General features: G+C 44.3%; 4 long non-coding RNA genes and 1 other non-coding gene across 12 annotated transcripts; 2 read left to right on the forward strand and 3 right to left on the reverse strand.

Moving 5' to 3' along the window:
• The first annotated feature begins 3074 nt into the window (after window positions 1–3074).
• LOC139835285 (uncharacterized) lies at window positions 3075–6293 on the forward strand. Its single transcript, XR_011751076.1, has 3 exons — window positions 3075–3536; window positions 4848–4907; window positions 6079–6293. It is a non-coding gene; the product is annotated as an uncharacterized lncRNA (long non-coding RNA).
• Window positions 6294–32592: 26299 nt separating this feature from the next.
• Window positions 32593–35337, reverse strand: LOC127335196 (uncharacterized). The gene is made up of 3 exons (XR_007872640.2): window positions 35226–35337; window positions 34502–34611; window positions 32593–33018 (listed from the first exon to the last, which is right to left on the reverse strand). It is a non-coding gene; the product is annotated as an uncharacterized lncRNA (long non-coding RNA).
• A 380-nt stretch (window positions 35338–35717) lies between these two features.
• On the reverse strand, window positions 35718–37785 carry LOC127335197 (uncharacterized). 8 transcript variants are annotated; one of them, XR_011752448.1, is made up of 5 exons: window positions 36912–37785; window positions 36770–36840; window positions 36126–36358; window positions 35934–36028; window positions 35718–35818 (listed from the first exon to the last, which is right to left on the reverse strand). It is a non-coding gene; the product is annotated as an uncharacterized lncRNA (long non-coding RNA). The 8 variants fall into 8 exon arrangements; XR_011752447.1 differs by having other exon boundaries at window positions 36126–36366; XR_011752449.1 differs by lacking the exon at window positions 36770–36840 and having other exon boundaries at window positions 36126–36366.
• Window positions 37786–37884: 99 nt separating this feature from the next.
• On the reverse strand, window positions 37885–40310 carry LOC139835286 (uncharacterized). The gene is made up of 5 exons (XR_011751077.1): window positions 39937–40310; window positions 39750–39823; window positions 39320–39385; window positions 38102–38183; window positions 37885–38012 (listed from the first exon to the last, which is right to left on the reverse strand). It is a non-coding gene; the product is annotated as an uncharacterized lncRNA (long non-coding RNA).
• A 25294-nt stretch (window positions 40311–65604) lies between these two features.
• Window positions 65605–65743, forward strand: LOC127337296 (small nucleolar RNA Z247). The gene has a single exon (XR_007873709.1). It is a non-coding gene; the product is annotated as a small nucleolar RNA Z247 (small nucleolar RNA).
• The last annotated feature ends 6346 nt before the right edge of the window (window positions 65744–72089 follow it).

Raw genomic sequence — 72089 nt, forward strand, 5'->3', positions numbered from 1 at the left:
CGCCAGAAAAAGAGCTTGATACGCGTACAGCACGCGTCCGTTGGGAACCCCAAGAGGAAGGTGTGATGCGTACAGCGGCAAGTTTTCCCTCAGTATGAAACCAAGGTTTATCGAACCAGTAGGAGCCAAGAAGCACGTTGAAGGTTGATGGCGGCGAGATGTAGTGCGGCGCAACACCAGGAATTCCGGCGCCAACGTGGAACATGCAAAACACAAACCAAGTACTTTGCCCCAACGAAACAGTGAGGTTGTCAATCTCACCGGCTTGCTGTAACAAAGGATTAGATGTATAGTGTGGATGATGATTGTTTGCAGAAAATAGTAGAACAATTGCAGTAGATTATATTCGATTAAAAGAATGGACCGGGGTCCACAGTTCACTAGAGGTGTCTCTCCCATAAGATAAATAGCATGTTGGGTGAACAAATTACAGTTGGGCAATTGACAAATAGAGAGGGCATGACCATGCACATACATGATATGATGAGTATTGTGAGATTTAATTGGGCATTACGACAAAGTACATAGACCGCTATCCAGCATGCATCTATGCCTAAAAAGTCCACCTTCAAGTTATCATCCGAACCCCTTCCAGTATTAAGTTGAAAACAACAGACAATTGCATTAAGTATGGTGCGTAATGTAATCAATAACTACATCCTCGGACATAGCATCAATGTTTTATCCCTAGTGGCAACAGTACATCCATAACCTTAGAGGTTTCTGTCACTCCCCCAGATTCACGGAGACATGAACCCACTATCGAGCATAAATACTCCCTCTTGGAGTTAAGAGTAAAAACTTGGCCAGAGCCTCTACTAATAACGGAGAGCATGCAAGATCATAAACAACACATAGGTAATAGATTGATAATCAACATAACATAGTATTCTCTATCCATCGGATCCCAACAAACACAACATATAGCATTACAGATAGATGATCTTGATCATGTTCGGCAGCTCACAAGATCCGACAATGAAGCATAATGAGGAGAAGACAACCATCTAGCTACTGCTATGGACCCATAGTCCAGGGGTGAACTACTCACTCATCACTCCGGAGGCGACCATGGCGGTGTAGAGTCCTCCGGGAGATGAATCCCCTCTCCGGCAGGGTGCCGGAGGCGATCTCCTGAATCCCCCGAGATGGGATTGGCGGCGGCGGCGTCTCTGGAAGGTTTTCCCTATCGTGGCTCTCGGTACTGGGGGTTTCGCGACGAAGGCTATTTGTAGGCGGAAGGGTAGGTCAAGGGGCGTCACGAGGGGCCCAGGAGACAGGTCGGCGCGGCCAAGACCTGGGCCGCGCCGCCCTATCGTCTGGCCGCCTCGTGGCCTGATACGTCTCCGACGTATCGAAAATTTCTTATGTTCCATGCCACATTATTGATGATATCTACATGTTTTGTGCACACTTTATGTCATATTCGTGCATTTTCTGGAACTAACCTATTAACAAGATGCCGAAGTGCCGATTCTTTGTTCTGCTGTTTTTGGTTTCAGAAATCCTAGTAAAGAAATATTCTCGGAATTGGACGAAACCAACGCCCAGGGTCCTATTTTGCCACGAAGCTTCCAGAAGACCGAAGAGGAGACGAAGTGGGGCCACGAGATGGCCACACCCTAGGGCGGCGCGGCCCAGGTCTTGGCCGCGCCGACCTGTAGTGTGGGCCCCTCGTGTGGCCCCCTGACCTGTCCTTCCGCCTACAAATAGCCTTCGTCGCGAAACCCCCAGTACCGAGAGCCACGATACGGAAAACCTTCCAGAGACGCCGCCGCCGCCAATCCCATCTCGGGGGATTCAGGAGATCGCCTTCGGCACCCTGCCGGAGAGGGGAATCATCTCCCGGAGGACTCTACGCCGCCATGGTCGCCTCCGGAGTGATGTGTGAGTAGTCTACCCCTGGACTATGGGTCCATAGCAGTAGCTAGATGGTTGTCTTCTCCCCATTATGCTTAATTGTCGGGTCTTGTGAGCTACCGAACATGATCAAGATCATCTATCTGTAATTCTATATGTTGCGTTTGTTGGGATCCGATGAATAGAGAATACTTGTTATGTTGATTATCAAATTTATATCTATGTGTTGTTTATGATCTTGCATGCTCTCCGTTACTAGTAGATGCTCTGGCCAAGTAGATGCTTGTAACTCCAAGAGGGAGTATTTATGCTCGATAGTGGGTTCATGTCTCCGTGAATCTGGGGAAGTGACAGAAATCTCTAAGATTATGGATGTGCTGTTGCCACTAGGGATAAAACATTGGTGCTATGTTCGAGGATGTAGCTACTGATTACATTACGCGCAATACTTAATGCAATTGTCTGTTGTTAGCAACTTAATACTGGAGGGGGTTCGGATGATAACCTGAAGGTGGACTTTTTAGGCATAGATGCATGCTGGATAGCGGTCTATGTACTTTGTCATAATGCCCAATTAAATCTCACTATACTCATCATAATATGTATGTGCATGGTCATGCCCTCTTTATTTGTCAATTGCCCAACTGTAATTTGTTCACCCAACATGCTGTTTATCTTATGGGAGAGACACCTCTAGTGAACTGTGGACCCCGGTCCAATTTTCTATACTGAAATACAATCTACTGCAATACTGTTCTACTGTTTTCTGCAAATGTAACATCCTGATTTTTACGGACATTTTTTTTTCTAAACAAAGGATGTTGCAACGCGGTCAAATAAAATAATATTATTTGGAGTTCTTAAAATTAGTTCTTCAGAGTTAATTTCCTTTTGCTATTTGAATTTGAGGTCAATTTCCCTATTTGCATCTTATTGGTTCTGCGTACAAAATTCATTTGTCCAAGACCATGCATGTCCTAGAATGCTGCACCAGCACGGCGTGCTCCTTTTCCTTTCATATGTACGTACTAGTACTTTCTACCTATTCGTTTTCTTTTCTATCGATACAACCTAAAATCACAAGCAAACCAGCAGCGTCAGCACATGCACGATCGACTCGCACGCACGCGAGGAGTCCATACAACAAACGCAGCAATCGTTCCCATTCAACTGGTAGGCATGCCCAACAACGAGTCCCAATAATGCACGACCAACCCTCCAGTAGCTAGCGAGACGAAAGCTCCAAGCACGCGAAGCGACAGCCTGCTTTGCTTCGTCTTTTCAGATGCACGTTGCTAAACTGCCGGCCATAAACACTACGAGAAACTGCTGCCATTATCCCGCTTTCAACCCCTCCTTTAATCACGTTCCTTAGAACGCCCGTTCTTCTCTAATACAGCCTCAGACCGACGCCCCCGCTCTCCTCTTTCATACCATACCATCGCTGGAGCCATAGGCTCACACAGCAAGCCACGCTCGCAAGAACGCCACCGGACGCCGTTCGCGTTCCCGACGACTCGGGCCACGAGAGAACGAACTGCTGCGCCAGGAACATCACCAGGAGGAGGGGAGCTCATCCACGGAACAAGAAGGACGAATCTCTGCTCACCGACGACACCCACGGCACCAACGTCAACTCTGGCCACCGAAGTCTACCTCAAACTGCGACGAACTCGGTGAGAACCAGCCGTTTCTTTTGCTCGGAACGCGATCCCCATCCATAGAGATACCTCCTAGACATGATCCTCAGCCTTAGTTCGATAGTTCGTCGCGCTGCCGGTGAACCGAATGCCATCTGACGTCATGGTCAGATTGGTCTATGTAGAACACGTTTTCTGGTTATGTCTTCAGCACAAGACTTGGGCCGAACAACTCCAGGAAGCTAGTAGTGTGCTCAGTTGTGATTGTACCCTATGAGTTTATATCTATTTTGTAAAAAATTTGAGGTCAACTCATTGCATATAGGTATACAGACGAGTGCATATTCTGATGTTACTTATTCCTAGTTGCACAGTTAGCTATCCACGTATTTGTGTAGTTGCATCTACTCATGTAATGTTGTTAGTTTATTTATCCCTGCATTCTATTTATACTTGATTAGATTGAATAAGATGCATCTCTTTAAACTGAATATCATCAAGCGGTTCGCATGTGTTAGTCATGTAGTAGAGCTGCTGCAAGTCGATTCCACATGTCTAGTTATAGATTTTTCAGTACACTTACAGAATGGGTTCTATATTGTTTTGCACTTGTATATATACATGCTTAAGTACATAGTGATTGGTGGAGTAATTATTGCCTCACGTATACATATGTTCTAGTGTTGATTAGCTAGTTCGGTCATTGTTCAATTTATTATATTAGGTGGTTCGTTTACAGTAAATTGCTAGGTGTTATATATTGTACTGTTACTGCCCAGGTTGCTTAATGTTTAGTTCAATGGCTAGATTATTTACTATGTCTCCTAACTACGTGTAACTGCTACTGTTTTATTTAGGAGTACTGTTGTTAGTGGAGTACTGTTGTTAGTGGACTAGTTCAGGTTATGATTACCTTTACATTACTATTTCCATGTGTATGATGCTTGTATGTTAGAAGATGCATATAGTATTTTGTGTTTGCATGATAATTCTATATGCTTTGGGTGTGGTAGATATTTTTCTCAATACTATATTGCTGATCCTGTCAACTTAGCTAGTTCATGCGCGTGAGCCTTACATAATTCATCCTTGCATGAGTGTGTCTACCTAGCTATTGGTTGTATGTGCATTGCATATTGAAACTATGCCATCTATATTGGCTATTTTAAATATATGTTATTACCCTAATGCGATATCGGCGATTAGAGAGCGAACCAACCATTACCCCATGAACCGTCTAAACCTTGCTAGCCTTCTTGGATTTTATTTGCCACTTTTCCTTCGAATGTTCTTTCGTTGTGTTGCTTGTATTTATTTAGATTGCTATTGTTGTGACACGACGATTAGGGAGTGGAGAGTGGGACGGTTACGAGCAGGAAGGTGAACAGGAGAGTCTCTACAACGAAGGCATGCCCTCTCATCATATTTATCCCAGTTTTACAAATTGCATGATATTTTATGTTTTACAAATATATATGCTATTTTATTCCAGTAGCTAGCGTGTCGATTGACACACCAACCTTGATCTGCTTGTCGCCTTTTACTTGATACCCTGAGTAGAGATTATATAATTATCCTGATAGAGTAGAGATGCTTAGCATGCTAAATAATCATTAGGACTATTGCCTCTTTGGAGGAATTGATCGACCTTCGGGTCAAACATACCCTTTTGAAAGTTGTTGAGCTCGTTGAGCTAGGCTGATTAGCCGTTGTTGCTTCCTCTACTCTCTCTCTTCTACTCTGGGTGAAACTTACCATCTAAACATGGCGCGGGCGACAGCTGAATCAAATGTTGAAGGAGCGATTGGCTGCCCTTCACAAGTTGGAGGGAGCAATCCGTCGTTCGTGCCGCATAAGGGTCCTAATAAGTCTTGGATTTGAAGATTGTGACAACCGTACAACCACATGCTATATGGGCACTGGCCTGGTTAAGTAAGTTAGTCAGCCTTAGGTGTTGATGTCGCCGTACCGCAGATGAGGTGGCTGCCTACGGGAGAACCTTCGGCACAGATGGGGGGACCGGTTTGAGGACGTACTCTCAGTACCGTGCGCCAGACCCGGTGGGCATGTCACATCTTTGGGGAATCTAGCTAAAAAACCTTGTCACAATCCCTCTGCCGGTACACCAAATGGTGTGTACTAAACCAGAGGCCACTGGTGGGCAACAAGACGGGGTTGTGTCGTGTGGGCAAAGTGTACAACCTCTGCAGAGTTAAAACTATTCGAATAGCCGTGTCCACGGTCATGGACGACACATGAATCCTTCTTGACATACAGGAACCTGTCTTGCTATTTCCCTCTTCCCCTCTCTTTCCTTTCCTTCTTTCCCTTAGAATCTGAATCCTATGAGATACGTGAGTTGTCGAGGACAACCACATTGATGAGAAATATTACACTCATTATAAAACATGTTTTCGTCGAAAACTGCTTTTATCAAATATATTGCAAATAAAATTGGCTTTTATGCAAAAGAACCTACAACCTTCCTTTGAAGCCTCATGTAGATTTAGTAGGTTTGCATCGAGGGGGCATGTTGAGTACAAAATGTACTCATGGCAAAACTTTTGTTGATATTCAGAGTACTATGAAGATGGTGAAGACTATGGCGACTACGACGACGCTGAGGAGTGAGGCCTCGTGGACTACATCGACTGCCTGTGGCTGAGATGGAGTTACTTCACATTTTATTATCCGCTGTGCTTTCTGGTTGTAATAAATGTCACAAGACATTTCACTATGTGGCTCAAACTTTGTAATAACTATTACTCTTTGCACGTTCTGCAATGATATTCATTCCGCCGTGTCGTCAACTTGATCTTGGGATTGACGAGTAACACAGGGGGGGTTGGAATGTTAAGTTCCGGTTCTCACAGAAGTGGTATCAGAGCCGACGTCGACCTAGTCACGTGGCCTTAGTTAGAATGGAAAACCTTTAAGATAAATTTTCTTTTGTTTAAAAAAAATTTTATTTATAAAAATCCTCGTAGTCTAATTCTTGACTATTGCTATTCCTTGTCTCACCTTCTTTACCATTGTGTTTTGATTCTTCTTCCCTAGCCACTTCTTTAGTATACCATTTCCTATCTAGGAGAAGTTATCTCAAGAAAACATGGATTCAAGACTCCTATATCAAGCACTCCATTCTTCAAGGCTGAAGATGCCAAGAGAAGACAAACATATAGGATGAGTTTTTGTAGAACCCTTTAGATAGGTACTACGTATGTTAGAGCGTTTTTTTATGAGTATTGACTATATTTGTTTGTTGTTCTATGTAGTCATACTAAAATCTTATTTTTCAAAATAATTTGCTTGGAGTTTTATTTGGATTTTCCATGCTTACTTTGTTATATGGTGGTTATGGGTTAGTTTATTTCCCTCTCGTCTATCCTAACCCGAAGTGACACCATGATGAATGCCAACCAAGGTTCTGGCCACAAAGGAGGTGGGCACAAAAGTTAACATGGATGTGGGCCAGCTTTTGAAGATAACCTTTTTTAGGGTGAAGTCCATGGTACTGATACTCACAATTAAGATGGAAGGAACATTGAGGACTACAAGCCAAAGTCAGCATCCCAAACTGCAGTATACAGTCCGATGAATAGCTTGAAAGAGATGGTGGTGACAGATGTAAGAGTTGTTAAGGAATACCCAGATGTTTTTCCGGATGAGTTACCAGGTATACCACCAGAACGTGAGATAGAGTTTGCCATCGAGTTAGTCCCAGGCACCGCTCCTATAGCAAAGAGACCATATAGAATGCCAGCAAATGAGCTAGCTGAGATGAAGAAGCAAATTCAGGAGCTTATAGAGAAGGGATATATTAGACCGAGCACCTCACCTTGGGGAGCACCCGTGTTGTTTGTGAAGAAAAAGGATGGTACCATGCGCATGTGTGTGGATTATCGTGCCCTAAATGAAGTAACCATCAAGAACAAATATCCTTTGCCGAGGATCGATGATTTGTTCGATCAGTTGAAAGGAGCTTCTGTCTTCTCAAAGATAGATCTCAGGTCAGGATACCATCAGTTGAAGATCCGACCAGAAGACGTACCCAAGACAGCCTTTGTTACTCGGTATGGTCTGTATGAGTTTCTGGTGATGTCATTTGGACTCACAAATGCACCAGCTTACTTCATGAATCTCATGAACAAAGTGTTCATGGATTGCTTGGATAAATTCGTCGTGGTGTTTATTGATGATGTATTGATCTACTCCCGTAATGAAGAAGAGCATGAGAAACATCTTCGAATTGTTTTGGAAAGGCTTAGAGAACATCAACTCTATGCGAAGTTTAGTAAGTGCGAGTTTTGGTTGAAGCAAGTGGACTTTCTTGGTCATGTTATCTCAGCTGAAGGAGTAGCAGTGGATCCAGCTAAAGTGGAGTCAGTACTTAGCTGGAAACAACCAAAGAATGTGTCAGAGATACGCAGTTTCCTCGGACTTGCAGGATACTACCGTCGCTTCATAGAAGATTTCTCAAGGATTGCAAGGCCTATGACACAACTGATAAAGAAGGATAACAAGTTCGAGTGGACACCAGCTTGCGAAACGAGTTTCCAAGAACTCAAGAGAAGATTGACATCTGCTCCAGTGTTAATACTGCCGGATATTCGAAAGGACTTCGAAGTTTATTGTGATGCTTCTAAACAAGGGTTGGGTTGTGTGCTCATGCAACAAGGCAAGGTTGTATCCTATGCATCGAGACAATTACGACCCCATGAAGTGAACTATCCGACACATGACTTGGAATTGGCTGCCGTGGTACATGCTTTGAAGATATGGAGGCACTATCTTATTGGTAACCGTTGTGAAATATATACAGATCACAAAAGTTTGAAGTATATTTTCACTCAACCAGATTTGAACCTTAGACAAAGGAGATGGCTAGAATTAATTAAGGACTACAATATTGGCGTCAATTACCACCCTGGTAAAGCAAATGTCGTAGCTGATGCGTTGAGCAGAAAAGTTTATTGTAATAACTTGATGATTCAAGAAGCTCAACCAGAACTTCATGAAGAATTCAGGAAGTTAAACTTGAATGTGAGCCTCGCTGAGAATGAGGATGTGCTAGAAGTCAAGCTCACTCTAGAGGATCAAGTTAGAGAGGCCCAAAAAAATGACACGGGGATCGAAGAGATTCGAGCAAAAATCAAGTCAGGAGAAGCGCCTGAATACAAGGATGATGAAAGTGGAAGCATTTGGTTTCGAGATCGCTTATTGGTGCGCGACCAAAAGGAACTCAAGGATGCAATCATGAAAGAGGCACATGACACATCATATTCTATACACCCGGGAAGCACAAAGATGTATCACGATCTCCGAGATAGTTTCTGGTGGGCTAGCATGAAGCGAGAGATTGCAGAGTATGTATCTAGGTGTGATGTATGCCGAAGGGTCAAGGCTGAGCATCAGAAACCTGCTGGATTGCTTCAACCACTCAAGATCCCTGAGTGGAAATGGGAAGAAATAGGGATGGACTTCATTACTAGCCTTCCAAGGACATCTTCCGGATATGATTCTATTTGGGTCATCGTGGATAGATTGACCAAGTCGGCTCATTTTATTCCAGTGAAGACTACTTTTAAGAGTGAGAAATTGGCTGAGTTATACATGGCTAGAATTGTTTGCCTACACGGAGTTCCCAAAAAGATTGTATCTGATCGAGGTACTCAGTTCACCTCGAGGTTTTGGAAGAAGATACATGAAGTTCTGGGCAGACAGTTGAATTTCAGTACCGCTTACCATCCGCAGGCTGATGGACAAACTGAGCGAGTGAACCAAATCTTGGAAGACATGCTTCGGGCATGTGCTCTAACTTGCCAGCGCACTTGGGACAAGAGTTTGCCATACGCAGAATTCTCTTACAATAATAGCTTTCAAGCAAGCTTGCAGATGTCTCCATTTGAAGCATTATATGGATGGAAGTGTCGTACCCCACTCAATTGGCATGAAGTGGGAGAGAACCAAGTGTTTGGACCCGATACTCTAGAGGAGGCGGACAAGCAAGTGAAGATGATCCAGGAAAGGCTACGGGCTGCCCAGTCTAGACAAAAGGTCTATGCTGATAGACGTCGACATGAGTTATCTTTTGAGAAAGGTGATGAGGTGTACTTGAAGGTATCCCCACTTCGCGGGATGCGACGTTTTGGACTCAAGGGGAAGTTAGCACCTCGATACATTGGACCTTTTACAATCACCGCCCGACGTGGAGAAGTTGCTTATGAGTTAGCACTACCCGAGAAGCTATCGAAAGTGCATAATGTGTTTCACGTGTCTCAGCTGAAGAAATGTTTTAATAAGCCGGAGGAAGAGGCTCGGAAAACATCGTTGGATGCCATAGAAGTTCAAGATGACTTGACTTACGAAGAGTACCCCGTTAAAATTCTCGATGAACAGTTGAGGACAACTAGAAGGAATGTGATCAAATTCTGCAAAGTTCAGTGGAGCAATCACACCGAGCAGGAAGCCACATGGGAACGTGAAGATGCCCTTCGGAAGGAGTTTCCAAATCTTTTCTCTTAGACCGAATCTCGGGGTCGAGATTCCTTTTAAGGGGGGTAGAATTGTAACATCCTGATTTTTACGGACATTTTTTTTTTCTAAACAAAGGATGTTGCAACGCGGTCAAATAAAATAATATTATTTGGAGTTCTTAAAATTAGTTCTTCAGAGTTAATTTCCTTTTGCTATTTGAATTTGAGGTCAATTTCCCTATTTGCATCTTATTGGTTCTGCGTACAAAATTCATTTGTCCAAGACCATGCATGTCCTAGAATGCTGCACCAGCACGGCGTGCTCCTTTTCCTTTCATATGTACGTACTAGTACTTTCTACCTATTCGTTTTCTTTTCTATCGATACAACCTAAAATCACAAGCAAACCAGCAGCGTCAGCACATGCACGATCGACTCGCACGCACGCGAGGAGTTCATACAACAAACGCAGCAATCGTTCCCATTCAACTGGTAGGCATGCCCAACAACGAGTCCCAATAATGCACGACCAACCCTCCAGTAGCTAGCGAGACGAAAGCTCCAAGCACGCGAAGCGACAGCCTGCTTTGCTTCGTCTTTTCAGATGCACGTTGCTAAACTGCCGGCCATAAACACTACGAGAAACTGCTGCCATTATCCCGCTTTCAACCCCTCCTTTAATCACGTTCCTTAGAACGCCCGTTCTTCTCTAATACAGCCTCAGACCGACGCCCCCGCTCTCCTCTTTCATACCATACCATCGCTGGAGCCATAGGCTCACACAGCAAGCCACGCTCGCAAGAACGCCACCGGACGCCGTTCGCGTTCCCGACGACTCGGGCCACGAGAGAACGAACTGCTGCGCCAGGAACATCACCAGGAGGAGGGGAGCTCATCCACGGAACAAGAAGGACGAATCTCTGCTCACCGACGACACCCACGGCACCAACGTCAACTCTGGCCACCGAAGTCTACCTCAAACTGCGACGAACTCGGTGAGAACCAGCCGTTTCTTTTGCTCGGAACGCGATCCCCATCCATAGAGATACCTCCTAGACATGATCCTCAGCCTTAGTTCGATAGTTCGTCGCGCTGCCGGTGAACCGAATGCCATCTGACGTCATGGTCAGATTGGTCTATGTAGAACACGTTTTCTGGTTATGTCTTCAGCACAAGACTTGGGCCGAACAACTCCAGGAAGCTAGTAGTGTGCTCAGTTGTGATTGTACCCTATGAGTTTATATCTATTTTGTAAAAAATTTGAGGTGAACTCATTGCATATAGGTATACAGACGAGTGCATATTCTGATGTTAGTTATTCCTAGTTGCACAGTTAGCTATCCACGTATTTGTGTAGTTGCATCTACTCATGTAATGTTGTTAGTTTATTTATCCCTGCATTCTATTTATACTTGATTAGATTGAATAAGATGCATCTCTTTAAACTGAATATCATCAAGCGGTTCGCATGTGTTAGTCATGTAGTAGAGCTGCTGCAAGTCGATTCCACATGTCTAGTTATAGATTTTTCAGTACACTTACAGAATGGGTTCTATATTGTTTTGCACTTGTATATATACATGCTTAAGTACATAGTGATTGGTGGAGTAATTATTGCCTCACGTATACATATGTTCTAGTGTTGATTAGCTAGTTCGGTCATTGTTCAATTTATTATATTAGGTGGTTCGTTTACAGTAAATTGCTAGGTGTTATATATTGTACTGTTACTGTGCCCAGGTTGCTTAATGTTTAGTTCAATGGCTAGATTATTTACTATGTCTCCTAACTACGTGTAACTGCTACTGTTTTATTTAGGAGTACTGTTGTTAGTGGAGTACTGTTGTTAGTGGACTAGTTCAGGTTATGATTACCTTTACATTACTATTTCCATGTGTATGATGCTTGTATGTTAGAAGATGCATATAGTATTTTGTGTTTGCATGATAATTCTATATGCTTTGGGTGCGGTAGATATTTTTCTCAATACTATATTGCTGATCCTGTCAACTTAGCTAGTTCATGCGCGTGAGCCTTACATAATTCATCCTTGCATGAGTGTGTCTACCTAGCTATTGGTTGTATGTGCATTGCATATTGAAACTATGCCATCTATATTGGCTATTTTAAATATATGTTATTACCCTAATGCGATATCGGCGATTAGAGAGCGAACCAACCATTACCCCATGAACCGTCTAAACCTTGCTAGCCTTCTTGGATTTTATTTGCCACTTTTCCTTCGAATGTTCTTTCGTTGTGTTGCTTGTATTTATTTAGATTGCTATTGTTGTGACACGACGATTAGGGAGTGGAGAGTGGGACGGTTACGAGCAGGAAGGTGAACAGGAGTCTCTACAACGAAGGCATGCCCTCTCATCATATTTATCCTAGTTTTACAAATTGCATGATATTTTATGTTTTACAAATATATATGCTATTTTATTCCAGTAGCTAGCGTGTCGATTGACACACCAACCTTGATCTGCTTGTCGCCTTTTACTTGATACCCTGAGTAGAGATTATATAATTATCCTGATATAGTAGAGATGCTTAGCATGCTAAATAATCATTAGGACTATTGCCTCTTTGGAGGAATTGATCGACCTTCGGGTCAAACATACCCTTTTGAAAGTTGTTGAGCTCGTTGAGCTAGGCTGATTAGCCGTTGTTGCTTCCTCTACTCTCTCTCTTCTACTCTGGGTGAAACTTACCATCTAAACATGGCGCGGGCGACAGCTGAATCAAATGTTGAAGGAGCGATTGGCTGCCCTTCACAAGTTGGAGGGAGCAATCCGTCGTTCGTGCCGCATAAGGGTCCTAATAAGTCTTGGATTTGAAGATTGTGACAACCGTACAACCACATGCTATATGGGCACTGGCCTGGTTAAGTAAGTTAGTCAGCCTTAGGTGTTGATGTCCCCGTACCGCAGATGAGGTGGCTGCCTACGGGAGAACCTTCGGCACAGATGGGGGGACCGGTTTGAGGACGTACTCTCAGTACCGTGCGCCAGACCCGGTGGGCATGTCACATCTTTGGGGGATCTAGCTAAAAGACCTTGTCACAATCTCTCTGCCGGTACACCAAATGGTGTGTACTAAACCAGAGGCCACTGGTGGGCAACAAGACGGGGTTGTGTCGTGTGGGCAAAGTGTACAACCTCTGCAGAGTTAAAACTATTCGAATAGCCGTGTCCACGGTCATGGACGACACATGAATCCTTCTTGACATACAGGAACCTGTCTTGCTATTTCCCTCTTCCCCTCTCTTTCCTTTCCTTCTTTCCCTTAGAATCTGAATCCTATGAGATACGTGAGTTGTCGAGGACAACCACATTGATGAGAAATATTACACTCATTATAAAACATGTTTTCGTCGAAAACTGCTTTTATCAAATATATTGCAAATAAAATTGGCTTTTATGCAAAAGAACCTACAGCCTTCCTTTGAAGCCTCATGTAGATTTAGTAGGTTTGCATCGAGGGGGCATGTTGAGTACAAAATGTACTCATGGCAAAACTTTTGTTGATATTCAGAGTACTATGAAGATGGTGAAGACTATGGCGACTACGACGACGCTGAGGAGTGAGGCCTCATGGACTACATCGACTGCCTGTGGCTGAGATGGAGTTACTTCACATTTTATTATCCGCTGTGCTTTCTGGTTGTAATAAATGTCACAAGACATTTCACTATGTGGCTCAAACTTTGTAATAACTATTACTCTTTGCACGTTCTGCAATGATATTCATTCCGCCGTGTCGTCAACTTGATCTTAGGATTGACGAGTAACACGGGGGGGGGGGGGGGGGGGTTGGAATGTTAAGTTCCGGTTCTCACAGCAAACAATCATCACCCACACTATACATCTAATCCTTTGTTACAGCAAGCCGGTGAGATTGACAACCTCGCTGTTTCGTTGGGGCAAAGTACTTGGTTTGTGTTGTGCAGGTTCCACGTTGGCGCCGGAATCCCTGGTGTTGCGCCGCACTACATCTCGCCGCCATCAACCTTCAATGTGCTTCTTGGCTCCTACTGGTTCGATAAACCTTGGTTTCATACTGAGGGAAAACTTGCCGTTGTACGCATCACACCTTCCTCTTGGGGTCCCAACGGACGCGTGCTGTACGCGTATCAAGCACTTTTTCTGGCGCCGTTGCCGGGGAGATCAAGACACGCTGCAAGGGGAGTCTCCACATCGCAATATCTTTACTTTATTTTTGTCTTGCTTAGTTTTATTTACTACTTTGTTTGCTGCACTAAATCAAATCACAAAAAAAATTAGTTGCTAGTTTTACTTTATTTGCTATCTTGTTTGCTATATCAAAAACACACAAAAAATTAGTTACATATATTTGCTTTACTTGTTTCAACATGTTTCCTTTTAATTTTACCGTAAAAAACATGCCGGTAGGGCGCGGGTCTATAATTGGGAGAAATAATATAGAAGAATTTTTCAACCATGTTAGTACCGTTGATGATTTTGAAGATAGACACTTGGTAGACCTTGCTCCTACTTATGAAATTGCCGCTGCTGATTTAGTTCGTATGATGGAAACTAAATTTGTTAATCTCAATCCTATAATCCAACACATGTTTCTTACACTCGGTGATATGGAAGAAGGGGAAAAGAAAGATTTTGTTTTAGAAACCCTTCTTAGAGAATTTGGTGGTCTAGCAAGAGAGGCTAGAAAGGTCTTTGCTAAATATGATATGCTTAGTTCTCACACCAATTTTGTTAGTCTCCTTGAAAAAATGGATATGGATAGAATAAAGTACACTAATAATATTAATGATGGTGGGGAGATCAAAGCACCAATACCATGTAAGCTCCTAGCGATGAATGATGCACTAGAAAATAACTATGCTTGGCTTGTTCCTGAAAATTTGTTTGATGAGAGTAGCAAGCCCAAGACTAATGAAAAGGGGGACGCTAAAACTTATGTATCTAATATACTATGCATGGTTGAGAAAACTCCACACCCCGCTGTAGATGCACCATCCTTCGATAATACTTGATACACACTTTCTGCGCCTAGCTGAAAAGCGTTAAAGAAAAGTGCTTATGGGAGACAACCCATGGTTTTTACTACAGTACTTTGTTTTTGTTTTGTGTCTTGGAAGTTGTTTACTACTGTAACAACCTCTCCTTATCTTAGTTTAGTGTTTTGTTGTGCCAAGTAAAGTCGTTGATAGAAAAGTTCATACTAGATTTGGATTACTACGCAGAAATAGATTTCTTTGCTGTCACGAATCTGGGCAAAATTCTCTGTAGGTAACTCAGAAAATTATGCCAATTTACGTGAGTGATCCTCAGATATGTACGCAACTTTCATTCAATTTGAGCATTTTCATTTGAGCAAGTCTGTTGCCTCGATAAAATTCGTCAATACGAACTATTCTGTTTTGACAGATTCTGCCTATTATTTCGCATTGCCTATTTTGTTATGTTCGATGGATATTTCGATTCCATTGACTTTCAGTAGCTTTGTGCAATGTCCAGAAGTGTTAAGAATGATTATGTCACCTCTGAACATGTATATTTTGATTGTGCACTAACCCTCTAATGAGTTGTTCTAAAGTTTGGTGTGGAGGAAGTTTTCAAGGATCAAGAGAGGGAGATGATACAACATGATCAAGGAGAGTGAAAGCTCTAAGCTTGGGGATGCCCCGGTGGTTCACCCCTGCATATATCAAGAAGACTCAAGTGTCTAAGCTTGGGGATGCCCAAGGCATCCCCTTCTTCATCGACAACATTATCAGGTTCCTCCCCTGAAACTATATTTTTATTCCATCACATCTTATGTGCTTTTCTTGGAGCGTCGGTTTGTTTTTGTTTTTGTTTTGTTTGAATAAAATGGATCCTAGCATTCTTTGTGTGGGAGAGAGACACGCTCCGCTGTTGCATATGGACAAGTATGTCCTTAGGCTTTACTCATAGTATTCATGGCGAAGTTTCTTCTTCGTTAAATTGTTATATGGTTGGAATTGGAAAATGATACATGTAGTAATTTGCTATAATGTCTTGGGTAATGTGATACTTGGCAATTGTTGTGCTCATGTTTAAGCTCTTGCATCATATACTTTGCACCTATTAATGAAGAAATACATAGAGCATGCTAAAATTTGGTTTGCATATTTGGTCTCTCTAAAGTCTAGATAATTTCTAGTATTGAGTTTGAACAATAAGAAAGACGGTGTAGAGTCTTATAATGTTTTCAATATGTCTTTTATGTGAGTTTTGCTGCGCCGCTTCATCCTTGTGTTTGTTTCAAATAGCCTTGCTAGCCTAAACCTTGTATCGAGAGGGAATACTTCTCATGCATCCAAAATACTTGAGCCAACCACTATGCCATTTGTGTCCACCATACCCACCTACTACATGGTATTTCTCCGCCATTCCAAAGTAAATTGCTTGAGTGCTACCTTTAAATTTCCATTCTTCACCTTTGCAATATATAGCTCATGGGACAAATAGGCTAAAAACTATTGTGGTATTGAATATGTACTTATGCACTTTATCTCTTATTAAGTTGCTCGTTGTGCGATAACCATGTTCACTGGGGACGCCATCAACTACTCTTTGTTGAATATCATGTGAGTTGCTATGCATGTTCGTCTTGTCTGAAGTAAGGGCGATCTACCACCTTATGGTTAGAGCGTGCATATTGTTAGAGAAGAACATTGGGCCGCTAACTAAAGCCATGATCCATGGTGGAAGTTTCAGTTTTGGACATATATCCTCAATCTCATATGAGAAAAATAATTGTTGCTACATGCTTATGCATAAAAGAGGAGTCCATTATCTGTTGTCTATGTTGTCCCGGTATGGATGTCTAAGTTGAGAATAATCAATAGCGAGAAATCCGATGCGAGCTTTCTCCTTAGACCTTTGTACAGGCGGCATAGAGGTACCCCTTTGTGACACTTGGTTAAAACATGTGCATTGCGATGATCCCGGTAGTCCAAGCTAATTAGGACAAGGTGCGGGCACTATTAGTATACTATGCATGAGGCTTGCAACTTGTAAGATATAATTTACATGATACATATGCTTTATTACTACCGTTGACAAAATTGTTTCTTGTTTTCAAAATCAAAGCTCTAGCACAAATATAGCAATCGATGCTTTTCCTCTTTGAAGGACCATTCCTTTACTTTTATTGTTGAGTCAGTTCACCTATTTCTCTCCACCTCAAGAAGCAAACACTTGTGTGAACTGTGCATTGATTCCTACATATTTGCATATTGCACTTATTATATTACTCTATGTTGACAATATCCATGAGATATCCATGTTACAAGTTGAAAGCAACCGCTGAAACTTAATCTTCCTTTGTGTTGCTTCAATGCTTCTACTATGAATTATTGCTTTATGAGTTAACTCTTATGCAAGACTTATTGATGTTTGTCTTGAAGTGCTATTCATGAAAAGTCTTTGCTATATGATTCACTTGTTTACTCATGTCATATACATTGTTTTGATCGCTGCATTCACTACATATGCTTTACAAATAGTATGATCAAGGTTATGATGGCATGTCACTCCAGAAATTATCTTTGTTTATCGTTTACCTGCTCGGGACGAGCAGGAACTAAGCTTGGGGATGCTGATACGTCTCCGACGTATCGATAATTTCTTATGTTCCATGCCACATTATTGATGATATCTACATGTTTTGTGCACACTTTATGTCATATTCGTGCATTTTATGGAACTAACCTATTAACAAGATGCCGAAGTGCCGATTCTTGTTTCTGCTGTTTTTGGTTTCAGAAATCCTAGTAAAGAAATATTCTCGGAATTGGACGAAATCAACGCCCAGGGTCCTATTTTGCCACGAAGCTTCCAGAAGACCGAAGAGGAGACGAAGTGGGGCCACGAGGTGGCCACACCCTAGGGCGGCGCGGCCCAGGTCTTGGCCGCGCCAACCTGTAGTGTGGGCCCCTCATGTGGCCCCCTGACCTGCCCTTCCGCCTACAAATAGCCTTCATCGCGAAACCCCCAGTACCGAGAGCCACGATACGGAAAACCTTCCAGAGACGCCGCCGCCGCCAATCCCATCTCGGGGGATTCAGGAGATCGCCTTCGGCACCCTGCCGGAGAGGGGAATCATCTCCCGGAGGACTCTACGCCGCCATGGTCGCCTCCAGAGTGATGTGTGAGTAGTCTACCCCTGGACTATGGGTCCATAGCAGTAGCTAGATGGTTGTCTTCTCCCCATTATGCTTAATTGTCGGGTCTTGTGAGCTGCCGAACATGATCAAGATCATCTATCTGTAATTCTATATGTTGCGTTTGTTGGGATCCGATGAATAGAGAATACTTGTTATGTTGATTATCAAATTTATATCTATGTGTTGTTTATGATCTTGCATGCTCTCCGTTACTAGTAGATGCTCTGGCCAAGTAGATGCTTGTAACTCCAAGAGGGAGTATTTATGCTCGATAGTGGGTTCATGTCTCCGTGAATCTGGGGAAGTGACAGAAATCTCTAAGATTATGGATGTGATGTTGCCACTAGGGATAAAACATTGGTGCTATGTTCGAGGATGTAGATACTGATTACATTACACGCAATACTTAATGCAATTGTCTGTTGTTAGCAACTTAATACTGGAGGGGGTTCGGATGATAACCTGAAGGTGGACTTTTTAGGCATAGATGCATGCTGGATAGCGGTCTATGTACTTTGTCGTAATGCCCAATTAAATCTCACTATAATCATCATAATATGTATGTGCATGGTCATGCCCTCTTTATTTGTCAATTGCCCAACTGTAATTTGTTCACCCAACATGATGTTTATCTTATGGGAGAGACACCTCTAGTGAACTGTGGACCCCGGTCCAATTCTCTATACTGAAATACAATCTACTGCAATACTATTCTACTGTTTTCTGCAAACAATCATCACCCACACCATACATCTAATCCTTTGTTACAGCAAGCCGGTGAGATTGACAACCTCGCTGTTTCGTTGGGGCAAAGTACTTGGTTTGTGTTGTGCAGGTTCCACGTTGGCGCCGGAATCCCTGGTGTTGCGCCGCACTACATCTCGCCGCCATCAACCTTCAACGTGCTCCTTGGCTCCTACTGGTTCGATAAACCTTGGTTTCATACTGAGGGAAAACTTGCCGCTGTACGTATCACACCTTCCTCTTGGGGTTCCCAACGGACGCGTGCTGTACGCGTATCATGGCCCCACTTCGTTGACTCTTCGGTCTTCTGGAAGCTTCGTGTGAAAATAGGCCCCTGGGCGTTGATTTCGTCCAATTCCGAGAATATTTCCTTACTAGGATTTCTGAAACCAAAAACAGTAGAAAACAGCAACTGGCTCTTCGGCATCTTGTTAATAGGTTAGTTCCAGAAAATGCATAAATATGATGTAAAGTATGCATAAAATATGTAGATATCATCAATAATGTGGCATGGAACATAAGAAATTATCGATACGTCGGAGACGTATCACCCCTCCAGATTCCAGAATGGAAATGGGACTCCGTAGGAATGGACTTTATCACCGGACTGCCCAAATCCAGCAAAGGCAATGATTCCATATGGGTAGTTGTCGATAGATTGACCAAAGTCGCCCATTTCATCGCCGTCAAAACCACTTACCAAGGCCCAAAGTTAGCTGAACTATACATCTCCAGAATAGTCGCCCTGCACGGAACCCCGAAATCGATAGTGTCAGATAGAGGATCACAGTTCACCTCAAGATTACGCGAGAAAGTGCACGAAGGACTAGGAACCCGTCTGAATTTCAGCACCGCCTATCACCCTCAGACCGACGGACAGACTGAGAGAGTCAACCAGATACTGGAGGACATGCTGAGAGCATGCGTACTGGAATACGGATCCAAGTGGGAAGACTGCCTACCGTACGCAGAATTCTCTTACAACAACAGCTACCAAGCCAGCCTACGATGGCCCCCTTTGAAGCCTTGTACGGAAGGAAGTGCCGTACCCCACTGAACTGGTCGGAAGTCGGAGAAAGCCAAGTTTTTGGCCCAGATGTTCTTCGTGAAGCCGAAGAGAAAGTCCACAAGATTCGCGAGTATCTCAAGACTGCGCAATCCAGACAAAAGAGCTACGCCGACAAGAGACGTCGGGAGATGACCTTTGAGATCGGAGACTTCGTCTATCTCAAGGTATCCCCCTTGAAAGGAATGCAGAGATTCCAGCTGAAAGGAAAGCTCGCACCCTGATATGTCGGACCCTTCAAAGTCCTCAGCCGCCGAGGTGAAGTATCTTATCAATTGGAGTTGCCCAAAGAAATGTCGGCTGTGCACGACGTGTTTCATATCTCACTCCTCTGGAAGTGCCTTGAAGTCCCCGAGAAGACTGAGGTGTTCAAGAACATCGATCACCGATCGGTGGATATCAATAAGGATCTGACTTACCGCGAAGTGCCGATTCGCATCCTGGAGGAAGCTTACCGAACCACCCGCACCCGAAGCATCAAGTTTCTGAAGATACAATGGAGCAATCATACCGAGGATGAAGCCACATGGGAACGCGAAGACTTCATGAAGAAGGAGTACCCAGATCTCTTTAGTACCTAACTTTCTTTTCGATCTCGGGACGAGATCTTTTGTAAGGGGGAAGGGTTTGTAACATCCCAAATTGCAATAAAAAGAAAGTTAGAGAATTCCAGAGAGCAAAATTTCAAACAAACAAAAACTTTTTAAATTGCATATAGTGCCATGCATAGGACTTGTGCATTTGAGTGATATGCCATGATGAGTGCTATTATGTGTTTGTGCTATACTCTAAAACCCTAATATGATCATATTAAGATCACCAACCAAATAAATCAAAGAGGGAGAAAATCCATTAAATGAAAAACCCTAAAAACCCTCACATATGCCCTATGGCATTTTTATAAATTTTGACCCTAGACCAATTTGGTCTTCACCATTAGTTGAATAATGTTATTAAACACTTATTACAACTTTGGGAATCAAAGAATCACAATTCAAATATTTGTCAAATGCAAAACTAGCTCACATATGATAATGGTCAAAACTGAAATTTATAGCCTGATCACTACTTTGAGCCATTGCCATTCAATTTTCTCAAACCAAATCTTGCTATCTCTTTGCACCATTTCAAAGTCAACATCAAGGTGAACAACTTTTGTAAAGATCACCCTGCCAAAATCATTCTTGATCATGAGCTATGCTCATCCAAAGTTTCAACTTTTTAACATATTCAACAATCTCCACTTAGCCCAATTTTGCAAATTCTTGAATTCCACAATTCCACCACCACCTCTAATCATCTCTGGTCAAATACAACTTATCTAAACACACACATTTCAAATTGTTCCACCATTTGAATTAAATCAAATTTGGACAAATTTACAAATTTACAATTATGGCACTATTACACACTATTTGCTATAGTGATTCTACTCCACCTAATCTACCCTAACCTACACCAATTGGTCCCCTGGTCCCCTTAAGCCATTTCAATGCCCAATAGAAACCTAGGGAGAGAGAGAGCAAGGCTAGACATGGCCATGCCGGCCATGTCGCCCAACCCGACGAGCTCCCCTCTCTCCCATTGCTTCTCTGCCCTGGCCCTGGTGCCCTAGCTCGCCACCATGCTCTCCTACGGCGTCCTAGCACCGCCACGGTCGAGCTCGACGATGACACTGGCCGGACGACGCGCGCCCAGAACGCGCCCAGACGCCGCTCGTGTCGCGCGCATGCACGCCGTGGACAAGCACTGGCCACGCGCCGTGCCACCACCCTGCACTCGCCCTGGCCCCACTCGAGAGCCGTTGAGCATCACCTCGCCAACTGGACGCCGCCAAACATGGCCACGACCAGACCCTGGACCGCCGCCGCCGTAGACGGAGAAGAAGATCCCGCCACCACCGCGACCTGCCTGGAAGCAACGCGACCCAACCAAGCCCTCCCCGACCAAGCTGTCGCTGCCATTAGCCTCGCCTGGACCCGTAGAGCACCGTTGCACCCTCGCCTAGCTCGACCACCCGCCGGAATCGCCGCGCCATGGTCGACCGCCACCCTGCCCCGCAGCACCCATGCGCTGCTATAAAAGGAGACCTCCCCTGGATGATCCAAGCACACCACCGCACTCCCCACCTCTCACAGCTTCTCAACCACCTCACCACTCACCTGATTCACGCCGGAGCAAGGCCAATCGAGAGCTCGCCGTCGCGGAAGCTCTGCAGCAATCGCCGGCGAACCAGTCCACCTCAGGCGACGCCACCTGTACCTGGAGCTTCGACGTCGTCCACATCTACCCCGAGCACACTGCCATCCCTAGCTGGAGCTCTGGTTAGCCCTCCGACCCCCTACCGCCGCCGCCAGAGCGTTGGGTTCTCGTCGGAGATGACGATGAACTCGAGCCGTTCGATCTGATTCTAATCCTACGTCTCTGGTTGATCTGTGCCGATTCAGGTTTAAAGAGCCGCTGACATGCGGGACCCTCTGTCAGGCAGCCCACGCGGGCACAGTCGCGTGGTGGGCTGGCTTGGGCCGTTTAATTTGAATCTGGCCCAGTTAGTTTTTCCCGCCGGCCTTTTTATTCAAACTAGATTTAAACAATCTCAAATAATTTCAATACTGCCTCCACTTTGAAAATCAATAGATTCAAATTGGCTCAACCAAATTTAATGAACTTTATATTGTTGGAAAGCTAGTGAAATTCTCTACAACATGCCACTAGTCCCATGACCAGATTCTTTGTACAATTAATTTGATAAAAATAACAAGGCAGGGACTTTTCCCTATTCAAATAATTCTTAAAAATCAACCAAAATAGATATTAAGTTAATTCCAACTCTAATAGCTCACATTTGAATTACACTAATTGTTTATGCAATAAAATGGTGTGGTCACTTTGCATGATCATGGCCTAGTTTAATTAATGGATAATATGGCTAGTTTAACTAGTTGATATTGTCCAAAACTATTAAGTAATTCATATGAGGTCTTAAACTTCATTTAAATCTTGTCTCACATGAATTCATGGGATGTTTGGACCCCTGGTCCCAACTCTCTTATATGAATTAATTAGAGATTTAAATTCTATGTAGTGATATTAAATGATATGAGGTGCTTTACCTCATTTAAATCATTTTCACAAATGATGATGATGAACAAATGACTTAGGTCAATATGAGTTCATATATGATTGTGTGAGAAATTAAATCTTAAGAAGATTTCAATGAGAGGAAATTATTTCTCAAGAACCCTATGGAAACTATCATTTACATATTAAATACAAAGAAGTGAATTCTATTTTAAACAACACAACCCATGCACCCTAAGTAGATTATTTGTGTGCATAGAATAGTTTGTGTGTTTATATGTGATGTATGGAATAGCCATTGAATTAGTGAGTAATTATACTCGTATTCAAATTTAGATGGTAGCACCGGAGAGTACACCGAAGAAGAAGGTTGCTACCAAGAGGAGGAGGAGGAACAGTTTGAGAACTACCAAGGCAAGCTAATATTCTTGCAAAGTGAAAAGCCCCTTGGGGCAAGGCACCATGATTCTTACCTTTTCTTACATAAGCCTATCCCAAGTTTTTACTTTACAAGTTTTACGTGTTGTTTTCCAAGAGTTACTTTTATAGTTAACTTTGGTCAAAGTAAAGGATGGTTACTAGAGTAGTGAAGTGGTCTCAATCAAGCAAAGCAAGATAGCACCCCTCATGATTTAGAGCTAGTGCTAATGAAATAAAACTTGACTACTCTAGATGGGAACAATGTGAATTGAAATGAATTTGAAACCTTGGAATGATGAAGCATTCCATTGAATGATTTTTGAAGGTGAATATGACCAAGAGAAGATAGTGATTTTTGATAAACAATGATGTTGGTTTGAATGCGATACCTTTCCAATTATTAAGTACCCCCACAATACCTGATTATGGGTATGGCTTAACTGGAAGTTTATGCATCGTAGTATGGGTTCCCTCTGAACACACGTCATAGGGGTTACGCTTGAGGCTGCCTCCGTTGTTGAGAAATGATGTGAAATTGCGGTGAATTGTACGGCCAAGCCCTGTGCAGTTCCCAGGTTGACAGTTGGTCTTCACTGGGAGGCCAAGCTCATGGGGAGAGGTGCTCATACTAGGATTCGTAAGTGAAAGGTTAGGGTTGATGATCCGCGTACTGTGTTACGATGATTCGGGGTAATCCCAACGGATGAAATCAAATGTTGTGGCACAAGTGTGCAACCTCTGCAGAGTATAAACCTATTCGAATAGCCGCGTCCACGGTTACGGACGGTTGGAAAGGCCATACAGTTTCTGATGTCATATCTTTGAAAATGATGTTGAAAGATGATGGTGAAATGACTTGTGGTGAATTGAATTGAAATCACCACTTGAATAGTGGGAATGACACTAATGTTCCCACTTGAGTTAGTTAGCACTTGAATAAGCTTTTCTCAAATATTGTGAACTAAAACTAGCTTTATGCAAATAAACTAGAGCTTAGCAAACCATACTAGAATGTCTAGCACTTACATTAGTATTAGTTTGCGAGTACTTAAAGTACTCACGGCTTTGTCCATGGCTATTCAAATGACCAGAGTATGAAGATGAACAAGGAGACGACCAGCAGGACGCCTACGACAACTAAGAGTCTTCCGACGTCAAGCGTTGGCCTGTGGACTAGAGAGTCCGTGTATCTTACGCTTCCGCTATGAACTATGAACTTGTGTTCGTTCGTTGATCGATAGATCAACTATTCGTGTAATATGGATCATGTGATTCCAAATTTGTAAGACTTATGGTTTGTAATGAATGATGACTGTGATACTTAACTATTATGCCTCGCAACAACAATATTCCTGGGATTGCGATGTATGACATAATAGGCATCCGGACCTAAAAATCCGGGTGTTGACACTTCCGACGTCAATCGTTGGCCTGTGGACTAGAGAGTCCTTGTATCTTACGCTTCCGCTATGAACTTGTGTTTGTTTGTTGATCAATAGATCAACTATTCGTGTAATATGGATGATGTGATTCCAAGTTGTAAGACATTATGGTTTGTAATGAATGATGACTGTGATACTTAACTATTATGCCTCGCAACAACAATATTCCTGGGATTGCGATGTATGACATAATAGGCATTCGGACTTAAAAATCCGGGTGTTGACACTCTAGCATTAGCAAAGCCACTAGAAGGTAACAAGCTCACATAAACCACCAGTAGTTTAATAATAGCATAATATAGATAGCCAGCAGCCAATTGATTTAAGCCAACAAACGGAAGCACTTAAAATATATCACTCGCTGTGGTTTAACAGTAAACTATCCACCACACTAGATCAAACCAGTATATCCAGTTCATCAAATGGATGAACCAGGACTGCTACAAACAAATATCATGCCAGCAGCATAAGTCTCTAATCATGAACAGTAGTATCATATGCTGATTACCAGTAGAATCATAGGATCAGAACAGGAATCCTCTAAACAGCTAGACCAACAATTAAGTTACCACACACGAGCACAAGCCGCCAATACATGGTCATATGCAGAGTGGAGAGGAGAGGGATTATTGCTCACAGTGGTGCAGACGAATAGAGGAAAAGGCCGACGCCGGGGTTGCGTCCGTGGCACCGTCCAGCCGGCGTCGAGGATGAAATAATCATCACCAGCACAACACCATTCCCCACCAGTGCATCACCACCAGTACACCGACGCCGGGGTTGCAGTCGTAGACGCCGTCCGGCCGGCGTCGAGGATGCAGTAGTCACCACCAACACCACACCGCTCCACCAGTACAACAGCACCGCAACACCACACCACTAATTCACCGTCATGAAAGCAATCTGGCCGCGGCGGAGTCGAAAAAACGCCGGCGACCGAGCCATCCGTGGGTTAAGGTTACAGTGAGGCACGCGTGTGGGAAAGGGGGCGGAGCTAAAGCAGTGGTAGATGGCAGGGAGGTCCAAGGCGGAGCCACGCCGGGGCACAGCATCATAGGAGGAGACCGGCGATGGCCAGAGCAGCAGCAGGCAACGGTGGAACCGCCGTTGACCACTAGGGTTTCCGGGGTCATGGGCGAGCAACTGGGGGTATAGAAATCAAATCGAAGAGAGGGTTTCGAAGAGCATGAAGAGGCGGAGCAGATCCGGCCAGCGGCGGCGCCGGAGTTGGCCGGGAGCGGCCGGGGGGGCGAGCGACGACGCCGCAGAGACATGGAGGTCACGAGAGAGAGGGGGTCGTGTGCATGTGTGTGGAAGAGGTGAGCGAGAGAGACAGGGGTGGGGTCGGGATCTTTCCCGTGCTCGACCAGGTCGAATAGCTCAGACCAGGTTTGGGCCAAACCATCATTGGCCAGGCCAATGGGCCAGCCCATCTAACCATTTAGACATTTTTATCTAACTAATAATCCTCTAAATAAATCAAGTCATGAGGAAATTCAAATATAAATAATTTTTTCATAAAATTAAGAATTTCTAAATATAAGTGAAAACATAAACAAATACCACAAAAGCCAAAGAAAAATAATATGATCTTTTCACTAAATTTTAGAAAATAAATTCTTAGATCTTCAACTATTAAGACAAAAATATTAAAGATATAATCTTTTATTTCTATTTTTCACCTCAAGAAAATAGTAAATATTTCTTTGTATTAAAATTTTCATATAATATAACGATTGTTTCTTCATGGTTATGCTTAACCATATAAAAACCCTAGATCATTACTTCAACATATAATTCCAAAACCTAGAAAAGAATTAAAAGATATATCCTCGTTTCAACCACTGTTTAAAAACCCTAAAACCTAACATGATATTAATAGTGATTGTCTTATCCTAAAACCCTAATGCATTAGGAACCCTAGCTCCATTAATTTATATGAATCCTAATTTGCTTCTAAACCTAAATCCTAGGTTAGAACATGTGATCATGATACTTTGATTTCATTCATAACTCCATAGTAGCAACTAAACAATTACCATGTCTTCATAAAATAATAGAGACACATCTCTAATATATTGGTATTACATGTGTTCATGCCTAGATGATCAAATAGGACCAACCCTAGTTCCTATCTTCTGAGACACCAACCTTAATGATTCCTATTTAGCATCACACCATTGTGATGAATCCTAATAGCAATCATACCTAATGTTTTGCATTACATACCATACTACACTAAACCATACTAGTGTAAGATACTTATGAACCATCCCATTTAAGAACCAACCATTCTCTACTTAAGGATCCAATAGAAAACCTAGACAATCTCAACCTTAATTGAGATGCTTCTTATAATTTAAGAAGTGTGTTCTTCAAAAGTTATTCTTTTGAAGAAAATAGAGAGTATTCATCAACCATACCTAATAGGACCTATAAACCCTAACTATCTATCACTAGTAAGATATAACCAACCTTGGTAGCACCCATGTGTAATTAATTGCTTAAGATGCTTAGGCTTAGCTCAACCCTTACAAGTTTTAGCTATTGATGAATCCAACTATGTTGTGATCCATCTAACACTTACTCCAGAAACTAGTTGAAACCATAGTAAACCATAGAACTCCACAACCCTAATTATCATACCTGTTCTCTATTAAAGAACATGTTCTTCAAAAGTTATTCTTTTGAAGTATATGATAACTAATCATTAACCATGCCAAATAGTGCTAACACAAACCACTATTCATTACATGTTAGGATTATACCAAATGTATTGTTGTGTGCTATTAATGTTATTGTTATGATATATTGCAGCACCTGTTTTTGATACCAAGTAACCAATTCTTACTAAGAACCTTGTTTGTGAATCACTCTAAAAATAAAACACACCCTAAAACAATCTGACAACTCACTAATCCTAAATCATCTGGGTTAGGTCCCGCTTAGAGCGATTGCATCTCATACTTATGCATTATTGCATCCTTGCCAATCTTTTACACATCGTCCTTACCGGACGATGATGCTATTTCAGAAATTGGAGTTATTGCGTATCGAAGACCTTGCCTGCATAATCTTGCAGTCAAGAAAGGCAAGTTCATCGCTTGCTCATGTTATTTGAGTATTTTTACCAAATTACTTGCAAAGTACTATGTTTATCACTATTGCATAAAAAAGCAAAACCACTATTTTCGTAACTATGAATATGACTATGTGGTGGGCAATGGAACCATGGATTGTGTTGATATGGTGGAGGTTCCATTGCAAGGGTTTATATCCATCTAGGATTAACAACAAATGTCGTCCAGTGATTCTTGTGCCGTAATACCCGTGTTAACCATAAGATCTGGAGTGGGACGGAATAGTCAATTGTATGTCCACCTCTTGTACATAAACAGATGCGCTTTACCGTAAACCCTTGATCCAAGAGAGGACAAGTGGTAGGGTGGGGCTCCCGATTGAAGTCCCCACGGTTATTGCGGTCTATGATGGGTTGCATCTCCCGGCGAAGGAGTTCATGGTAGAGACCTGAACTGTTGTCGTGGTCGGGGGCCGTCCTTAATTGGTATAAGAGCACCGACGAGGACCCAGGGTCGGAGTTTGCAGCAAAGGGTGGGTGTACGAGGTAGCGGAGGAATATGATTGGCTATGGCCTTATACCGGGCCTCACACCAAAGGAAGTGTGAACGGGCATGCAACCCGGTTGGCACCAAGGTTAAGATCTCTTATGGGCAATGTTGAGAAAATCGCTTATCGGGTTCAACTCGGTCGGCTGACGATTAGCGATTAATAGGCAAATCGGACGATTAGTCGGGCGATAAATGAGTTAATCGGATGATAAATGAATTTATCGGCTAATCGATGACCACTGAATAGGGATTAATCGGGCGATTAATCGTTGAATCGGACGATTTTTTGAACAGTGCTTATGGGTAATGCAGCACACCTCTGCAGAGTGTAATTAATCATGACCTGTCACTCCCTGTTCCGGGTTTTGGAACTGCGAACGCTGCCGGAAAGGAACTCCATGAAGTTCTAGTAAACCGGTGAAGGCTGACGGACATAGTTCTTCTGAATAAAAGCAACCTTTTGAAGAAATGGTTATGAAAACTTGCATTGGTATTAGACTTTCTGGTCTAATGCTGTAGCTAGTGCATTAAACACCTCTTTCCTATAATGAACTTGTTGAGTATGCTCGTACTCATCCCACTCTTAAATCCCCTGCTTAGATATGGAGGCATCGAAGGAGGATCTACAGTGCAACTCGAAGGCCGAGGAGTCAACAACTACTTCAAGAAACAGGACCCTGTCAGAGGAGTCAGATGCCACATCCAACAAGAAGAAAACCTAGTTTAGCCATAGAAGGGAACTAGCTTCCTAAACCTAGCTCCTATTTAGCTAGAATCTATTCTTAGCCTCTATAGCTAGTTAAATACTCTACAAATAGAGTTCGTGATAAGACTAGACTACGAGTCGTTCTTCTGGAGTTTATTTGCAGTTTTACCTCATTGTAAAGTAGGAGGCTGTGATGATCTTATGTAACAGAGTCAATGTTGTAATTCTATAGACATGCCTTGGACCCGCATATGTTTCTGTTGTACCACTCTGAGCGATATAATACTAGTGGAACGGTGTTTCATTGGTGTTATATCAGACTTGCTACTGTGCTCATCATACCTTCCTCTTGGGGTTCCAAAATGTTGTGCAATCTGCGCTCATCACATATCGTGGAGGAGATGAAGAAGTATGACAAGTTTTTTGAGAAAAGGAGAAATTCCGCCAGAGAACTTGGGCATAGCACTTACCAAAACGTCACCGCCTCTTTGCGTATGTTGGCATATGGGATTCCAGCGGATCTAGTTGATGACTATTTGCCGATGGGTGAGATTCAAGCTATCAAGTCCATCAAGCGCTTTGCCGTAGGAATTGTGAAAGTGCTTGATGAGGTATACTTGAGAGCCCCAATGCTCAAGACACGAAAAGGCTTGTGGAGTTCAACAAAAAAGAGGATTTCTGGGTATGCTTGATTCAGTTGATTGCATGTATTGGAGTTGAAAGAACTATCTTGCAGCATGACATGGACAGTTCAAAGGCGACAAAAAGGATTCCATTATAATCCTTATAGCTATGGATGATTATGAGTGGCATGCTTTCTTCGGAATGCCCAGTTTTTGCAATGACATCAACGTTCTCCAACGATCACCACTAATAAGAAAAATTGCATTGGGTGAAACATCATGGGTGAAGTTTCAAGCAAATGTCCACACCTACAACTATGACTATTTCCCAGCCGACGACATCTATCCATGGTGGGAAACATTTGTGAAGCCAGTTCACAAATCATCCGGTAAGAAAAAACTTCAGTTTCATAATGCACAAGTGGCGGTTAAGAATTACATGGAGAGAGCATTTGCTTACAAACCCAATTTGCGATTATGAGATGACCAACTAGATCTTGGGATGAAGAGATCATTTGGTACATTATAAACGCTTGTGTCATCCTGCATAATATGATCATCGAGAATGAGTGAGGGCAAGACAATGATTACTTGCACTATGACTATATGGGACGCCATGTGCAAGTGCTTAGGAGAGAGAAGAGAGTAGCCTGCTTCATTGCCTCGTACAAAACTATTTGAGACGACAATGTGCATGATGAGCTTCAAGAAGATTTGATCGACAAGTAGTGGACGTGGAATGGCCAACAATAGTTTGTTTCATCTCATATGTATGTTTATTATATTTTGAAAAATTATGTGTTGTATTGTTGGTGATCTATTTGTTGTATTGTTGAAAAAATATATGTTGTATTGACAATAAACTTTTTTGTTTATGTTGTAATAGTAAATGAAGTATTCGTTGTTATTTTTTATTATGTTTGATCTTCATTGTTCTACATTTGTTGTTGTTTGACGTCTGTGGGGGCGCCAACGCATTGCATTCCTGAAAAGCGATGCAACCTGCGCGCGATATTTTCTGTGTCCGTTAAAAGCTACTAGATGACCCGTTGCGCTATCGCGCAATGACAAAGGCTAACCATAGGGTTTCTTTTATTTTAGTACCGAATTACCGCGTTGTGCTATTGCACAAATAGCATAATTCAATAAGAATTTGAACCATAAGTTTTGGCTTATTTTAATATCAGAGGCTTGGAGCGGAGTTGTACTCTTCTTGCCGATGTCATCACCGTAGTGGTAAAGGGAGGGCATTCGGGTTGGATGGCCATCCAGGTGAGCTACAACATCATCCGAGGTTGGAGTAGAGCTTTTGGATCGAGTAGAATAGTATCCGACGGGGCGTCCCATGGTGAGGTATAATAGCCTCGACGGCCCTTGTACTTTCATTTGGGTAGTGCTCTCGATATCGCTTCCACTTTCCTTTGGGCAATCCAGTTGCTATGACCGAAAAGTGGTTGCGATTTCTTATTTCGTTTTACTTGCACATTTGAGTTTCCAAAACATGTGAAGAAAATTATGGACGTGGCTATGTTGTATCTTTGAATCTACACTACTTTCTCCGAAAGTATCACCATATGTGACTGTGTGCTAAAAAAAGACGTAGAACAAAACACAGCATAAGACGTGTGATATCGCGCAAATGGCAGAATCAAGTCAAAATTTAAACCATAAATTTTATCTTATTTTAGTATTTAGAATTAGCCCGGAATTGAACTACTTTAGTATCTTGCAGACACACCATCCCATTGAGATGATGTAGTAAGATATGACAATTTAGTACGATTCTGCATTATTTTTTCAGCTTTTATGCTTTTGTATAAGCTCCTCCACCATATTATTGATGGACATGTGGCATGATGTCACCAAAAGTTTGCTCATACTTAAATGAACAAAGTACTTAATCATTGGCACTTAATATATTAAAGTAATAAATCATGTAAATACAAAAAATATTTGGATAAAGATATATTTGATACATTTTATTTTGAGGCGAAAATATTGGACTAATGACAATAACTGCGAACAGGTGGTTTTTTTCCTTTTCAATGTAACATCAATTCTCAAATTGCTCATTTGGGCAGTATTCATACTGGTGAGTGCCTATTTAAAATGTATTGGTGCAGGTGAGTGCCAAAATTGAGACGGAATTAGGTCAGGTATGCCGGAATTGAGACGGAATTAGGACGGGTGTGCCACTTGTGCATATACCAAGGTTGGTCTTGAAATGATTGGGATAATCTGCTCCTTATTTTGCCTTGTCTTGAGAAGATAATTCTAAGTATTGTGTAACAGAGCTAACAAAATTAGTGGTGGTTATTAATCTTGGAGGCACAAGATATAACCAGTAAAGGAAATGGGAAAATGTCCCTAACGCCACTTGGGCTACTGGTCCAATTTTCATACCAGATCCATATAAGAAATAGAACTTGAGTTCAAACATCACAATTAAGCGTCGCCTAAAAAGATAATGAAATCTCCTGAGCGGAATGATATAAAATTCTTCATCTTGTATCACCAAACTGCTTCCACTTGATTGACGATCAACCAGATTCAGAGGACAAACGTAGATGATAGAACACTCATGGACGCAACAACTTCATAACTCCCATGTTCTTGAAGTGAATGCTTCAGACAAGTTTAAACAGTATACAGCATTTCTGACATTTTTTAGGCTTGTGTTTCTGCTTGTGACGTAAACATATGGAATATCAGCATGAAGCACCGGATGCTACCACACTCATGGATTGAGGATGGTGATATGGTCCACCCTTTGAAGCATGTTGTACGGTGAAGGACCGAGCAACATATCCATTGTTTAACAAATGTTAATGTTAATAAGCCGACCATCTAAAAATTATTGCCCTTATACTGTGCTACAAACAAGAATACATGGAATGCTCATCTGCTTCATTTTTCATAACTGAGTAAAACAATCATGAACTTCTGCACGATGCTCTTAATACATTTCCTAAACATCAATTACTTAATGATTTGAAGTTATGAAACATCATGATGGTCCTCGCCTCCTCCGGCGGAGACTCGCTGACAGCACCGCCTCCTCAGGCCCGAGTGCCCGACTGCTGCCATCATCCTTGATGATGAGCCCAAGGTAAACCAAGCACAGTGCTGTGTACGACAACCCTTTTATCTGTCTGTAGCAGTCATCAATTCCAACCCAAGATTATTTACTCTAAATTTGTCATGCATGGTACAATCGAAGCAACCGCATGAATGGCCCAAGATTGATTACTACTTTAAAATCCACACCTAGTTCTCCTCTCCCTCCCAAGACTATATCATTACACTCTTTTCCTGCTCACCTGTCACCCATTGAATTGAAGCTAGCTAGCTCTATATAATAACAGAATATGCCATAATATTTGGCCTCCATAATCGAAGTCTCGAGCGCTCTCGACCACAGTATTTGAAATAGCCTCCTCACCTCTAGTTTACTAACTGTAGCATGTGTTTTTCTTCAAACACATCATTATCCTGTGCTAATTTCATATTTGTGATACAAACAATACAAAAATTACACTGTAGGGGAGAGATAAATGGCTAGCAAAAAGAAATGGACAAAACAATAGCTAATGCCACATGATTGGTAAGACACTACCATATTTATCTTAAAATCCTTCTACTCATAATCAATGTACTCAACACTCTGATGCTTAGTTGTAGTGTCGTGGTACCTTCTAACACTCCCAGCCATTATATACGAGAAGGGGCTTTGCCAAAGTTTTAAATAGCCAACAAATGTTTTGGAAGCTGAAATGGAACTAACGAATTATATAGATTGAGTAAAAGTTTACGGCAAATGCCGATACACCAGTCTGGTGTGTGATTACAAGTCAATTCGAGGGGCTTAAGATGGGACATGCCATGGGTTGTAAATACTGAATACTTTTGACAAACGTCTTCGCTACAATAATCTTCAGAAAAATACAAGTAAAATATATTATACCTATTGGATAAAACACGCCTCTTGCAAATAATACCAACAAATCTGAAAAGGAACAAAACAAATGAAATAGAGTTTTAAGGAATATCAAGGATTTTCCATAATATGTGAAGTTACAGGTTGTGTTTTACTCATTTCACAGGCTCATTGTTATTTTTGTTTTGACTATGCAACATCCTAACATTTTGACCATTGAACTGCAGCTCTTGGGTAGTAACGGATGTTGAAGCTTTAGCCACACAATCTCCTCGCTTATCAATGGTGAATAAATCACCAAATGAGACATTTGTTGACTATGGGCGTGCCTACGAAACTACTTACTTGGTCCATTAGCTTTCTACAAAACTGGAGAAGACCACTAAAGCATTCAAACAAGAAAGGATTAAAAGAATTTTATATATAAGAGTGGAGAAACAGATCATATACCTTCTTTTTCATAGGTTTTCCAAAAAGTTCCCAATAACTAAGGTATTTATTTTATTTCTAAACATGCGCATTAATTTTTAAATGCTAGGAAATGAAGCAGCTCTGTAATGGGGTGTTGACATCAATCTCTAATCAAAACACTAAGTTGCATACACAGAAGCACTGGAAAAAGATCAATGAGTATAGGACTACATAACACACTGAAGCACCGGAAAATGCAGTATCTCGATAGAAGGAGAAAGCTATACCATGACAGTCCAATGACACACTCATGCATCCGCAATGATGTAAAACCCAGTTCAGTGGCTGGAGTGTAGCTTTGACTTCTTTGATTAGTAAATTTAGAGTTGAGAGGTACCTGGAATGCAAGACGTAAGATGCATTCTAAGAAGAAGAAAAGGCAGGCGCCTAACCGTTATGAGGTCCACGTTGGTCTAGAATGCGGCACATTATCTTAGTGGTAGGCTTACAGATCTTCAGGATATATATTAGACGTGTGCCAATTAGTATAAATGTAATTAGGTAAATTTTTAATAAAAAGGAAATAGGGTAAGTTCATTTAATATCTCCCAGGCAAAGATTTAGTGGTAAAGATGGTATGCATGCCCTAGCTTAAGCCTCATTATATCATTTCGAAATTCCTTGTTATCTCGTATTGAACCCCGCAAACTATCCTGAACCGATTGCAACAAAATTTTAGTTTTGACCTAAAATATAAATCAACATTAAACTTCTGAAAATGAAAACCCGGAAAACAAGAAACCAAACACCATTTTCTGGGAATCAAGTTCAGCATGCCAAATGCACGATAAGAACTAATAATAACCACAAAAAAGAAAAACCAGACAAGATATATAGATCTTGAACGATTTTATTCAATGAAAAAATATCTAAATGCGGCAGAATATATCAATGTAGCATCTTCTAGGAATGCAGCGTAGCCCAAAAGACTTGTATTGTATTACAACAAACCTCGTGGAAATATATGCACTTTGATTTGGGCAAAGGTAATATAGGGGGCATGACATGGCACCATTGATTCAGCAATCAAGTCCACCATCCCCAAACGATTGGAGTAGCTGAGCATGCAATACTCTTCTACAAAAAAATAGAAGAAGTTAAAACACACCTCTTTTAAACAATACATCAAATGTAGGAACCAAGCAAACAAATTAATTAGCCAAAATTTCAGTCTATGAGGCCATAGCTTGAGAAGAAGAGCTGTCACAGTGGCTCAAACACAAAAACAAGATAGTATTGTAACCATAAGTTGTATCCATGACTGTATTGTAACCATATATGATTGATATTTATTGACTTTAAACCATGAGGCTCATGATAGCTTCCCCGTTTAGCTATGCATAACATAGATTCTAACATATATAGGTCTGGTTCATCTAATACTGTCATAAGTGTATCACATAAGTACATAACACACAGCAGCCAATAAAAGAAACACTCTGGTTTGAACACAGTACAAATCATGCATAATAATAATGATGTATATAAGTCTCTGAAAACATACCCACATAATTTCAGAACCTCGCCAAATGTACCCTGCCAGGCTTGGGAATTTTAGAAAAGAATACTATATTAGCCAAGCAAATTTCACCAAGCGTTGGTTCATATTGCATCAGCAGCCCACCATCATCTGCATCACAAGATGTAGTTTACAATTACCTGACACTCCTACAACACCAAATGCTGTCTGATGTCCGACAATGCAAGAATCCCCTGCCACCCAAACCCAAACATTAAAGGTCTTAACTCAGCATCTACAAGGCAGCCAAGTAACATAAAAACGTCAGCACATATAATTTATAGCAGAACGGTAAATTTGAATCATATGAGGCAGCTTATATCGTAAATAACCTGTCAAGTCGGTGAAAGAAGATATCAATGGTAGTAATTAAATCCAACTAAGGTATAAAATACTTCTTTCTTTCAGTCAGGCCTGGAGTAGTAGCTTCTTCCACCTAGAGTAATTTTCATTTGATTTCTGCTATTGTGCTTGTTTTTGGCAAGCTTCTATAACATATAGTCGTATACCAAATTAAATCCTCCATTTCGAGCGCACCATCTTGTATTAGCTTTGCATGACTCACCTGCATGGCTACACAATTACTGTTAATTGGTTTCATGGGCTGGTATGTTGGACACCATAACAAACAACACTGTTGGCTAGCAAACATGTAGTAATATGAAAACATTTCATTTGGATTTTCTCATCTCATGCTCTTTAAACATCTACGTGATACGACAACCTTCTCTAATAGGAACGTAATCTGAAGCAACTGTGACATAGTGTAAAATGTCCATAATAAACTATAGTGTGCATATATATTATTCTGCAGTGACACATAACAACATATATATTCTTCAGTTGGCATATAACAAATCACGAGAGCATGCTGTTTAACTTCACCGTATGGGGTAAGTTGGTTAAATTCTGACAAAACCATGTTAGTTGGAGAAACAATCATACAAAAACATTGAATGAAACAAACATGCAAAACCTGGAAAGGAAAGGCGATGGAAATCAGAAGAAACCACTTGCTTTTGATCAGGAGACATACATCTTGTGCTCCTAAACACAAAGCGAACATCACGGTTTTTGACAATTTGGTCGCTTTTATCATGACTTTGAACATGTCCTACCATGAACAATTTGGTCACATTTATCCTTGTGATCCACAACGCATCGTGTGATGGCCCCTCCTTCTCGACGTGATGTTGTTCCTTCTCCCACCCGAGGTTGCCTCGTCATTTCAAATCAAAGTTATTAACAGGTAAAGTTAAATGGATCATGAATGGCATTTATAGAGCCCGCAGCCAACAAGAATACAACATACCAAGAAAATAAACAAGATGTCTGCAGAAACACCCGCCTAGAATCAACTCAGCTTCTAGGATTTATAGATAGAGTTGTAAAGAAGTACCACTTAAATGGAATCAACAAGAAATGCATCACAGAATATTAGGAAAAAGAGGGATGCAAATATCAATAAGCATCTAATATAGGATTTACTTTAAATCTAGCATACAGATTTTATGCTTCAATTCAGCAAAAGGAAACTTTTTATCCTCGTCGTCTGAGAATTCCCATGAATTAGATAAAATCATTGTAAGAGGATGGCTGGAAGGGAGAGGTACACCTCTCTGGCGAGGCGCTCAGCTGGATGCCAAGGATGACGACGACTGCCTCCGCACAGGTCGTGCCATCCCTTCTCTGCTTGTGGACATTTCCCCTAGGAAGATTTGATCCTCGAGGCTGCAGTGGCTTGAGCGAGAGCGGAGGGCCGCCTCAGAAAGCCTGATGTTGTGGATGAGGAAGTTAGCGGCACCTCCATCTCCCACCCACCTCACGAGCAGGTTGAGGGGCCATCCTGGGCGCTTGGGGCACTGCACCTCGTCGAACTGGGCGCTGCAACCATGACTCGAGAGTAGACTACCTAGGAGTTGCGAAGCACCAGACAATTGCAATCAACAGAAACCAACAAAGCTTGTCACAAGCCAGAAGAAGATAAACCTTTTGTCCTGCAGACAGCGCAGAAGGTAACATGAGCATGACAGTGAAACTATATAAGAATCTACACGGAAGAGATTTTGAAAGAATATGGGATCACCATATCAACAAAGCGATCAACCCCGTTGAGCTCTTTCATGGTCATCTCAATAGGATCCGCATAGACATGGGTTGGAAGGGCATCCGGCCCCGTGGGGATATAGGCAGTCAGAGGAGTAAACTGGCCTCCAAGGCTGCAGCAAGGAATGCACAACCTTACATACCAAGTAGACAGAGCGAAGACCCTAGAACATAAGGAACAACACGAGGCTCAAAAATCTACCTTGCACGGAAGGAATTGACATCAGGTATATCCTTGTCAATGTACCAGCGACAGGCAGAGCTACCACTTAACCATGTAACACCTGCAGCAAAACAAATCCAAAAAAAGTAAGCACGAAACATGTACCGAATGAAACCATCTCATGAATGCAAAAGAAGGAAGCAAGTAGATGGATAATATACATGAAGAAATGCTTTGCATATCACTGAAAACACAAGGAGCATAAAGAATTGACAATTGTATTTACTATTGTAGAACCAAACAACCGCACAAGAAAAACCACCGGAAAAAAGAACACGGTTTTTACCCATGAAAATAAATGTAGGAACAAAATTCTGGTACTGTATTCATAAAAGCGATATAAGGGTTTGAGAGATATACCAATTTCCTAAAATGAAAAATTATAAGCCCAGAAATAGCCTGAAGGGAGGAGCAAAAACAGGCTATGGTGGAGCAAAAACCGAAGAGGAAAATCAGCTCATAAGACCTTCTCACATGGACAAAGATGTGAAGCACAAGTAAAAACTTATCCCGGTGTACCCTAAATGCCACATATAGATGGTGTTCCTGGCATGCGGCTTACAGTTTACAAATCCATGTTATTATTTTATTTTTTTCGTGACATCCATGCAGCTACGACATCACTATTTTTAGGAATTATTACATTCTAGAGCCCCAACAATGCATCAGGGTACGCCTGCCATAAGATCAGCACAAGAGGCTGCTAACAAACACAACAGAAAATCCAGGATAATTATCTCATCACTTATTACATTTGGTCCAATACAATCAGCATTTACAGAACCTACACATAACGAACCGACGCCATAAGACGTGAGCGCAAAAATGCCAATCAAAGGCCGGCTGCCCACCAAGAGGTCCGGAACTTACAGAAGTAAGACGCATAGTATCTCTCTCCAGGGTACTCATTCTATGAGCTGCACACGCTGAACTTCTATACGCTAACATGCAGTCACCTCACACAGGTAAAACAAGGCCGGCAGAGCACATCGTTCTGAAGGGTCTCTAAAATCGGAATAACAACGGACACAAGGGTGCACATCCTGTCGAGATTCGCAATATAACATGAAAGAATATAACAATTAAATAAAGATAAACAACAAACGGACATATTCCGCAGGATAAAGAGAAAGGTAAGTACACGAATTAGGGAACATGAGTTGAGCATACAAAGTTTACAGGCAAATAGAAACCAACCTTGACAGGAGTAGACAGCACAGCACAGTCACACCTGATTCTTGTGAAATCCTCAGAAACCAGGACCTGCACATATACGGACGGCCGATTTTTAGGCTACCGAGACAACCTGATCAATCGACTGCATATATCTTCTTCTTAAATCATGTATCCACGGTAAATATAACTGTACTGCTAAGTAGTACTCTCAGTGATCTATACAAAGTGTCTTGAATTTAGTTTCGTCTTAGGCTAAAGTACGAAGTGCAGAGCAATACATATTTCCCTTGTTTTTTAGATAAAAAGGAAAAAAAAAAGCATATTAGGCCAGCCATGCCGTTTGGCATGTGAGCAAGAACCGGGTGACAGTTAAGTGGTTGGTACTCCAAACGTATTCTCGCCAAATTCCTATACAGGAGAATCTACACACTAAATGGGGCAAAGGAAGCACCTTTTTTTTCTCTCAGCGCAGAAGAGGCAGCCCCCAATAATCTTCAGAAGCAGTCAGCGGCTGGACCAAAGAACCTACATATACCCAAAAAACGAAGGAACCAAAACGAAATCAGCAGGAAGGCATTTTGTCGAACATGCAAGGCGCAAGTAGGAAAACTGTAAACAGCACATGAGAAAACGCATACCAAGCCAACCGACCAGAACGCGCAGATCGACAAGATCGAGAAAGAAACGTCGCTTGAAGGTTGATCTACACAGATTGCAGAGCAGATGAAACACGAGCACGCCGCCGGTCGCCCTCCATCACTACGCCTCCCTCCTGCGGGCCGGCCGCACCTGCTCCGCCCCGGACACCCGCTCCTCCTCTCCTCCTCCAAATATTAGCAGAAAACAGAAATTAAATCACAGTAAGAACTGAGGAAAGAAACTCCAGCGAGTCTAACCTGGAGTTGAATCAGGCTTTGCCAAGACCATCCCTTGCCGCCTGCCCATTGTTCATCCACTGAAGATGACGAGAGCAGGGAGAGATGGTCTCGCCTCCGGTCGTCGCTGCCACAGATCCGCCCGCGCCGGCCCGTCTCCGGCCGCCCCGTCGCCTCCGGTCGTCGCCGCCGCGGATCCGCCCCGCTCTGGCCCGTCTGCGGCCGTGCCAGTCGCCTCCGGCCGTCGCCACCGCGTCTCCGGCCGCGCCGCCCGTCTCCGGCCTCGCTCGGCGCATCTGGTCGCCGCCGCCTGCCCAGCTTGCTGCCGCTCCGTTCCATTCCGACGGAGGTCGTCGATTGGGATGAAGAGAGGAGGCGGCTGATTGGGGGAGGAGAGGAGGCGGCTGATTCGGGGGAGGAGAGGAGGTGGGGATTGGGAAGGAGGAGAGCGAGGCGACGGATTGGTGTCTAGGTTTTCACCACGCGCGAAGAAGGAAGGTGACGCAGACCGGCGCCTGTGCCTGCCTCCGACCGCTGGACCCCGCACGTATTTGGCCCTACATGTCATGGACTCTCTTGGAAGCTGAACAAGTGGAAAAAGAACGACTGGATCTAACGGCTGGAGTGAAATGTGGGATGAGAATTTACTGTGGCTAGGTGAACGAGCGACCAGGATTGATGTGCCCCTCCCAGATGGCTTGCATGGGCGGGTAGTCTAGGATCATTTATAGAAGAAATCCAGCGCGCAATAAAACAGGCGCTGCAAAAAACCTTTAGCGCACGGTTATTTTAAGCACCTATTAAAGATGCTCTAAGCTATTTACTTACAACTTAAAAAAATTCAGCTACACCCAAGTTGCAATTCACTGTCTATCACGAATCACTGTAAAGTCTAAATGTGAATGATCTAAGTGAGCTCTAACTTCATCCTGAGCATCTCAACGCGCGGTTCGGCGCGTTGTATACCGCTAGCGCGTGTTAGCGAATTTGCCCGCGGCAGAGGCTCTATTTTGCAGCGCGCGTTGCTCTGCGAAAAACGCACCTCCAGCAAAGGCTCTATTTTGCAGCGCGCGCGGCACAAACTGCTAATCCGACCGTTTTTTTGAAAATTTAAATCAAACAAACTATGAAAATTTGATCGAAAATACGAATATATTATAAAAGTTCAACGATACAATGCGACATATAGAACTGGAACTACTCGTCCGAGTCCCAATCGAAGTCCGAGCTGTTCGGAGTCGTCTCCGACACCGGCGTCGTCGTCCACTCGAAGGAGGAGGAGGAGGAGGAGAGGACGATGGTCGACGGCCCTGCGCCGTTCTTCTTTTCCTCCTCCTTCCTCGCCGCCTTCGCGGCCATCGCCGCTTCCTCGCCGCGGACTAGGCGCGGCGCTTCTCGCGCGAAGCTTTTTTCTTCGCCTTCTCCGCCGCCTTCTCCTCCTCCTTCTTCTCTTTCTCCGCGTAGAAGGCCGCCGTGGCGGCGACGTCCTCGGGGAAGCGGCGCGCCCATTCAAGGCGAAGCGCCTCGTCGCGCTCGGCGATGAGCAGGCGCTGCTCCAGCTCCCGCTGTCGGCGCTGCTGCTCCCGCGTGATCATCGGCGGCGGCGGCGCGAGCATCTCCGCCTGCTCCCGCGTGAACACGTCGTGGAAGTTCATCGCGCGGCGGGAGCGGCCCAGCCGTCACGCGACGGCGTCGTAGGCCCGCGCCGCCTCGTGCGCCGTGTCGAAGGTGCCGAGGCGGATCCGCTCCTCGTCGGAACGGATCTCCGCGTCGAATCGGCCGCTCGGCTGCGCCCGAACGCCGTGGTAGCCGGAGGGTGGGCGGCGGCGCGGAGGCATCTTCGCGTGGAGGCGGAACGGCCGGAGGCGGAGCGGCGCGGGAGGGAGAGAGGCGGGGAGAGAGACGGACGGAGGCGAAGACGCGTGGAGGCGGAATGGCAGTTGGCCGCTTCGCGCGTGTCGTGTTTATAGCGCGCGCGGCAGATTTCCCGCGCGGGCGGCAATTTTTTTAGCGCGCGCCGTTTTCCCGCCTCCGGACGGCAGCGCCCGCGCGCGGCAAACCGGCGATTTTTTTGCGCGACGGGCTTTTAGCGCGCCTGTTGGAGATGCTCTAAGAATTAGCAAAATTATTCTATTAGATGATGTACTACTACCTCCTCTGTTTTGGGGCCAACTCGGGGGACACGCGGAGGATCAAATTTAGGCCGTGAGGCGAGCCGCGTGGGATAGCCGACCCAACGGAGATACCTGTACTTGAGCGACAGTTCCAGTAACCAGTTGCGTCGGCATCTCCGCTCTCCCGAAAATATGAGGACCAAGCGGCGCAGGCTCAGCACCTCGACGATGTCGCCACCTCCTCCTCCACCAACCACCACCATTACGTCCCTTCCGGACGACGTCGTCGCCGACATCCTGCTCCGCCTTCCGTCCCCGACCTCCATCTTCCGGGCCGCGCTCGCTTCCAAGCATTGGTGCAGCGTCGCGGTCTCGCCGTCCTTCGTCCGCCTCATTCGCGAGCACCACCATTTCCCGGCACTCCTCGGCCACTTCCTCTCCTGCAATCACAGTTCCACTCTCCCACTCTTCCAGCCCGTGCCCCTTCACGCCGACCCCGCCCTCGCCGCCGTCGTCCGCTGCGGGGACTTCTTCTTCACCCGCCTCCAAGATTCCGGCCGATGCGCCCTCGAGGACTGCCATCACGGCTTCCTCCTCTTCTCCAACAGGACAAAGCTCACCATCTTCGACCCCACGACTCATCAAGCCGTCTATCTGCCCCGGCCACCGAGGCGCCCCGCCCCGGAAAACGACTACGTTGCGCACACCTTCTGCTTGCTCCGGGACAGCGGCGGCGCCAGGGACCGGCACCGGCAGTTCTTCCGCGTGATCTCCTTGCAGCACCGCAACCGATCGGCCCGGGCCGAGGAGTACGATTCCCGGTCCGGAGAATGGCGCGCGCACCCGTGCACGGTGCTTACGCCAGCACGGAGCCACGACAACCGGTTCTTCCCGGCGATGCACGCGGCCGGGCGCATCTACTGGAAATACAGCTCCACGCGTTTGCTCCTCTGCCTCGACACCAAGACGATGCGGTTCTCCTACGTGCGCGTCCCGGCCGGCGTCTCCCATGGGTCCGCGTACGCTGTCGGAGAGACAGAGGATGGTAAGTGCTGCCTGGTTCATGTCTACTACTGTTCTGAAGGCGGGTGTCATCAGTTGCAAGTGTGGCTCCGCGGTGACGAGGCCGACGCCGAGCCATGGTTGCTGGTGCGCGACGAGCCGCTCCGCTTAGGCTCGCCGGCGCCTGTACATTGGAGAGCGCGGCAGGTCCGCGCCGTCGTCGCCGGGCTGGTGCTGGTTTGCTTCAACGGCTCCTCAGCTCACCTCCCTCACGTTGCCTTCCGTCTCAAGAGCCTCAAGGTGGAGGCAGAGTTTACATGCCGTGGACCGGCACGCCCATATCTCTTCGAGTGATGTTGCTCACCGTCACAGGTGCGAAATGTTTGCTTCTGAACTTTTGTAGTACCTGCTATTTTTATTTCATCATTTACTAGCATAACATTGTCATATTTAATAGATAAAAATTTGGAAAAATACTGATCAACAGTTTCTCTGTTTGATGATGCACGACCAGAAAGAACAGACCCAGCTGAAGGTTCCCTGTCTAAAATTAGTGTATTGACTTGTGAGTTTAGTCTGGGACTAGCTTTAGGACGGAGCATATGTTGCAGACCAAATGGCTTTGCATCATTCATTTAGTTTTTTCTCTATTTTCCATCCATCTTAGCACGTCAGATAAATTCCAAGGCCTCTGTTTTCCATCCAACATACAGCATCCAACGAATTTTCAAGACAAAATGTAGTTTCTGTAATGATGATGCGGAAATATCTTACGACCAAAAGTTAAAACCGTCAGCATTTGGTTCCTCTAGTTCCCTCAAAAAAAAAAAAAGCATTTGGTTCCTAGCATGTTTTTCATAACTTGTCAAAGTGACGATGTTTCTTATTTTCTTCTGCTGACCTTGTTTCAGTACTGAGCGACACAACAACATTGCACAACTCTTGAAATTTATATTACATCAATACTCAACTAGTTAAGCTAAATTTTGCATATGATAACCCAAGTATTGATTCTTTTCATACACGAATTCTTTTCTTCTCGTATCTCATAGGTTTGTCCTGCAGATCTACGTGCACTTGATGAATCAGGAAGATATAGAAATGTCCAAAGGTGGCGTGAAATCATCTTGGGACTTCTTGATGGCTCATCTTCTGCTATACATGATGTTTAGTGTGCCAACTAAGATAATAGCTCTACAAGTGGTGGACCTGTTTCTTTTGGGTACCCGTGTCATGTGTATAGCTAATGTGCAGAGACGCCGACTCCGGCTTAGAACCAAGTGGTTATGTCGTCGTATGTGAATTAATTTTGGCCTATTGTGTGACCTAGGACATCACTCCGGCTTCTGCATCAATAGATGTGCACAACCCTGTTTTAATATGCATTTGGTAGGTTTGCACCTGATTGTGTGTTAGATTGCTGAAACATTCGCAAATTATTCCTGTTTTTTTTTAGAATAAAGGCACTCCTGCCCGGTTTCATTTCAACTGAAACGAAACTATACATGCCAGGGTTTCGGATTGTTGCTTCAGAGCTAGTCCACCTCACAACCTAACAAGAGGCTAAACTCTTACAGCTGAAACAAAGCCACTCGTCACAAACACGCCTAGGTTTTGACAGTCCATCGGAAGAACTCAAACTCGAGACTAAAAACACAATATCTTTATGCTCTCTTTTTATTTTTATGTGCGCTTGTTCTTTCCAGAGGCTGTCATATCTCATGTTTTGCTTTTCTTTTCTCATTCTCACATCTTCACTCTGGTTTCTGCACACGCCTCCAGAGTCCCAGGCCCGATCATCTTCATCGCAATCGTCCTCCTCTTCGGCGCTAGCTGACCCGGGGCACCTCCAATGCCTTCTAGCTCCTCGCACCAACTCCCAATCGTCGGCCGCCAACTTTTCTTGCACAATGGCATCCATCTCCTGAGAAGCCTGGCCGCCCTCTTCCAAATCACCTGAGCTCCCAATATCAATCCACGTTAGATGTAGTTCATTTCTCATCTTCCACAGATTCCAAATAACCACATATGAAATAGTATTCATTGCATCATTACTCTCATTACTAATCCAAAGTCTAGCAACCTACTCGTGTTTGCCTCCAATATCTCTTTTAACCAAACTAGAAATATAAGACCAAACATCTAGTCACATCACTTTCAAGGAATATATGGCACATGCTCTCAAGTTCACTACAAAATAGGCATCTGGCATCATGAACTGCCTGTCTTTTTGCCAAATTATCGCTAGTAAGAATTCTATTATGTGAAACTAACCATAGGAAAACCTGGATCCTAGAGGGTATATTTAATTTCAAAACAGCCGGGACAAAAACCTGTTTTACTCCTCTAAAATTCACCACGTGCTGCATATTAGGATTGTGAGGAGTAAACTCCTATAGTACTTAGTTTCCAAACCATTTGGTCAGGATCATCCGTCAGCTGCAGCTGCTAGATTATTGCCTTTTGCTCTTCCCATTGCAGTGACAACTTGTCATCAAAACATCTCCTAAAAGATAACATCAACTCCTCCCCATCCCAAATTTCTTTAATGGTTTTCGTCTGCTCATTACAAATAATGTAAAGCTCTCAGAAGTGTATAGCTAGGCTAGTGCCCCCGAACCACTAGTCCTCCCAAAATTTAATGTTTTGACCATTACCAATCATCCACTGGTACCCAAACTTCGCTGTTGTGGACTCCCACGTAACCCTTTTTTTCAAAAAGGAGAGGCATTCATCTCTTAACAAGCAAATACTTGTATTGGATAATCTTTTTCCACAACTTATGATCATCTAAATTAAAACGTTTCTCCCAAGAGGATATTAAGGAAACATTAAGATCCCTAATATTTGCAATCCCCATCCCTCTAAACTCTTGTTTCATACTAAAAAGGTCCCAATGAGCTAAGTGGTATTTATGGTGTCTTTCATAGTTATCCCATAAACAATAAAAAAATATAGGATGTTGGAAACACTTGCAAAAAAATATGGGAACACAAAAAAGCTGAAAGGGTGGTGCGGAAATAAGCCCTCACATGCCTCCTGGTCAGATAATACATGTTCAGTCATCGTCGACTAACCTAGAAAAGCTGCTAGGGATACTGGAACACATGCTGACATGAAGACCATCTTCTACATGGTCCTTGAACTTGATGGCTATTTCGCCTTCTAGGAGTGGCACGTTCCCTAATAATTTGTCCCCAGTTAAAAGTGATGAACGCACGCCATTGCAATCTTGACTTGAGTAGGATATTTCATTAATTCGCATGTGACACACATACGTCTTTCTTCGTGCAGATAATTCTTCAAAAAATTCTGACGGTAATATAGTGAGAAGTACTGAAAAAGGAATAAATCAGTGATCAGAAGTTTAAAGAATGCTGATTGGTGAAATAAGATATGAAAAGTAATTATAAGTTTGTACCATCGTGCTTTTACCCCGTCGACATTAGAAGGGGGAGTATGCAGACATAAAACAATATTTCAGGTTTGAACTTGGTGACTTGTTTCTCGAGAAAACTCCACCTTCTAGTGGACAAAGCCACATTTGCCACATTTGTGCTATAAACGATGGAACTACTGAACCATGATTCCCCATCGATAGAAGGACCATATATGAAAGAAAAAAATAGAGAGTAGTACACTATTTCATAGTGGAATTCAATATTATGGTCCAAATATAAATTTTGGTATGGTAAAGGCAAAGACATATAATTAGGGCGTGGGAGAGGAGGCAAAAAGAATATACAATTTTTTATACAGTTTTCCAATATAATAGCTAAATTTAATCAGCATGAAATGATGTGTATTTGACCAGTTACCCATATATATTTAATTCAATACAATAATCAATGGGTTTCATGTGGCTTATTCATGCATGCCAAGAGGTGAGACGAAGGTTTGCTCCCACCTTGTTATTGGTGGGAGTTGAACCATATAAACTCAACTTGGAGCTTGGTCTACACGTAGCCCCTTTTTCAAACAATAAATCAAAATAGTCACTAGTTAAATCAAAATAGTCACTAGTAGGAAAAGGATTATAGATGTACGACTTAGCCGTGATGCACCATTTTTTTAGTGCGCCACGGCTATCACCCATGGTGCACCAAAAACAGGTAGGCCACAAATGTGCTTTTACCCGTGGCGCACCCAATAAATACGTGCGCAACGGGTGTACGAAGCCATAGGCGGCCAGTGCACGCCCACATAGTCATGGCCCACCATTTTTTGGTGCGCCACGGCTAACCTACTAGCCGTGGGGTACCATTTTTTGTGCGCCACGGGTACACGCGGTCCCGAGTGCCAAAATTTGGACCACAAATAACCGTGCCGCACCCTATCTTGGTATGCCACGGGTATGTCTAGGCAGATTTTTCTCCACACACCCCTTGTAGATCGCCTTTTCAGTTTTGAAAAAAAAATGATAGAAATTTCGAAAAATAAAATCTTTCGAGATCACCCGGTTTTATGTTATCTAGTTGTAAGGAAAATTAACAAACATGAATTTTGACTTTTTTTTTGAAAAATGTCGGTGTTGTACGGTAAAACTGGATTTCTAGTTCCATACGACCTTCGATGAAAAATAATTCTATGAAAATGTATCTACGCAAAATTTTACATCCGACTTCACCGACCTATGGTCGTTTAGACAATTTTTGGATTCCTCAAATTCAAATACGATGGAGTTTTTTCAGGTTTTAGGAAAAAAAATCGAAAAAGGGAAAAACTTATAATTTTCCCACCTTCCAAATTTCAACAACCATCTACCCTTAGCCTCCTCCCCTCCACCACACATTCTCTCCTACATCCTCCCCTCCTCCTCTCATCTCCTACTTCCTTATACATCGTCTCCTCCTTCCTCTCCTCCTCTTCTCCTTTCTATCCATCCTCTCCTCCTTCCTTCATGGACGACGGTGCCCTGCTCCACCCCTACCATGGACAATGGTGCCTGCTCCGCCCCTGCCATGGGCGATGGCGCCCTGCTCCTCCCCTGTCATGGACGATGACGCCCTGCTCCGCCCCTTCCATGGACGATGGCATCCTGCTCCTCCCCTGCCTTGGACGATGACGCCCTGCTCCGCCCCTGCCATGGACGATAGCGCCCTGCTCTGCCCCTTACATGGACGATGGCACCCCGCTCCGCCCCTGCCATGGATGATGTCGCCCTACTATGCTCTTCTTCAAATGACCATGCCATGCTCCGCGCTTGGTGAGGACCCGATGGCAAAAACGTCCGGCAGTGCAGGGGCCAATCGCAAAACTGCCATCAAATCTAGATCTAGATCTAGAGATTGAAAACGTACTCAATTTTTTTTGAAAAAATACCCCGTGGTGCACCTGCCCGTGCACCACGAGTGATGGGTTATTAGTGGTCTGATATGCGTGGCGCACGGCCCTGCGCCACGAGTGACCTTTTCCTACTAGTGAGTGTTTCAAAGGTTTGAAATATTCCAAAAATAAATATGTTTGTTGGTAAGTATGTATCGCATAGGCGTGTGTAAAGTTAAAATAAATAATTCATTATACTCTAGACTACACAAAAATAAAAAATTGACAACTTTGAGGATTTTGAAAATGTATATTGTTCACTATTCTCATCTATAGTTTCGTTATTTTTTCTGAAGACTGGAGTATAATGTAGTTCATATTAAATTTTACACACTTTTAGTATATATCTCAACACCATCCAGATTTTTTTTTCAGATTTTTTTAAAACTCTGAAAATTGGTTTCCAGTTTTTGTAGAATTGCGAGCTACTTGTAGCCTATGCTCACAAGAGAGACTCTTCTATCAGTTGTACAATTATTATGTGTTTGACTGGTCATCATGAGCTGAGCCGTGCTAAGACATATACTTCTATAATAGCTGAATCAACAAATTTTCTTTTTGATCAAAATCATTACATCAAATCAGGTAGCAGCCTGGATCCCAAGCGCACCCAATCCAACTACTTAGAAATATTAGCATGCATGCATCGAGGGTCATACATTTGATGGACGGATTAGCAGTGGTAATAGCGGTAGGATCTTAGGTCAGGCCATCGCCAAACCCCGCCCTATGGGATCCTCCGCCACTGGTTCTCTCATTTCCTAGAAGATGAATAAACATACCGCAGGTTTTTGTACGAGTACAGGCTGAGTTGCGAGCTTTGATTCTCTTCACTGGTGGAAAAACAGGCTTCGGGTGAGCCCCATAAGTCGCGATGCTGCAGGATCCGCGACAAATGGTACCTTTAGTCGCGGTTCGGGAGGAGAACCGCGACCAAAGGCCTGGGCCCAGGGCGCTCGGTGGCCAGCCGGTGCACGTGGGGGGTCTTTAGTCGCGGTTGGCCAGGCCAACCGCGACTAAAGGTGCCCGAAGGCCTTTAGTCGCGGTTGGCCAGGCCAACCGGGACTAAAGCCCCTCCCCTATATATACCCATCCAGCAGCCAACACTTAGCCATTTGGTGCCATTCTCTTCACAAGCTCACAAGTGGGTGTTAGGTTTGCTTTTGGTTCCTCTTATGCACATAAGGTGTTTGATGAAATGCCCCAAGAGCATGAAACAAACATGATATGAAGTGTTGGAGCCACACTTGAGCTTTCTCATTTATTTTTTCCTCCTCGATCGCGGTTAGCAACTTGAACCTTTGATGTGTCGTTGATAAAATGTGCATGTGTGTGTAGTTCATTGTTTAATTTATATTGTTTGTAGCTAGTTAGTTTAACAAATGCATGATGGTTAATTATATATTTTATATTATAATAATGCAGATGAATCGACAATGGATGTACGGTAACCGACTCTCCGGCGAGTTCAGTGCGGGTTTGAAAGATTTCCTCGTAGTGGCTAATGCGAACAAGCAGGAGGGTTTTGTTATCTGTCCATGTGTTAAATGTAAGAATCAGAAGGGTTACTCTTCCTCAAGAGATGTTCACATGCACCTGCTTCGGCACGGTTTCATGCCAAGCTATAATTGTTGGACCAAGCATGGAGAAAGAGGGGTTATAATGGAAGAAGATGAAGAAGGGGATGATTTCATCGATGAAAGCTATCTTGCTCATTTCGGTGATACTTTCATGGAGGATGCTGAAGGTGAAGGGGAAGGTGAAGGGGAAGGTGAAGAAGAGGCACGTGATGATCCCGTTGATGATCTTGGTCGGACCATTGCTGATGCACGGAGACGCTGCGAAACTGAAAAAGAGAGGGAGAATTTGGATCGCATGTTAGAGGATCACAGGAAGGCGCTGTACCCCGGATGCGATGATGGTCTGAAAAAGCTGGGCTGCACACTGGATTTGCTGAGATGGAAGGCACGGGCAGGTGTAGCTGACTCGGCATTTGAAAACTTGCTGAAAATGTTGAAGAATATGTTTCCAAAGAATAACGAGTTGCCCGCCACTACGTACGAAGCAAAGAAGGTTGTCTGCCCTCTAGGTTTAGAGGTTACGAAGATACATGCATGCATCAACGATCGCATCCTCTACCGCGGTGAATACGAGAATTTGAATGAATGCCCGGTATGCACCGCATTGCGTTATAAGATCAGAGGCGATGACCCTGGTGACGATGTTGAGGGCCGAGAAACCCGGGAAGAGGGTTCCCGCCAAGGTGATGTGGTATGCTCCTATAATACCACGGTTGAAACGTACGTTCGGGAACAAAGAGCATGCCAAGTTGTTGCGATGGCACAAAGAGGACCGTAAGTCGGACGGGGAGTTGAGACACCCCGCAGATGGAACGCAATGGAGAAAGATCGACAGAGAGTTCAAAGATTTTGCAGGTGACGCAAGGAACATAAGATTTGGTCTAAGTACGGATGGCATGAATCCTTTTGGCGAGCAGAGCTCCAGCCATAGTACACGGCCCGTGACTCTATGCATCTACAACCTTCCTCCTTGGTTGTGCATGAAGCGGAAGTTCATTATGATGCCGGTGCTCATCCAAGGTCCGAAGCAACCCGGCAACGACATCGATGTGTACCTAAGGCCATTAGTTGATGAACTTTTACAGCTGTGGGGCAGACCTGGTGTCCGTGTGTGGGATGAGCACAAAGAAGAGGAATTTGACCTACGAGCGTTGCTTTTCGTAACCATCAACGATTGGCCTGCTCTTAGTAACCTTTCGGGACTGTCAAATAAGGGATACAATGCATGCACGCACCGCTTACATGAGACTGAAAGTGTACATTTGCCAAATTGTAAGAAGAACGTGTACCTTGGGCATCGTCGATTTCTTCCGAAAGGTCATCCAGTAAGAAAGAAAGGCAAGCATTACAACGGCAAGGCAGATCACCGGCCGAAGCCTGCGGAACACTGCTTGGTGCTGAGGTATTTGATATGGTCAAGGGTTTGAAAGTCATCTTTGGAAAGGGTCTGGCGGACAATCAGTTCCGAAGGGAGCTGACGGGCACGTAGCCATGTGGAAGAAGAAATCTATATTCTCGGGAGCTAGAATATTGGAAAGTCCTAGAAGTCCGCTCTGCAATCGACGTGATGCACGTTACGAAGAATATTTGCGTGAACATCCTAAGCTTCTTGGGCGTGTATGGGAAGTCAAATGATACAAAGGAAGCACGGCAGGACCAGCAAAGTTTGAAAGACCCTGATGACCAGCATCCGGAACGGTTTCAAGGTCGTGCCGGCTACGCTACGACCAAAGAAGAGAAGGTCATCTTTTTTGAATGCGAGCGGTATGAAGGTCCCGTCAGATTCTCGTCCAATATAAAGGGAATAGTAAACATGGCGGAGAAAAAATTCCAAAACCTGAAGTCTCACGACTGCCACGTGATTATGACGCAATTGCTTCCGATTGCTTTGAGGGGGCTCCTGCCGGAAAATGTTCGAGTAGCCATTGTGAAGCTATGTGCATTCCTCAATGCAATCTCTCAGAAGGTAATCAATCCAGAAGTTCTACCACGGTTACAGAACGATGTGATCCAATGTCTTGTCAGTTTCGAGTTGGTGTTCCCGCCATCCTTCTTCAATATTATGACGCACCTCCTGGTTCACCTAGTCGATGAGATTTCCATTCTCGGTCCTGTATTTCTACACAATATGTTCCCCTTCGAGAGGTTCATGGGAGTATTAAAGAAATATGTTCGTAACCGTGCTAGGCCAGAAGGAAGCATCGCCAAGGGCTATGGAAATGAGGAGGTAATTGAGTTTTGTGTTGACTTTGTTCCTGACCTTAAGCCGATTGGTCTTCCTCAATCGCGGCACGAGGGGAGACTAAGTGGAAAAGGCACGATCGGAAGGAAATCAATGATATGTATGGACGGCCATTCTCTGTTGAAGCACACCACACGGTTCGACCAATTCCAGCTTGGTGGCTCCGTACTTTGAGAAACACAAGAATATTTTACGCTCGGACAACCCTGGGAAGCCTGAATCCTGGATTAGGAAGGCCCACATGGAGACTTTCGGCAGTTGGTTGAGAAAACATTTAATGAGTGACAATAAGGTTGTAGATCAGCTGTACATGTTGGCCAAGACACCATCTTCGACTATAACGACTTTCCAAGGGTACGAGATAAATGGGAATACATTTTACACGATCGCCCAAGATAAAAAGAGCACCAACCAAAACAGTGGTGTCCGCTTTGATGCAGCAACCGAGAATGGGCAAAAGGTCACATATTATGGTTACATAGAGGAGATATGGGAACTTGACTATGGACCCTCCTTTAGGGTCCCTTTGTTCCGGTGCAAATGGTTCAAGCTAACAGGAGGTGGGGTAAAGGTGGACCAGCAATACGGAATGACAATGGTGGATTTCAACAATCTTGGTTATCTTGACGAACCATTCGTCCTAGCGAAAGATGTCGCTCAGGTTTTCTATGTGAAGGACATGAGTCGGCGGAAAGAGGCGGGAAGAGGGGGCCAACGAACTTTTGAATTGAATTAGTTTTATTTTTATGAATTTTTGATAATTTGTATTTTTAAATTTTTGAATTGAATTAGTTTTATTTTTCTGAATTTTTTGATATATTATATGTATTGTAAACATTTTTGAAATGAATTAGTTTTATTTTTCTTAATTTTTTGATATATAATTTGTATTTTTAACATTTTGAATTGAATTAGTTTTATTTTTCTGAATTTATTGATGTATTATTTGTATTTTTAAAATTTTGAATTGAATTAGTTTTATTTTTATGAATTTTTTGATATATTATATGTATTGTAAACATTTTTGAAATGAATTAGTTTTATTTTTCTTAATTTTTTGATATATAATTTGTATTTTTAACATTTTGAATTGAATTAGTTTTATTTTTCTGAATTTTTTGATATATTATATGTATTGTAAACATTTATGAAATGAATTAGTTTTATTTTTCTTAATTTTTTGATATATAATTTGTATTTTTAACATTTTGAATTGAATTAGTTTTATTTTTCTGAATTTATTGATGTATTATTTGTATTTTTAAAATTTTGAATTGAATTAGTTTTATTTTTATGAATTTTTTGATATATTATATGTATTGTAAACATTTATGAAATGAATTAGTTTTATTTTTCTTAATTTTTTGATATATTATTTCTATTTTAAAATTCTGAAATTAAAAAGTATTTTAAAAAAGACCTTTAGTCGCGGTTGGCCGGCCCAACCGCGACTAATGGTCCTTCCCGCGAGAAACCGAAAAACCGGCGAAAAAACACTTTAGTCGCGGTTGGGGTCTGCTTACGACTAAAGGGTTCCCTTTAGTCGCGGTTGGTGACCCCAACCGCGACTAAAGGCTACTACCTATATATTGGCGCGCGGCGCTGAGGGGTTCGGTTCTTCGTCTTCCTCGCTCTCGACGCCCGCTGCACTTCGACGCCGCCAACGACGTCTCTCACCGTGCCGCCTCGCCGTCTCTCACCGTACCGCCTCGCCGAACGTCGCTCGCCGCGCCCCCCCCTCGCCGTACGTCGCTAATGCCTCACCGTGTCGCCTCGCCGAGAACGTCGCTCGCCGCCGCCGCCTTCCCCGCGTAACGCCGCCGGACCGCCTTCCCCGCGAACGCCGCCGGACCGCCTTCCCCGCAGAACGTCCCCGGACCGCCGCCGCTGCGCCGCCGCCACCTCACGCGCCGTGCCCCCTCTCCCCCTCTGCATGTCGCCGGGAACGCGATTGGCGAGCTCCGCGCCGCCGGCGAACTTCCGGCCGGGCGCCGCCCGTTTAGTCCCCAGGACGCCGTCCATCTGGACCGTCCAGATCGCCCACGATCTGACGGCCACAGCCCTTCTAGGGGCGATCCGCGTGATCCCCCTCGCAGCCAATCGCGTTGCGCCACGTCGCCTGCCTGATAGCCCCCGGTCAAAAGCAGATCAAACTTGTTTAAATTCCAGTTGTTGTCCAAACTTGTAAAATTCGTATAAAATCAACCGTAGGTCCAAATTTTGTAAATTTTATAGTTTCGGAAAGCTTAAAATCTGTAGAACACCATTATGCCATAATATAGCATATGTACTATGTTAGATTTCGCGTCAAAATTTTTTAGTTTTAGTTTTTGTTAATTTCGAAATTAAAATTAACTAAAAATTGAGACTTATAATTTGAGACTTAAAAAACTACAAGAAGACATAAAATTTGAGACTTAAAAATTTGAGACTTAAAATTTTAGACTTAAAATTTGAGACTTAAAATTAACTAAATAATTGAGAGTTAAAATTTTGAGACTTAAAAAACTAAAAGAAGACTTGTAATTTGAGACTTAAAATTTTGACTTTTTTTGACTTAATAATTTTGACTTAAAATCTTGACTTAATAAAACGTACTAGATCTAGGGGGGAGACGGAGGCCCGAAGGCCGGCCGGGGGCGCGCGCCACACACACGCATTAGGACGGCGTGCCACACACACGCACTAGGGCGCCGAGGACACATAACTTAACCACCGCGCGAGGGTTATGTGTCCTCGGCACCGCCACCGCCCTTTCGCCACCGCCCTTTCACCACCGCCACCGCGCGTATACGAGGGGGGCGAGCCCCTCGTCGCCCCCTCCGCATACGCCTCCCTCTCCGTGACGCCGTCGTCTACCGCCCCGTCTCGCGCTCTTCCGCGACACCCTCTCCCAACCCCTTCCAGCTCGCCGGCCCCCTCCTTTTTGCCACCGCCCTTTTGCCACCGCCACCACCCCTTCTTCACTTAATTAATTTGTTTTGACTACATGTTTTCAGGACTGACATATGGCGGACGATAGAGCTGACCCGATTCTGGACAACTATGATCCGGACGCTGAAGACCATATGTTCGGCATCATAAAAGGCGATATTCCATATGTGCCGACCGGAGAAGAAGAAGATGATATCTCTTCTTATCTGAACCTTGAGTGTGAAGATGAAGGGCGCCGTCCGCAAGCAGATGATGCCGAAGAAACGTCGATAAACGACGATCTTCAATTGGAAGTAGCAACCACCTCCGGCGCCGAGGTATATATATATATATACATATTGAGCGTCTGGTGATACAACTAACTGATTTGAATAAATGTGTGTGTACTAACGCGCGCGACTCTCTTTCTTATTTTAGCCCTCGGCCGGATCGTCGAAAAAATCGAGTACGTCGTCAAAGCGTGGCGCAACCAAGACGATGAAAGCAGGAGAAACATGCACCATCGATGTTGTCGATGAAGCAACCGGCAGGCCGCTGGAGCCCAGCAAGAACGCCACCAAGTTTGTCAGCCAATGCGGAGCCGTTGTTAGAGACAACGTCTCGATCACCCGCCAGGAGTGGAATGAGCCAAAGAAGGCACGTGTTGGTTTCACTTTTGTCGATAAGAGAGAAAAAAAAGATTGCTTCAACAAGCTTATGGAACATTTCGTTCTACCTCCGGAATACCGCAAATACGATGAGGAGGGTAACAAGATTGCGGAAAACAAGGAGAGGCGCAAGCTAGTCAAACCGATCGCTCTTTCTAGGATGGCCAACGCATTCCGGAAATACAAGCAAAATCTAGCCCATGACTTTGTCAACCAGGGCAAGACTCCGGATTTCATAGGACAATATGAGAAACTGCAACATGATTGGCCAGAATTTGTGAAGCAAAAGAAATCGGAGCAGTTCCTTGAACTATCGAGAAAAAATAAGGAAAATGCGGCCAAGAAGGAGTACAATCATAAAATGGGGCCAGGAGGGTATCGCTTTTGGCAGCCTAAGTGGGAGAAGATGGAGAACGAGCTGAGGGCGCGAGGAATCCGTCCAGGTACGGAGGGATGGGACCCAAGGGCCAAAAGCTGGTGGTACGGGCATGGGGGATCGCTGAACCCGGAGACAGGGGAGTGTGTTTATCAGGGCAAAATAATTACACCCACCCAAAAGCTTATTGAGGCAATGAGGGAGGCTCAAGAGGGGAGGATCAGGTTCAACAGAGAGAACGACGCCCTGACAAAAGCCCTCGGGAATCCTGAACACGGAGGACGTATACGAGGCATGGGGCCCATTCCGTGGAAAATAGGGTTCCCCCGGAACGATGACCCGTACGGTTACAGAAGCCGTAAGAGAAAGATGGATCGGGATGCAGATGTTGTGGCGAAGTTGGTAACTGAAATGGATGTGATGAAGAAAACCGTGAGTGTACTAGTCGCCGAAAGAGATGCAGCTCGGGCGCAGCATGCTGAAGATCATCCAATGGATCTCGGAAGCCAGCAGAGAAGAAGCAGCGTGGCTTCCACGGAGGCCTCACCGGCTGGTGCACCGACGATAGAAATTACTGCACCGGAGCCTCTGGTGGTCGAAATTACTGCACCGGAGCCTCCTCGCTACCCGTGGACGATATAAAGGAGATGAAAGCATGTCATCTATATTATCCTATCGGGAACATGTCCATGAAGGTAGCCATCGGCAGTGCTTTACCACCTGGAGCACTCCACCACAACAACCCCATTCAAGATGGCTATGCTCGTGTGACGGTGGAGGAGATAGTCCAACGGTTTGAGGACCTGGACATTGACATTGCTACACCTGAAGGGGTGAAAAGACTTGGAGATGTCAAGCGCCAGTTCATTCTATGGCATAAGAAATTTATCAAGTTTCCAGGCGAGGCGCCAACAAGTCCACCCCCGTACGGTGGTGGTGGTGGCGGTGGCGGTGACGGTGGCGGTGGCGGTGGCGGTGACGGTGGCGGTGGCGGTGACGGTGGCGGTGGTGCTTCACCTAATACACCTCATTCACGTCAGCCCACGCCGCCGCCCCCCAGTCCTCGTCCGGCGGGTGATCAGACACCGGTACCGCCCCCCAATCCACCTCCGGCGAAGAAGCAGAAGCAGTCCTGGGTTATTAACCCGGACCCTTACGTACCTAAGAAAACAAAGGTACCGGAGGTATCACTGAAGCCCCTCCCCAAGAGGCCTTGGGAAAGTCGTGCCGAGGAAGTCGAGGCGGGCGCGGCTGCTGATTTAGAGAACTGGAAGGCGCGCGTCAAGAGGAAAATAGAGGGCGAGCCCAAGCCGGTATATTCGACAAGGAAAAGCAAGGGCTAAGTCATTTTTGAACACACCGTCCCAAGCCGCGAAGAATCTGCACGACGAATATTTACGTGAACTTCGTAGGCAAGCACTCGCGTTCAAGAACAGGAAAGAGTTGGCGGAGAAGAAAGCCGTGAAGGACGAGGCCGAGTCAAAATTAGAAAGGGGGAAAGAAGTTGCCCAGCTCGGGGAACAAAGTAAACAATCGATCGCCCCGCTCATAGTGCAAGCCGCCGATCCGGATGCCCCCGATATCATAGCAGCTGCGGCAGACATGGATTGACCGTAACGAGTGCCGAGAGAACAAGCGGCCGAGTTAGGTATCACTCTTCGTGCACTTTGCTAGGCCTTGATGAGGCGCCAATGAAGGACGTAGTATTTACATATGTGAAGAATGGCCCTCTCGTCGAGCCTGCGCAGAAGGGGATCTACCTCGACAAATGCTAGGTCTGCTAAATTGGTACAAGGGTTACATAAAACATAAAAACGCCAAAGACTATATCTATGCGGAAGTTAGATATGAGCATCACTTCAAACATTACCGGGTACAAATTCCTCTGAGTGAATTGTTCCAGCTGTTCAATCTGCGCGACCTCGACAAATCTATCATCGGTTGCTACGTTACGTAAGTGATTTATTATTTTCTACCCCATCTCGTTCATTGCCTGCACTGTCCTAACTATCTTGTTGTGTACGCTATTATGCAGTAATGAAGAAGCGGGAAATGCGAATAAGGAACATCCATGATGTTGGGTTCATTGACCCACACATCGTTAATTCACATGTGTTAGAACACCACCCCGCCGACGTGGAGGATGACCTGTGGCGGTTTATTAGAAAACAGCAACAGAAAAGTGATATTCTATTTCCTTACCATTTTGGGTGAGTGTTTCTGTCTTGAGCACATTCTCTTTTGTTTACTCCATGCATGGTATGTGGCTAATCGATGAGTTATGCATGATCGTGCATGTATCGTGTCCGCAGGTTCCACTGGATTCTTATGGTAATTAAAGTTCAGACCTCCTCGGTTCTCGTCCACGACTCTCTGAATATGGATCCGGCGCTTTGGGCGACATGAGAAAAATGATGCAAAAGTAATTATTTTCATTCATTTGCGCTCTATATCGATCGGCCTATTTCGTTCATCATTTCCTAATATCAAGTAACTAATTAATAACTCTCTTGTTTATTTAATTTTCTTTGCCTCGTAGGGTTTGGAGACGGTTCGTAGATACCAAGGTCGGTGAATTCAAAAAAGAGCTACATTTTAAAATGGCGGTGCGGACGGTGGGGATACTCAGCCACCGGGGACCAACCTATGTGGATACTATGTTTGTGAGCGGATCCGGAGATACTGCAATGTGCGGGACCTGAGGTGTGAGAACAACATCCTGAGGAATTACCTCCGGAAGACGCGTAGGCCCGCCGCTCGCTGCCGCCCACTTCAAGAGGAACTAGCTGGATGGTTGGCGAGGGAAGTCATCGATCCTAAAGGAGAACACTATTACGATGACGTAGAACTTTATATGCACCAGAATTTGTAACTAACTTGTTCAAAATTGTATATGGTCATCCGATATTGAATATATATTGTATATGGTCATCCGATATTGAATATATATTGTATATTCCTCTTGAATTCTTTTTGGTTCTAATTTCAAATTTGTTTGAAATTGTACATTCATATGCATGTATGTATACAGTACCGTAGAATATGTGAAACTCCTTCAAAATTAAAACCCAAAAGAAATAAAATAATACAAATTAAAAAGAAACCAGATTTAGGGGGAGGGGGGCTAAAACCCTAAACCCTGCGGAGGCCTTTAGTCGCGGTTGGCCTAAATATGTGAAACTCCTTCAGAATTAAAACCCAAAAGAAATAAAATAATACAAATTAAAAAGAAACCAGATTTAGGGGGAGGGGGGCTAAAACCCTAAACCCTGCGGAGGCCTTTAGTCGCGGCTGGCCAGAAGAACCGCGACTAAAGGTCCTCCGCCCTGGCGCTCGCCTGCGGCCCACGTGGACGGGCCTTTAGTCGCGGTTCGTAAGGAACCGCGACTAAAGGGGGGGGCCTTTAGTCGCGCAGCTTTGGTCGCGGTTGCGCCACCGCGACTAATGGCAGTTGCCAACCGCGACCAAAGCCCTTTTTTCCACCAGTGCTTGATAACATATGCGACTTTGTTATGATGATTACTTGAGGATTTTTGTGGTTCTATTACTACAGCTACTACCCACTTGTCAGGCAATACTAGTGTTATCATTATTATGCGTGAACTTGTGAAGTATGACCTCATCAAACATATTGATGTTGATGTTTATTTTGTGTGTACTAGTGTGCATGGTTAAGTTATTTATCATTGGTATGTGCCTTCAGAGTTACAATTGACAAATTTCTACACGAACGCTCAGACTCGAACGTAACATGGATTTTATCTCTCCAAATTATGTATTGTGGATCTATCATGATTTTGAGGGGAAGTTAGAGTTATATTATGTTCCATTTCCAGCTTGTATATTTACTCGTTGTATAAGAGGTTTTCTACATATTTATCACATGTTGTACATGTATATGAACTGTCTTTTCCCGAAAACAAATACAAGTTGCAATTCTCTTAACAACATACATGTTTGAATGCCTCTCCTGCCTCTTGTTAGTTGCTCGGGAAATTGTTATAGTGCAGCTTGTTGAAGTGTCGTTGTTTGTGTAATTTTTTAGGAGCTCCCATCAGAATAAATGCTTAAATCCATTATTTACAATCGTAGAAGTAGTAGACCTTTCTAATCATTGTGTCTATCGCTTTTATGAGGTTATCGTGTTGCTTATTTGTTGGTTGAAGCTACCCTCAGAGTTCATTACAAGTTGACAGACTTGGATTTTGTATACTTGGCTTATCAATGAATTGATGCATTCCTTTGTTTTTGTACAGATAACTGTAATATCATTGAACTTCCGACTTCGTATTATGCTGGTTCCCCCCTCAATTCTCCCCTCATTTTCTAAGTACAATAAGATAATATTATCCCTTTTGATCGAAAAAAGTTCTGCAATCCCTCGCTATTCACTATAAGAAAAATACATGAGAAAAACGTATGCAAAAAAAACTATTTTTTTTAATCTTTAATTACAGAAGTATGTTTTTTATTTTTTTAAATAATACGGCCTCGACTGAGACTTGTCAGCCTGGTCGAAACTAAGGGTGTGTTTGGTTGCCTGGGTCGAAATCGTGCACCACTTGCGCAGCGAGATGGGCGCCCCTGCGCGTTGAGAGCGGGCCGTCGGCCACTTTTAGTCCATCGTTTGGTAGCCTGTGCTGCACCGGCCCGAACAGAGTTGCAAATTGTTTGGATGCCTGGAGACAGTGTTTCTTCTCTGTTCAGCCACCGCACATGTGTTTGGTTGCCATTTTGGGCACCCACACAAGAGCTTTTCCTCACCACATTCAAATATGGTGACCTTATCATCATATAACGGCACACAAACAGCTCAAACACGATCATACTTCACAACAAACACTTATGCACAAAGAACAGAGTACTTGACATGTCCTAATCTAGCGTCAGAGTAGTAAGACGCTTGCCTAAACCTGGTGGAAGACTCCCTAGGTCCAAAAGCAGTGTTAAAACGCCTCCTAGAGGCTAGCACAACAGTGAGATATGCACAAAAGTAGTGTTTATCACCCTCCTAGAGGCCAACACAACTAACAGGGTCAGACATAAATAGAGGGAGCAATGTAGCAGCTGCACCTTACTGGCGAGGATCGGCAAAAGGGCCCTCGCGGTGCCTCTTGCAGCCGAACACGCTGGACACGGACGTCTCCTTCCTGAAGACGGTGACCTTGAAGCCGTCGTCCTGAGGTGTGAAGACGAGCGTGTCGTCGACGTGCAGTATGATCCTGGTGCAGAACTCGCTCCAGGACTTGATGAACTCGACGCGCTGCCCTGTCCACTGCAGCTGCACCTTCCACTCGCAACGGTCGCCCAAGTACAAGCAGACCTTCACAGGGGGCCCATTGTTCTTGAGCTTGTATTTCCTGATGAGGGGCTGCTCCATGTACGGCGGGACGGCGAGGGCACGGAGGTCCTGGCTCTCCACCTGGACGAAGAAGACCGGCAGACGCGGATTGGCAGCGTGCCCCAGGTCAGCAGGACGACCGGTGTGGCGCCTCGGCGCTGTGATCTACTGGTGGGCTTCCATGAACGATGCGTTGGGATCACGCAGGTACACACGGACGACATAGTCGATAGCGTCCAGTATGGGCCCGTCCGAGAAGAATTCCAGGAAGGGCCAGTTCTGCACAAGCACAAGAAGCAATGTGAAGCACAATCACACAATGGCATGCACAAGCTCAATCAAGCAATGACATGGACAAGCACAATTAGGCAATGGCATGGACAATCTAAAGCAGGCAATGCCATGCACAAGCACAATCAGGCAATGCCATGGACAATGAAGAAGTCAAAGACATGCACAAGCACAATCAGGCAAAGGCATGCACAAGCACAATCAGGCAATGCCATGCACAATCAGAAGAAGGCAGTGACATGGACAATCTGAAGCAGGCAAAGGCATGCACAAGCACAATCAGGCAATGGCATGCACAGGCACAATCAGGCAATGCCATGCACAATCAGAAGAAGGCAATAGCATGGACAAACACAAGGAAGCAATGGCATGCTCAATCATAAGCAGGCAATGGCATGCAAAATCTCAATCAGACAATGTCAAGTACAATCATAAGAAGACAATGGCATGCACAATCTCAATCATGGTGCTTGAGCTTGGCATTGCCAGCTGCTTGATAATGGCAATGCCAAGCTCAAGCAATGTCATGGACAATGGCAATGCCAAGCTCAAGCAGTGTCATGGACTTGACATTGTCAAGTCCATGATGGTGCTTGAGCTTGGCATGGCAAGCAGAAGCACATTGCAATCAATCCTATGTACATTCACATGAATAATAGCATCTAGTCGACGTAAACAAGCGACAAGGAGATTGAGTCAAGGTACTTACGATTGGGTGCATCGACAATGCCCCGCTCTGAGGAGGAAGAGGAGCAAATCCCGGTGGAGGAGGAGGCGGCGTAGCCGGTAAGTACATCCTCAGCTCCGGCCTTGGTGCAGGGGTCGGGAAGGAGGGCGCCGATGGTGCTGTCGTCTGGCGCCGAGCACGCGGTCGGGTGAACCCCGGTGGCGGCGGGACGGGAGGCGCGCCATAGGGGGCAGGCGGACGCGGCATTTCCCATGGCATCGCTGGCTGCATCGGGGTGGACGCCAACCCCGGAGGGGGCTCCATACCCCTGCTCGAGCCTGGTGCACCGCCTGCCATTGCGGCGCCCTCGCCGTCGGAAACCCTAGTGGGGACGGGGCAAAAAACCCCATCCCCGACGGATCCACCGGCCGAATCCTGGCGGCTCGAAGAGCGAGGACGGCTGCGCTCCGGGTTGCTAGGGGCCTCGTGCTCGCGAACGGCGATGGTCGATTGATCACCAAAACGCGGCCCGCATCGATCTGCGCCGCCGAATCGCCTCCTCCGGCCTCGTACTCGCGGACGAGGCACATTAACGCCTCGTTGGACCTGGTGGCCGCCGGCCGTACGGCAGGATCCATCGGCGCTGGAGACGATGGCGGAGGCGGCGAGGAGGCCATGGCGGCGGTTGATGTGACAGGGCGATGATGTCTGTGTCAGGAGTGAATGGGGATCGAGAAGAGCGAAGCGGTGAGGGGAAGTGGTGAGCGAGGACCAAGACAACGCGCTATCTCCCGCGCTTCTTCACGCATGCAACCGTTGCACGCGGGCGTGCAAAATGGCACGACAACGGGCCTGACCCCGGAGAAACTGCGATTCGGGCGTTCCTCCAGGGCCAGGGGTGCTTTGAGAACCGGTTGTGTCACAATGCGGACCTCTTACAGACATCCAAACGGGTCGGTTTTTGCCGGGCTGATGCGATTCAAAGGGCTCACAGCCTACCAAACGCGCCCTCGCTATTTCTAATCGACCTGGCCAAGCCTATTAGTCCAAGGTGTTTTCGTGTTGCTGGCCAGGAAAAAGTACTTGTCGATTTTGGTCAAGCTGATAAGTTTGAATCGGCTTCGGCCAAGCCAAGATCGTATTATTTAAAAAAAATCAAAAAACACGTATTATTATAGAATTAAGAAAAATAAAAAAATAAGCTGCAGCAAACACCACTCTACCAGGTAAGGTCGGACAGGCAAGGAATACTATTCTAAACTCTAAAGTGTAACCGTGTATACATTATAGCCACAGAAATCTGCAGCTATTTGGTAATACAGTTGAGTCTGTGCTGGCCAATGTTTTTTACATCTGTGTCGTTTCATTTGGTGGGGTATAAACAAGAACCCAAACTACTGACCAGAAGTCCAGAACAAAAAAAAGATTGTCGATGTCAGATTAAATATTGTCCCATCTCCACAATTCCCAGTTATAGAAAACTATTAGCCACCTGCTTCGGGGATAACGTTAGGGATCGAGCACGTCACTCAGATTGTGCATCAGGGAATGGTTTTATTCCTTAAGAGTTAAGCTATTGATTTGAACAGCAGTTCTTAATACTATAACTCTCTTACGTTCTGAGGCTTCAGCTCCCAGAGTCTGAACCAATTTCGTTTCTACGTAGGAACTTTTGACAGAAAGCTTACTCCTACTCCTTGTCTCCTACCACATTCCGTGCATCGACTGTCCGATAGCAGCGTCGTCAACGTCTTTAATTAGAGGAAAAAACCGTCGTCTAGTCATCAAACATATTGAACCTGGAAAGGGTTCAACGCTACTAATACATATGTATTTATATATTTTGGCCCGCGTGCCTTTTCAGACTTCACTACTGGCCAAATCATCATCATATCTGTCGAGAGATCATAAGGCAATCAAGAGGTCTGAGTCAAGTTATTTAATCTGCAGAGGAATTGACGTAAGACTGATCACGTCATATGGAGCTCAAATTAAGGCGTGTGACCTTTCTGAAAGAACGGGTTTACACCGAGGTTACCAAGTTCATGCTGTGTGGTTTCACAAAGAAGCCTAGGAATAACAGAAAGTGCTTAGAGCACTGAGAAAGAGACTCTTTTTATAGTTTCCCGGGCATTACCATGCAGCGTAGGGATAGTGCATCTTTGTTAAACAACATGTACGTGTAACGTTTTGTGTAGTCACGTTTAGATGATCCGGTAGGAAATATTCCAGGTTCCATACCTTGTATAGTTAGCTTAGGAATCAAGGAATATCTTAGTCATTCAATACCGGATCATCTCTGTAATCTCTGTAATTGTTGAGCAAGTTTTCTGCTCCTATTTAACACGTACGCAGCCTGAGTCCAAGGGCATGCTTCAACCCAATACTTTACATGGTATCAGAGCGACTCCTCCAAATCATCTCCAATGGCTGCCTCCTCAAGCTCCCTCTCTCCCTTCTCTCCCGCTCTTGGACATGGGGTCGCCGAGAAGCTTACAAGGAACAATTTCCTGTTGTGGAAGGCTCAAGTTCTTCCGCCAATCCGAGGAGCCCAGCTGATGGGTTTCCTTGATGGCTCCGAGAAGGAACCGAACAAGATGATGACCGTCACTGAGGACGGCAAGGAGCTGAACGTCCCCAACCCGGACTACACCAGCTGGATGGCGCGCGACCAAGCCGTGCTCGGCTTCCTCTCCAACTCCCTGTCCCCGGAGGTGCTGTGGCAGGTCGCCTCGCATATCAGCGCCGCTCCGATGTGGGCGGCCATCGAGGCAATGTTCGCGGCCCAGTCGAGGTCGCGGATTCTTCAGCTGCGCTTCGCCCTCTCCAACACCAAGAAGGGCAACCGCACGGCCGCAGACTACTTCTCCAAGATGGTGCTGCTTGGTGACGAGATGGCTGCTGCGGGAAAGGTACTAGATGAAGATGAGATGGTGTCTTATATTCTTGCAGGGCTCGATATGGAGTACAACTCCCTGGTGTCGGCTATGGCGGCACGCGTGGAACCGGTGACGCTGGGAGATCTTTACTCCCAGCTACTGACGTACGAGACGCGCCTCCGTCTCCTTCAGGACGAGGACGCAACCGGGTTCCAGCCCTCTGCAAACGCTGCGTCACGTGGAGGGCGCGGCGGTGGTGGCCACGGTCGTGGAGGCCGTGGTGGTGGTGGTGACCGCGGTCGCCCTGGCTACTTCAACCGCGGTGGCCGCAACGGCGGCAACTTCAACAACAACCGCGGCGGCTATCAAGGTCGTCATGGAGGCGGCAACAACAGCGGCAACAAGTCTCCAATCTTGTGCCAACTCTGCAAGAAGCCTGGACATGAGGCGCTCAACTGCTGGAAGCGCTTCGACACCTCCTTCTCGGGCTACGACAACGAGAAAAGCGCCAGCATGGTGACGAACTCGTATGGTGTCGACACCAACTGGTACACCGACACCGGCGCGACGGATCACATCACGGGGGAACTAGAGAAGCTCACCACCCGGGACAAGTATCATGGCCATGATCAAGTGCACACCGCAAGCGGTTCAGGTATGAATATTGACCATGTTGGTAGTGCTTTAATTAACACTCCTACCCGTGAGCTCCATCTAAAAAATGTCCTTCATGTTCCTCAAGCCACCAAAAGTTTAATTGCTGTTTCTAAACTTGCTTCCGACAATGATGCTTTTGTTGAATATCATCCTCATTTTTTCTTTATTAAGGATCGGGCCACGAAGAACATTCTGCTGCAAGGTAGATGCCATCACGGCCTCTACCCCATTCCTCGTGGGTCTTCAATTCGGAAGCAAGCTTTTGGTGCTGTCAAGCCATCTTCGACAAGGTGGCATGATCGCCTAGGGCATCTGTAACATCCCAAGTTTCAACAATAATAAACAAGAAAGAGACATTCCCCAAACCCAAAATTTGCAATTAACAAAAACTTTTCCTATGCATATAGTGCCACATATAGATATATGCATTTGAGTGATATTCTTTTGTGCAATTGCCATGATGAGTGTTAGTATGTTGAAACATTGCTATGTGAACCCTAAGCAAGATCACTAAACCCTAATTTGAGGGGAAATGGAGAAAATGAGAAAAAACTCATTTCTCACTCACATACACAATATGCAATTTAGCAAATCCTCAACCAAGGCCAAGATTGCTTGCTCCCTTGCTTCTAAAATACTTCAATGTGATAAACTAACACAATTGCACCCTTGAACCAAGAATCAAATGCAAAGAAATCAAAATTCTCACATACATATGATAATGGCCACTTGTCACAAAAATATTTTCTTCACCTCTTTACCCCCTGGTTTTCTCAATTCTTGAACTAAACTTGGTCAACCAAAGCCATGTCATCCAAGACCATGTCAAGGTGAGCAACTTTGATGTTGACCATCATGGCTAGAGTTGACTAGGTTGACCAGAATAAAAGTGACAAGAGGGGATGCTGAAATAAAGAGAAGATTATGTCACTTTTGACATTTTGCAAAACAACTCCAAATTGAGTGCCACCACCACCAATACTTCACATTATTTATATAAATGAGATTCACCAAAAAGAATTTCGAAATTCAAATAAAATTCTCTTGCGGCCATTATGTCGAACAGGTGGCAGGCATCATTTCCAAATTGAGACACACACTATTACACACTGGTTTCTTCCCTAAACCCCTTTAATTCTTGATCATTGCACCCTCTTACAACCCCTGCTTCACCCCAGTACCTTGCTTGATCGATTAAAGTGAGAGGAGAGGGAAAGAAAACCTAGTCTAATGCATACCGTGGCCATGCCGGCCACCCTTGGCATCTCCACCTCCAGCCCTCGTTTCAACTCTTGCCCTTGTCCTGGAGCATCTACACAGCACAAGGACACGAATGGTACAAGCCCTGCAACGCCACGGCTCTACTTTGGCCGGAACGCCCGCGTCCAGAACCTTGCCAGCACGCGCCCGTGCACGCGGTGAGCGCGCACTGGCAGCGCCAGGACGTCGCCCACTTGATCGCCACCGTCCTCGCCCTGCATCCCTACCGCGGCGTTGAGCAGCTACTCCCCGCCCTCTACACGCTAGACGAGCGCCCGTGCCTGCCCTGCACCGTCGCCGTCGTCCTCGACCAAATGATGCCGCGCGCCCAGTGACAGACTTTGCAAAAGCTCGAGCAATCCCGTCGCACTTTCTCTGCGCCAGCTAGCCGTTGAGCATCGCCAGGACGACGCCTACACGCTGCAGTCCTCGCCTTGCCCTTTCGACCACCGTAGACGCCGCGCCATGGACGCCCCTTCGCAGCACCCCGCGGCATCCTCCATCCGCTATAAATAGGGGAGCTCTGAGCTCCATTTCTTCACACAACTCGCTCCCCTCCCTTCTCTGAACGAGCTCTGATACGTCCAAAACGTATCTACTTTCCCGAACACTTTTGCTATTGTTTTGCCTCTAATTTGTGTATTTTGGATGCAACTAACACGGACTAACGCTGTTTTCAGCAGAACTGCTCTGGTGTCTCGTTTTTGTGCAGAAATCCAACTTTCGGGAAAAACCTCGGAATTTATGCAGAAAGCCCTATTTTCCCAGGAAACTAACGGAGCCAGAAGGGCAATTGAAGTGGAGGCCCGAGGGCCCCACACCATGGGGAGACGCGGCACAGGGGGCACCGCGCGGCCCTGTGGTGTGGCCCACACGGCCCGCATCCGACGCCCTCTTTCGGACTACTTATTCGCCGACCTAAAAACACCAGGGAGAAGTCGAAGTCGCGTAAACCCTCCGAACGCCGCCACATCGCGAAACTCCGTCGCGGGAGCCAGAAGTCTCCGTTCTGGCACTCCGCCGGGACGGGGAATTGGAGGAGATCATCACCGCCATCACCGCCAACGCCTCTCCATCAACCAGCAATGTTTCCCCCATCCATGTGTGAGTAATTCCCCCGCTGTAGGCCGAAGGGGATGGTAGGGATTGGATGAGATTGGTCATGTAATAGCATAAGATTGTTAGGGCATAGTGCCTAGTGTCCGTTATTGGTACTTTGATGATATTGTTGCAACTTGTTATGCTTAATGCTTGTCACTAGGGCCCGAGTGCCATGATCTCAGATCTGAACATGTTATTGTTTCATGAAGATAATCATTGTTTATGGTCTTATCTATAAGTTGTATACACATGTCGCTGTCCGGAACCGATGGCCCCGAAGTGACAGAAATCGGGACAACCGGAGGGAATGGTAGCGATGTGAGGATCACATGTGTTCACGGAGTGTTAATGCTTTGCTCCGGTACTCTATTAAAAGGAGTACCTTAATATCCAGTAGTTTCCCTTGAGGCCCGGCTGCCACCGGCTGGTAGGACAAAAGATGTTGTGCAAGTTTCTCATTGCGAGCACGCACGACTATATATGGAACACATGCCTATTGATTGCTTTGTACTTGGACACCGTTTTATTATTATCTGCAAATGCCCTGCTATGATTGTTACATGAGTTTCTCTCATCCATGCAACGCCCGTCATCCGTCCCCGTGCCTACAGTATTTTAATCCTGCTGTTTACTATAATCACTACTGCTGTCTCTGTTACTCTGCTGCTGTTATTTCACTATCGCTATCGCTATAAAGCTGTTACTCTTGATAAACTCTTGCGAGCAAGTCTGTTTCCAGTGCAACTGAATTGACAACTCCGTTGTTAAGGCTTCCAAGTGTTCTTTGTCTCCCCTTGTGTCGAATCAATAAATTGGGTTTTACTTCCCTCGAAGACTGTTGCGATCCCCTATACTTGTGGGTCATCAAGACTATTTTTTCTGCGCCGTTGCCGGGGAGCATAGCTTTATTTGGAAGTTCACTTGGATTAATATTGTTCGCTGCAAATTCTCCATCATGGGTAAACCTCGCGATACTAAGATCGCCATATTACCATCCACTACAAGAAAAGGTACAATTCTGAGTACCTCCGCTACACTTGATTCCCCCTCAGTGATTGATAACCATGTGTCACCGCCACATGCTTCGCATGTGGGTACATCTGCTGAATCTGAACACTCTCATAATATGGCTAATGTTTCTGCTGTGCATGATGATAGTGGTTCATTGGGATCCTTTCTAGATGCTACAATTGCTAGGTCTAGATAAATTGAAAATACTTGAAACTCCTAATGCTACTACACCTGTTAGTTCACCTGAACTTGGTTATTTTAGTGATGATCCTGAGGAAGATTATGTGGAGCTTGATGATGATTTTATTGAAAAATGCAATGCTACTACTGATGCAAGAAAAATTAAAAAGTTGCTTGCAGAACATACTGTTAGATATAAACTGTCTCCTGATCCTAAATTTGCCACATCTCCTATAAACATTAGGGATAAAGATTATGATTTTTCTCTTGATCTATCTCATATAGCTATTGTTGAGAAAACACCTTTACGTGGTACTGAAAAAGAAAGTGCTGTTGAACACATGACTGAGTTATCTACTTTGAGTAGCTTGTTTTTACGATGACGTTAACAAGCGTACTTACTTTGTTGCTAAAATATTTCCATTCTCATTGAAGGATGACGCTAAAACTTGGTATAATAATTTGCCACCTAGTTCTATTAAAAGTCCAAAAGAATTGCTTGCTGTTTTCTTTCGGAAATATTTTCCTGCTAGTGCTCAACATGTCGCTTTGCGAGAGAGTTTATAGTTTTGATCAGGGAGATGAAGAGAAATTGCCCGAGGCTTGGGCGAGATTTTGCTCTCTTATTAGAGCTTTGCACGACCATGATTTAGAAAAGCATGAATTACTTGATATATTTTATAGTGGACTAACCATTGATTCTAGGGCATACCTGGATAGTTGTGCTGGTTGTGTTTTCAGAAAAGAACTCCAGACGCTGAAGAATTATTGGCTAAAATAGGCCGGAATTATGATGATTGGAATACGCCTGAACCAACTCCAACGCCAATAGTGAAGAAGAGGGGTTTAATTAAATTGAATGATGAAGATATGAGGGAAGCCAAGAAGTCTCTCAAGGAGAAAGGTATTAAATCTGAAGATGTGAAGAATCTACCTCCTATTGAAGATATATGTGAGATAATTCCCCCTTCGTCCATGATTGAGGTAAACTCCCTTCAACGCTTTACTAGGGAAGATATTCCGTATTCGAAACCTCCTGCACAATGCTTAGATGAGTTTGATAATTATATTGTTAAGCAAGAAAATTTTAATATGAGAGTAGAGAATCATTTAATGGAAAATTCTCAAGCTATTAGTGAATTGCATGATATTGTGGAGAGAACCTCCAATGATGTTAAGATGCTTGTTAAACATTTTCAAATGATTCAAACTCAAATTGATCAACTCACTAAAGTGCAAAATGACTTGTTAGGGAATAATTCTAAAGAGAAACATGCTTATGAAGTAACAACTAGAGCTGGTGTCTCTACCCAGGATCCTCTATATCCTGAAGGGCATCCCAAAAGAGTTGAACAAGATTCTCAACGCATTGAACCTGGTGCTCATTCTAGGAAGAAAAAGAAGAAGAAACATAAAAATGTTGTAGAATCCTCTGAACCTGTTAATGATCCTAATAGTATTTCTATTTCTGATGCTGAAACTGAAAGTGGTAATGAACATGATAATGATAAGAATGATACTCCTGATAAAGAAGAGGTTGAAGAAGAACCTGAAAAGCATGCTAAAAATAAAAAGTACACTAAAGAAGATTTTATTGCTGAGAAACATGGTAATGAAAGAGAACCTTGGGTGCAAAAGCAAATGCCTTTTCCTGCTAAGAAATTAAAATCAAAGGAAGAAGAACACTATAATAAATTTTGCGATTGGATGAAACCTTTATTCTTGCAAATCCCTTTGACTGATGCTATTAAATTGCCACCTTATTCAAAGTATATGAAAGATATTGTTACTAACAAAAGGAAAATCCCCAATGAGGAAATTTCCACTATGCTTGCTAATTACTCTTTCAATGGCAAAGTTCCGAAGAAGTTGGGCGACCCAGGTATACCTACTATTCCTTGTTCTATTAAGAATAATTATGTTAAAACTGCTCTATGTGACTTGGGAGCCGGTGTTAGTGTTATGCCTTTTTCTCTTTATAAGAGACTTTACCTAGATAAGTTGATACCTACTGATATATCTTTGCAAATGGCTGATAAATCTACTGCTATTCCTGTTGGTATATGTGAGAATGTTCCTGTTCAAGTTACTACTAACTGCTTGATATTAACTGATTTTGTTGTGTTGGAAATGCCTGAAGATGATAATATGTCTATTATTCTTGGGAGACCTTTTCTTAACACCGCAGGGGCTGTTATTGATTGCAATAAAGGAAAGGTTACTTTCAATGTTGATGATAGGGAGCATACCGTCTATTTCCCCAAGAAGATTGATAAAGTATGTGGAGTTAATACTATTTCTAATGTGAG

This window comes from Lolium perenne, chromosome 2 (genome assembly GCF_019359855.2).
Source record: "Lolium perenne isolate Kyuss_39 chromosome 2, Kyuss_2.0, whole genome shotgun sequence".
Lineage (NCBI taxonomy): Eukaryota > Viridiplantae > Streptophyta > Magnoliopsida > Poales > Poaceae > Lolium > Lolium perenne.